This window comes from Acanthopagrus latus, chromosome 9 (assembly GCF_904848185.1).
Source record: "Acanthopagrus latus isolate v.2019 chromosome 9, fAcaLat1.1, whole genome shotgun sequence".
NCBI lineage: Eukaryota > Metazoa > Chordata > Actinopteri > Spariformes > Sparidae > Acanthopagrus > Acanthopagrus latus.
Window position 1 is genome coordinate 25,637,288 of NC_051047.1, and position 71,721 is coordinate 25,709,008.

Consider the following 71,721-nt stretch of genomic DNA (forward strand, 5'->3'; position numbering starts at 1 on the left):
CTTTACGTGGCCTACCACTTCGTGGCTGAGTTGCTGTTGTTCCCAAACGCTTCCATTTTGTTATAATAGAGCTGACAGTTGACTGTGGAATATTTAGGAGCGAGGAAATTTCACGACTGGATTTGTTGCACAAGTGGCATCCTATGACAGTTCCACGCTGGAATTCACTGAGCTCCTGAGAGCGGCCCATTCTTTCACAAATGTCTTGTTTCACAGTCTGCATGCCTGAGTGCTTGAATTTATACACCTGGGGCCAGGCCAAGTGATTAGAACACCTGATTCTGATCATTTGAATGGGTGAGCGAATACTTTTGGTAATATAGTGTATGTTTATAAGATATGTGTGAATCGTATAAATTTGAGCATATCCGTGGTTTGTTGGGATGTAAACCATGCAACATTTCTTTCTGGCAGATGGACCAGATGCACACTGTTACACTGACATTTAAAGAGTCCCTCTTCCTTCTATCCTCACATGTGTTCCCATGTTTTCAGGAATCAGTAAAGAGACACTGTGTGGCAGCTGATGAGGTTTCTGTAAATAACTATTAAATATGACATAATAAAACACAAACTCCTAATGTTTTCTTGTATTTACTGGATGATAACGATCTCTGCTGTGGGCATATACTCAACTAAAAAGTGCTAAAAAAAAAAAGTGAAGCAGAGGTTGTGACATTCAAAGTTCATATAAAACACTTTGAATGGTCGGCAGCATCGTGCAGTTTTTGTATCCTAACCAGAAGAATTAGTGTTTCTCATCTCACGTAACTGTGACCCACATTTACGAGCCATGCAAAGAATTCTGTCTCAGGGGAAACTGACCTTCGATCTGTAAATATTGCTTCCCGGCCTTTAGTTTGTTGTCTCTTTCGTGTACATAAAGCGGTCAAGGCAATCCAACACACTTGCAATGTAAAAAAATATATGGCTTACAGTCAGCTTTTTGTTTGTGTGTGTGTGTGTCGCACAATGGAGACAAAAGAGGTCAAGATGAGAGAAGAATGTGTTTTACTCCAGCGAGGTGACGCGCAGTTCTACCTGTAAATGAACCCTCCGTTGTTTCCTTCACACTCGAAGCCTCAGTCTGATGTGAAGCACACACCTGCTGGCGTCTGCGTTTAATTCCGTGGCTCCTCGAGTTAATGAGTGACTGATCGTGCTGTACATTAGCGCTTTATAGCAGTGGATGTGGGCTGGAGCTCCTCAGCCTCAGTGTTTGTGTTTCAGGGAGAGGAATGGCAAACCGAGGGCAAAGGCACTGATGAGTTTTCGTGACGTTATTGAATGTAAATGTTTGGCTGCCCTGTGTTTACAGGCTCGCGATATTGTTTGTCAGAATTAGCAGAGCCGTCCAGCTTATGGAGATTGATTAACGACAAAGCTATTTAGAGATAGTCGAAGGGTGAGGATGCTTAAAGTACGCAAGAAGAACGATGCATCCTGATGTAAACGAGTGAGACTATAGCTGTGCTGAGGTGTTGCCAACCTCCAACCCCCACAAATCACTTAAAGAGAGACAGGAAACTGTTGTGCCGTGCTGCGTTCAAGTGCCCCTCAGATGGTTCCGTTTCTCAAGTTGGGAAGTCGTTGTAGTGGCATGTCAGAATGCAGGAGCAACATGGACGCCAAAAAGAAGCTGTTTTTGCGTTTTATCACTTTGGAGCGTTTACACAAAAGGACAAAGGACAAAATTAAATGACTATAAAGTGTAAGACTTTGGTAAAAGAGTCTTTACATCAACCCGGTATTTACTTTGGTCATACAAAGTCAACTTGGCAACATTTTCTCTACTTCTCTACTATTTATTTCCCAGTCGTGAAAACATTTTCCCAATAATTCTGAGAGAACGTTAATGTTGGCAAAAATATATTTGCCTTTATTTATTAATTTAACCTGTGAAAAGCTTGCCTCCATTTTGGGTCTATCTACAAGGTCTATTTTAATAATCAAGGTGTCACAGTAAAAGGAACACTTTGAACATTCATTCAGATGTGTTAGAATATAAAGATATACCTGTAATAAGTATATATATATGCCACTGTGTCTGAGTAAATTAATTTGGCGCACACCATAAATGAAAGGTTGTATTCCCGCCTAGAAAATCTACAATTGTAGAGTGAATATCTCCAAGGAAAGATGCAGCAGCAGCTCAAAATCTGTAGCAAACCACAGCAGATTATTTGAACATTACCTCAGACAGACCAAACTATATATTTCACCTGTATGTTGCCAAGGTGGGCTCTGCTCATGATTAACAGGTTAAAACAATAACAATTGTCAGCGTATCGCTACACAATTGTCTTGAAGCTGTTTTTCTTTTTGCTCTCTTCCATGTTTTTTGTTCAGATATGTATTAATCTTGGCCTCAAATCTGTCAAATTTAAAGGAACCAAGTCAAGAGAAATATTGGCATAATCTTTTACAATTCCTGAAACAAACGTACGGAAGGACGTGACCTCTTTGTACAGAAGCTTCAGTCCTGTGAGCGAGCAGCCAGGCTTCCTCTGAGTGTGTCAGTTTAAACTCCCTTCATGTAAACTCCAGCTGAAAACAGCCATTCGAACCGAGTATCATCCAATATAATGACTTTAATGGTGACCTTTACAGCTTGACATTCTCAAGACCTCGGCTTTATTAAAACTTCTGCTTCATGAATAGTTTTGTCATTAATAAACTTCCATACAAACGTGATCGTGGGGCCTAAAACTCCATTCACATAAAGCTCTGAATCACTGTGGAGGTGTTAATCTTTCCCTAACTTATTATAAATCAGCTCTTTTAACATCTGATGTGACTTTTGACCGATAACATTCGGCCCTGTAGTCGGCGTCTGCCTTCTGAACCCAGTAAAAAAACTGTATTTGCTGTGCTGGGTGACCCGCAGCGGTTAAAAGAGTCACCAGGGTCAACATCCTCTGTTGTCTGAGAACACAAGTCTGTCGGAGTGTTCAACACGTCCACGTGCTCGTGTTATGACAAGAAGCCGGCGTGTCTGAGTATGTGCGGCCGAGACGGAGCCGGCGAGCGTATACTGTACTTAGCAAAACATCCTCCCAGTATTTACATTAAGAGGAAAAGTAGAATTGTGGGTATTATTTAAGATAATATGAAGTGCGGGTGCTGCCACTCTTCTGTCTGGGTGCTAGATGTCGAAACACGCGAGATGAAAAAAGGAAAATAGTTTTTTTGACCCTCAAAGAGTTTCTGCCATGTCAATGAGTCGAGTTCACCACAATTCGTCGCCTCGTACCACCGTGGTAGCCGTGCGGACCACCCACCCAAATCTGAGACCCGGCTCTGTTATTGTTGAACCTCTTTTTAATTCGACATCATTACGCCTGGCGATCTCGGAGGTTTCTAGCGTATGGAGCAGTGTGTCGGGTTCGACCGTTATATAGCTGTAAATCAGATACGTGTGAAACTCGATCGACTATTTTAAAGGAAGGTTGTTCACCCCGATGTTCCCTCGAGAGCCGCAGCTGGAGTGGAAAGGAGCTTTTTTTTTTGGGGACGCTTCTGGAACGCATTTCACTTTCCTTTTTAATCGCACTGCATACCAAAGGATTAGCTCCTTCGCAGGATCAGCTTCCATAACTTTTGGTCTTTGTCATCAGATTTTGTCGATCTTATGTTTTTAAGTTAAATACTAAATCCTTTTTGCAGATAGTCTCTCTGACTTAAATGGTTTTACGTCCGTGCTTTCGCTCATTTAAAGCCATGATTTCCATAAAGTATTTATCTAAGACGACTGTTAAAGCTGCATTTAGCAATTGTTTTCTAACCTCTGGGGCACAGAAAAGAAACAGGAGGCCAAGTGAAAGTTGATGCGTGAGTCGTCCGGCAGAAACAGAGCAACACATGAAGAGTCCTGTCTGTATTGTACAGTTTTTCTTTGGCAAGAGAAACCATGAACTCCTTGTTTGGACGGCTGTGCGCTCGACTCTCTTCAGCGCCGTCTTGTTTACTTCCTCTCTGTTCGACGTGGGGCGGGTAGAACTGCAGATTCTGGGTGTCGATTCACAGCGAGACTGGTGGTACTGGCGTGATGTAGACGGGCATTACATTCAAACACGTTGCTGAAATGGAGCTTTACATTGATTCGACGGTACACGGCCAGCTCCTCACGAGGTCTGTCCACCACTACTTCCTATGTTATCTGATGACAGGTGATGAAAATGCAGTATGTTACTAACAGACTGACACTTTGCTGTGTGGATAATTGTACAGCGGGTCCACCTTGCTATCGCTTGTAAAGAGGTTTTCAAACGACTGTAAAACATTATTTTTTTGTCTGAAATAAATATTTATTATGTGTTTCAAATACAAACAGAATCATTCTTTTTTTAAAAAAATACAATACAGATTCAAGGATCAACACATACGTCTGGAATGAAGCTGGACTGAAAACAGTAAATCACTGTTAAGGCTTTACTATAGGTGCCAGATGGGTGGGGTTCAACATATGACAAAATAATGAGTTCCAGAAAGTTGAGACATTCACAGCAAAAGCGTTCAGACAGTCAAGTATGAATTTCTGTCTACAGACAGTATGATATGTGTGATGCATGCTGATATATGGAACCACATTACACTGAGGGTTAGAGGACATTTTGACATTTGGGGGAGAAAAATGAATGATGATGATGAATGAATAAAAATGACGAATGATAGAATATCACCCAGTCCGGAGGTGAGACTGATATCATGTAGAAGTATGACAATTAAACGAACATATTGAACATTAGCAAGACACTTTTAAGAACATTTACAGATTGAATCAAATTTGTGCACGATTCTGGACACACACATACAAACACGGACCGACGCTGGTTGTTTGTACACGTGTGTCCAGAATCATGCCAACTCTGCAACCGCTGCCTTCGTTTTTAGAGGCTTCAGGCAGATTTTTATCAGGGTGAACATCTTGAGCTGTTTTAAAGAAGTACACATTTCGTATTGGTGAGTGTGAAGTTAGTACGACCCACTGTCAGAACCACCAGTCTCCAGTCGGCTCAGCTCATCAGAGCCCCAGACTGCCGGGCATCTCTATGTTGTAGGTGGTGAGACTGTTACACAGAAGTGGCAGGAAGAGCGTGGCCATGACGACCGGCGCTATCAGCATGATGACGGTGGTGAGCGGGGGGTCGATGACCTGTCCACAGAGTGAAAAGTACGTCTCGTGGACCTTCAAGAAGACCTCGTCAACAAGGAATCCGCGGCCGCTACACCAGGACGCTTTCGCCCAGTCGTCCACGCAGTACTTCAGTTTGTTGTAGATGCTGCAGAAGAAGAGAGCGAGGAAGCAGACAGAGTTCAGATGGCTGAAAATGGTTCCAGCAGTCCTGAAGATTTCTCTATTGTGAAAGAGTTAATATATATTTGTAGGCTGAGATTCAGAAACTCGCTAAATCATTTGACTTTAAGCTCCATTAATAGATCCTGACATCACAGCTTTGTCTTTACAGCAACAGTTAAATGAAATGAAATTAAATGATGAAGGCCCATTAGACAACGACCCACAAGTGGCCCTAATGACTCTGTAAGGACACTCCCACACAGGGTTTAAAAGCCTGCAGCTCCCCTCCAGTTAGTTGGAATTGAAGAAACTTCTCGGATGATAAATGAAACGTCTTCATGGATCCGAAACAAGTCCAGTTGGCTTCGATACAGCACTTAGATTTACTGGTAATAAAGTTTACAAAAACACGAAAACAAACGTCCACCCGGCTCAGCACTGAAAATATCACTCCACCATTACCATGACATGCCACAGTTAGCTCAAATATACATTTGAAGTTAATGTACCAAGTCTGGCTAAATCAGTTCCTGGGAAAATTGGTTTAAAAGACTGAGCTCAGCAGTTTGTTGTGTTCATGTATGGTATCGTATCAGTTTGGGAAATTTCACAAAAACATTGTTAGCTCAAGCTGTCTAGCTGACTCAGCAGGGACAAGAAATCTTCTAGGTCATGACTCAGGGTTGACCTTCTTGTACGAGTAGTAAACTAGGTTTCATTACAGAGGAGTCTAACAAACATGGCTGACTGCTTTTCTATTTATTAGCCAGACTCTGTACATTTTAGGGGAAACAGCCAGTGATGCCAGTGATCACAGTTAATATTCCTGAAGCTAAGATGGATGACACAAGGTTACACCAGGTTAGCAGATGTCACAGTAATGCAACACGTTTTTCGGCACACAAGTTTTCCAGGTACTCTAGGAGTCAGAAATAATGTCTGTCAGCGCAAATGATGGAAATAATTTAAAAAAAACTCAACTCAAAGGAGTTGAGCTACTTTTAAAAAGGTTTGAGAACCGCTGAGCTAAAGCCTGGTTTGGAAAATGGTCACTAATTTACCAATATGATTTAAAGTGAGCTGGTGTGGTCCCTTAAAGCTGCAATTTTCTTTTTATACTCAACATTTTTAGACGAGCTTAGCCAAAAACATCTTACCCCAAGCTTTTTATATATACATATATGGAGAAGAATCCCACACAGATGTTTAGGAGGCAGCTAACATTTCACCCTTAAGTTTAATATGTCACGTCCTCTGGTTGGAGAAGCGACCATGGCCTCGCTAAAAACGACATCAATCATGCGAATAGTTGTCACTACAACAGTCTCGTGTGGAAAACATCCACAGAGGTTGAGTCGAGCCTGACAGCTGGAAGCCTGATCAACCAGCTGGGCTCCTCGTGATGATGGACGCTCCGCCCTAACACCGTTTGAGCTCAGCCCCAAATCAAGTCAAACAGTCAAATATGGATTATTACAGTCATAATTAAAGTCTACTGTAGGTAACACGGCACGAGTAAAAGTCTCCACAAACAACCGCCGTCTGGAAATACGAAACCAGGAGCAACAGTCCAGCGCTTTTTCATCAAAAGGTGAGTAATTAGCTCGAACTTTCAACCAGAACCAAACGTAGCCAGGAAACAGTAAAGTATCTGACTTTCCCATGACTAAAGGTCATATATCTTCACTGAAAAGGCCATTAAAAAGTGTGTAATGTGCCACTTTATCCAGCCGTCCTGTGTTTTCACTCACGGGGCCGATTCAGTGTTTAACTTAAGGACGGCTTCCTGCAACATGAGCAAGCTAAGACTTAAACATCAGCACAGACTCATAGATGGTTGGTACATATGCATATCCAGACAACTTTATCATTTAAGACCCTGGTCCTGGTCTTGATTCAAGTCCTTCAATGTTAGGCATCTCAAAAACCAACATGAACCAACATTAAAAAACAGCTGTAAGCAACTAAAAAAAAACATTAATTGTTAGCCTTAACAGCATTTTCTTTTTTAGATTTTCTCAAAACATTTTCCAAAAGATGACAAAAAGACATTGTAAATAAGATTTTACCGTTTCACAGCTGGCCACGGACAGCTGTCCTGATAACCGCTTGTCTCCAAGCTCCTGTTGAAGTCTGACAGGCAGTTGTCAACATTGCTGTCAAACATGTTCCGGTCACATGTCGGAACGACAAATTTCTCAGCCACTCCTGAAGATAAAACAGACACCAAGCATGAAACGTCTCCACACAGCTCAGAGCAAACAGCAGCCCTTACTGTCCAGCCCATCCTCTCCAGAAAAATCGCTTATTGCGAACAGTCTTTTTATGTTTCTTGCTAGGCAGCGACCTCTAGTGGCTGTAGTAATTATTACGGGAGCAAAGGAGGAAATCAGGTGAGGTAGCATTAAGAGGTTGGGGATGGTGGTTGTACTAAACAAGCACTAAACAATGCCGTTCATGTTGATAAGTTATTTTAACTTAAAGCTGCAACACGTCCGTCACTTCACTGGAGTTACGTGCGTAATTGAAGTGACATAATTAATTTAGTTAACACAAACCAAAATCTTTTCCTAAACTAATCAAACTGTGAGGGTACAAAGGTCAGTTACGCCTGTTGCCATGTTGTTTTGGGATCGGTGACAATCAGTCGTTTAGGTATGAGGCTGTGTTGATGTGTCAACGTCTGATATGTTGTCAAAAACAAATTAATAATAAAAAGTGACTGAGGTTAACGTACATTAGCTTACATGCTATCAATACCATCTTTTGTGCCTGCTCATCCAATTTTGGTGCATCCATCCTTTAAACCTTCATATAATCATGTTTATTATTCCTGCTCACAGTTTGTCTCTGATAATGATTATTTAAACTTCAAACCAAAGCACCATGTAAGTACCTGGCTTTACTTTACTTAAAACCTGGCTTACCTGTCCAGATGAAGACGAGCAGCACCAAGGACACAGTCAACACCATCTATTTAAAAATATTGTTAAACTTTCACCAGAGTGTCACAGAATGGGATCTTTAACACAGCGTACTGCACAGTGAGTCATCCAACTTTTAATATGCAAACATTAGGAGGAAGATAAATAGATGACGTGAGTTTACTCCTCTTCCTCACCCACACTGGAGTGATAATGTTCCGGGCAGCTCTTTGAATTATTTAAAGCAAATCAAAAAAGGCAGTTCACAACCTCGATACTTCCTACAAAGGCAATGCATACATTTAGTTTGTAGAGCTCAATATTACTTTCCAAGCAGAACCTTTAAACATGTTCAGCTTCAGAGTCAGATTTTGAAGATGTGTTAGAAACAGAGACGTGTTGGCCATCTGCTTCCTGGACATTCCCACAAATTAATGAATTTATCTCGGGGGAGGCAGACACTGAAAACAGATGTTACTAGGGAATGCAGCAACACAAAGTTTTTTTTGTTTTTTTTTTAAATGTGCACACGTGTAATATTCATGCTTGTATGAAACACTGTCTATGCTGTGAATTCTCAAATTGGCACAAATAGTTACAGGTCCCAATGAAAAATGAAAGAAAAAGAAATACAGAGCAAATGGATTTTAATCTATTGTATGTACTTTATAAACTATAACAAAAGGTCAACTGGACCGCAGTTAGATAGAGCAGGTTTAACATGTTGAATGCCCAAACTGATAAACACAGAGAAAACACAGTGCGAGCACGTACCCCGGCCTTCTACGTCGCTGATTAAAGCAGTATTGTTTTCCCCCGTGGATCCCTGGGAAAAGCCTTGATTACAACCTGTGCTGAAGATGCTTCGAAATCGTTTACCAGCCAACTCGCAGATGCACAACTGGTCACAAAAAAGCCTCTGTGTGATCTGGTCCAGTTTCTTATCGGTGCAACTCAGAGCTAATTGGATTGTGCAACAGCAATGGACAGCCTGCTTCCTTTCCCAGACTGAGCCCGGCTGTTCCCATGCTACCCAAAGACATTTTCCACACACAGCCCCCCGGAGACACTTGAACTAAGAGGCCTCAATGTCAGCAAGCCCGGATGGTTGAATCTCACATATATGGTCAATGCCAGTGTTTATGTCTTGTGGTAATTCATACTCCTATTTAAGGTTGGAGATCAGGGGGTGGACCACGCTGCTAATCCACTGAGCAAAGGGTGGAGGAGTGCCACGGACAGCAGGCTGTTATTTGCAGGGCCGGCATGCACACAAACAGAAAGTCAAACATTCACAACCAGAGGTGATTCCCAGTTTCCAGTTCACCTGAGCCTCCTGTCTGTAGACTGAAACCTGAATGCTCCCGTCCATGCTCAGGTTCTTCACTGCTGCACAAAGTCAAATGTGAACATGTGTGTATATATAAACACATGTAAGTTTTACTTACATCTCAGGAAACTATTTGATTACATCAGTGCGTAGAGGCCTGTCTTCCCCTTGCCAATCCCTAATCCTAAACCATGATTCAATTAGAAACGATTTAAAGATGCTGAAAACAACTCGAGTGAAATCAATCGTATCATAATTGCATATAGTGTTGAAATAATGCTGGTTGAAGCTGAAGTTTCATATGAAGACAGAGCTTTTTCATTGTTAAGATGACAACAGGACACTGGATCACATTCAGTGCTCACTCTTTATGTACAGCCACTGTTTGATTAAAAAAAAAAGCTGGACAGAGTTCTTGCTTCAGGGTGTTCTCCAGAGTAAATTACATGATCATCTGTTTTCCACAGATCTGCTTCTGAACCTGCTCCCGCCCCCCCAGGACCCACCAGGCAGAGCAGACACTTCCATTTATTAAAATAAACTGTGTGGTATCAAATCTATTAGAAAGAAACGTTCCCTTGTGTGGACAATATTAACCAACACTGCTTTTGTGAAGAGAAGTTAAGTCATGTCTCCTGAAAACAATTTGCCCTCAAATTAGAATCAAATTAGACATAATCCTTAATATAATAATAAAATAAAGGCAACATTTTATTAAAAAAATCATTCCAACTTAATCCTACAACCTCGTCAGTCTCTTGTTTAGTGCTGGATATCAGAATCCTCCCAAATATAGGCCTCCCCCCTCCACTCCTCTCCTCTGAATTACTCCCATGACTGAGGAAAATGACTGACTGTGGAAAATGTGATCACCTTTCTGTGGCATTCCATTTGTCTCGACTAAACGACTCTCTGAAAGACGGATCTTTCAGGAGCCTGGTTAAAATATCTCTCAGCGCCGCACTATCAGGTCGTTCTGCTTAAGTGTAAAATTAAACGTTCCAACATTGTTCGGCTCTTGCCCATTCATTTGCCGTCGCTAGGCAACAGGTACACATAATACAATCCTAATGCACTTATGCGAAGCGGAGAAATGCTGAGGAGCGGTCATAAGAAAACATTTCCATTTCTCTAAATTGAAGGCATAATGGTGTCGGAGACAGAGCAAACAGAGAGAGACCCGGCAGATAGACTCGGCCCTGTGGACACACGTGCTGTTTGGACAGCGGCTCTCGTGTAAAGTCACGGAAAATAGTTTCTCAGGTGAAGAACAAAGGCCGTGAAGTGCGAACGTGATATTTGGAAACGCGTCCTCATACCAAAGTGACAGAAGTGTTATATGCCATCGACTCCCAAAACAACATATGTGACTGTTCTGAGTGCTGTATCGTAGGCAACTGGACTTGTTTCCCTTGTGGAGGGGGTGGTGCCCCCTTCAGAGTACAGATCATTCAGTCTGTTATACAAACACAGACACAAAATGCAACCTGGGCTTTTTTCTGTGAGTGTACAAAAAATGGCGGCTAGCGGAACAAGCTACTGCTAACGTGAGTTGTTCAAAAACCTTCTTTTAAGTAAACTCTGTGTACAAACAATGTTCTCAATGCCCGTATTCATGTGTAGAGACCCTGGTGATACTACGAGCAAAGTTTCATGTTGTGTCGAGTATTCTTAGCGTTTTAAAGATAGCGATTTTGATGCTAGCGTAAAAGTGCCCATAGCACTCCCTCTGCAAATGAATTTGAGAAACGAAAATACAGTAAATCTTAAAAGTGCCTCTTTTGTTGTAATTATGCTTTTACGCAAAAGTTTGAGTCATATACATTCACAAAAAAAGCCTAGGTTGCATTTTGGCGAGAGTTTTACTTTAATGGTGTACCCACTCTCTTTGATAACTTTTGGGTAACGTTGTCGAACTGTTGCAGTTTGGCTTGGTTTAGGAACAGCTACAACTTGGTTGATTGAGTGAAAGATCACGGCTTCGGTTAAAATAAGTAAGTCTGTTAAAGTTGAGTTACGTAACTATGGTACATTAGCTAACTTAAGTACCATAGTTGAAATAAATCAGTGTTGTTTTGTGGTTTGTCTCCATGGTGAAAGAGTTTGAACCAACCATCAACCCCGAGTGACAATTTGACATTGTGACCTATTTGTGTAATAAACACATGATTCATTTGGTAGAGCAGGATATGGGAGGCTGTTATCTTAGCTTAGCATAAAAAAAACAGGTGGTTACCAAGTAGCCTGGCTCTGTCCAATGTGTCTGGATGATGCACTGTAGCTATAAAGCCATCTGAGGTCAGATATTAGGGTGGATTAGAAATCATTATCACGAAAAGTGTCCACAGTCCAGTCAAGTGCGAAGCAGAGAGAGGCACTTACGACGCCCGATGCAATCTCTGCTGTCTGCAAACCAGATGGATGTGCGACAATACCGACCGGTCTTAGTCACCCTTCTCACCCCTGTCAGTACAAAGCGAGACGGCTAATTTCAACAGACGGTTATCCAATGAGTGCATCTAATGAGCACAATGCTTTACCAGCCTCTCGGGGCTGCAGACTGAAGCGTCTTGTGATATGCCAGCTGTTGAGTGGAACAAGTGTCTCCCATCATCGTGCAGCTGCATACGGAACGTGGGTGGGAAGGAAACTGTTAGTGCCTTAAAATGTCAGTGGGTTGGAATTTTTGTTGAAAATTGGACTTTGGGCCAGAAAGATGGAAATTTCAACACCCATTGTAATGCATCAGCGTCCGCCACATTCTTTCATACGTCTACCACTGGTAGACTATATTACTTATAATATTCTTTATTTTACTGATGCAGAAGTGTTTTTCAACTAAAACATACTTCTAATTTAGTTTTGTTTGTAGGTTATTTACTCCAAAATACAACTAAACGTATGATTTGGTGCTCTTTTTCCGCCTTTAGGCCTGGAGCAAACCTTTTTTTTTTTTTTTTTCCAAGTCCAGAAACATTATACAACTGTCAAACTCAGGCAAAGTGAGGTTGGAAGGACCTGACAGACGTTACTTCATACCCCAGACCGGCTACGCTGAAGCGTGTTATACACAGTGAGCAGCGCTGCGGGGCTGGAAAACCCTACCGCGCATCCTGGGGTCAGTCAGAGACGAGGAAATATCTTCCTCGTGTAATGGGTGAGAAGCTTCCTGTTAGCGCGGCGTCTCCCAAGAGGTGCAGCACGCGCTTCATCATATGACTTGAGTGTAAGTCCGTCATTACATCATCTGTCACTACGTAACCATCATTCATGCTCTTGTGCTCCCTCATTAGTCCCGACAGTCAAATCCCATAATCCTAACTGTTTCAATTCATGGAGCAAAGTAAGACGTTATATATTAATATCACTTGTAATTATGCTATACGTCCTCGCAAACGAACCGAGACACTCCGTATGTAAGAACATACAGTCTGTTGGGGTGGTTGGATTTTTGTCTAAGTGGCGAGTTACATACTAGTCTCAAATCTTAAACGAAGCGCCTAGAATGAAATCACTGATTTAGTTATGTAACGGGAATCAATAAAATTATATTCATTATAAAAAAAATGGTGCGCCAGTTAGTGATTTGTCTTCCAGCAGAATCCATTTGCACACACACCCACAAACAATGTCATAATCGCCATTATAGTTCAGGAACTCCAGGCGCAGTCCAAGAACACTGCGCTCTTTCTCCCACTTATTTACGGGGCAAACAGAAAATGTATTTTTCCATCGCTTCAGCCTCATTTCCACTTCCAAAATGGCCATAAAGTTGAATAAGCTCTCAAAAAAAAAACATTATTTATAACCCTCTTAAAAGCAGGCTTTATTGAATTTGCTGTTGTGTTGGAATGCATCTGCTCATAAACAGGCAACCAAACATTAAACTTAGTCTGATTTTGCTGTTAATCTTTGTCGTAGCTGGTGTTTGGAAAAGACACATCAGATGCTGACAGATCCCGTCACCATGTTGGGAGTTTTAAATTGAATCGTCACTACTGCTGCCACTGTTATGCCCGCTCCAGAGACTATGGATTAAACACAGGTGTAAAAAATATTGCACAAGTTGCAGGACAACTCACTCATCAAACACGAGTATTGACATTTCTTCAGAATTCATCAGATCAGATTCATCCATCCATGCATGACATGACACTGTACATCCTCTTATACTTTAGAGCGGTGCTGCCAAGCTGACTGTACATAAGTTTCGCTTTGGCCCGCCAGATGTTTCCAGTGGTTATGGTTTTTGTTTTTACATGTTGTGAGGTAAAAATGTAGAAAATGTAAATGATTTCTTAATTTGTGCCTGGCGGACACTTCAGACACAGTCGGTTAAGGTCCTCCTACCATCTTTTTGGATTCTACCAATGCAATACAGCACAACAGGTGTTTGCTTTTGGTCCATGACACATCATAATGATTCAGAGTTGGTCCTCCAAGGGGAAAGGTTTGGTGCCTCAGACCTGTAGTTCCTAAACATTGGGCTGTGAGACTAAGTTGAAATTTGATCTATCTAGGGGTTGTACTGACCTTTATGTCCATGAAATTAAATTTTTTGCTCTTATTGTGAAAGGAACGACAAAATAAAGGAACACAGAGTTAAACTGAGAGTGTAAACCGAGGCAAGAAACACCACATTGAGGTCAGCTCTGTGTCACAACTGTCACAACACCACTGGGAACAAGTCAACAGTCACTTGAGGCCGAGGCAGTAATCACTTGGCTTTTTCCAGATGCGTTCGGTAACACGGCACATCATGTTGACTGCCGTCGCTCAGCAAAATAATTGGGCTGCGTAGGAATGGGGGAGGAATTTCTGGCCCCCCTGGCCTCACCTTTAACTGAGTGCCAGGTGACGTGCAACAAATGAAGCGACCACATCACAGCCGCTCAGAACTAATATCAGGTTTTCTAAGGGGTTCGCTTCGAGCTGAGTGTGTCTTGTGTGGAGTCAGTTGGGTTTTTTTGTTGCAATGCACATTTAAAAAAACTAAAATCATATAATTACCTGCACAAATAAACCAAACCAAAATGAATCATTCCAGGATGGAGGTACTTTGATGGTTAAGTGATGGGCTCCCTTGTTTGGTCAGGAGGTAATATGAGAGCAGATAGGACCCTGTCGGCGGTATCACAGTGTTTACCCACACAGTTGCCTGTCAGGATCATTAGGTTCAAACTGTTATCGTCCAAGGGTCACTCAGACTGTCAGTAGTCACTAATAAACCTAGAAAGTGTAAGAATGCTCATATATTTTACCTACGGGCTGCTGCTGACATACGTTTCTTTACCTGGACATTCACTTGGGGATTTGGCTTTCCGATGTCCAAGTTGTACCGCAGAGCGTCTGGCTGCGTGTCCCAAAGTCACAGCGATGTGTCCTGAGATAGTGAGGGAGCTGGGCTGCGGCTGCTGTCCGGTGTGTGCCAGGCAGGTGGGGGAGCTCTGCGGGGTCTACACGCCGCGGTGCTCCAGCGGCCTGAGGTGCTACCCGAGCATGGATGCCGAGTTACCTTTGCAGCAGCTCATCCAGGGTTTAGGACGATGTGGACAAAAAGTGGACGTGGATGTCACGACAGGTCTGGACCACCAGGCTACAAATGGTAAGTCAGTCCTGCAATCATTTTGTTAAGCAGTGGATCAAATGACTGCATGTAATGTATTAAATGCTGCCTTGTAATGGAAATTTTCAGGTCAACTGAGGTTTTAGCCTTTTTCAGCTCATTGTTTTGGTTTCAAAGCTGGCAAGTTCACAGTTTGGCTCAGCTTCACTGCTCTTATCAACACTGTTGTCAGAAGCAAGGCAGCTGTTTTTGGCAAAAAGGCTCAGACGTCCCAACAATATGCCAACGTCCTAGAACCTGAAGTTAGCACCTAGCTATAGCATATTGATAAGTAGCAGATAACGAGCCAGGTATTGTGCAGTTTTAGAATAGAAAGACGAAGAGATTAAACCAGCTAAAGCCCTGCAAAAGACAAAATGCATATCGGCTGCTAGCTTGTTTACGATTGCATCATTATCTAACTGGTCAGAGTGAGGTTGTCATTTCTAGTTCAGAGGTTATTCCCAAACACGCAGATAGACAAGAAGAGAAAGGGGAGGAAATAGGTGCTTATAGGTAATTGCTAGCTAACAACAACAGTCTACATCCAGTGAGTTGGATGAGATACCAACATGTAAATGTGAAAGGATACATTTGCTGGATCAGAAAAATGAAAAAGAGCGGTTGAACTGTGGATTTAAAGGTCTTTGACTCACTCTCAAGCTTCACTGAACTCTTACTGTTAGTGTTTTAACATAATTATAAATGACTGGTTGCAATAATTTAACTGTTGCTATCCTTATTTCCAGTTTCATTTTAACAGTAATGGCTGCAATCACTTAGTGTATCCCCCACATAGATAACTATTCTAAGAGTCTACGGTCCCACGAACAAAACTCTGTAAGGGTCAAAACGCAAACAGCCTGCATCATTGCGGTTCTCCAAGGGATCTTTTGTATGATGGGAAAATACATACGGACAGTTAACATTTACGATGTAGCACAGAACTAGACTCAGTGATGCAGAAGCAGAAATCACTTGCAGGTTCTGTGAGACAAATAAAAACTTTATGACTGTATATCATCTGTAACTTTAAAGATTTGATTTTTTTAAATTGATAATGGACATATCTGAACATAGCTTACAAACTGCCCCTTTAAGAGGACTACTGCATATAAGTAGGTATAAACATTTATATATGTATATATATAGGCACAATACTGGTCCTCTGCCAAGTACTCACATACTGTTACCAAATTCAAACCCGTCCAGCAGCCATCAGGGAGTGTCGTATATTAATAAATATTCTGTTAGCGTGCCAGCATCACTCAGCCAGCCAGCTTTGACCCGCCATCGTACCTGAGGGCACGACATCAAAACAACCGGCTCAAAGTGAGGAAGTTTTAATGGTGAAGCAGAAACAATATTCTCTCTGCAGGACTCGTTTTATATCAGAAAAACCACATCAACATCAAACGTATTCGGTCACAATAAACATGACCCAAGATAAATAACCCAGAATTCCTGCAGAGACAAAGAAATGTCAAGCCTGTTCTCCTCCACGTTACAGTCGCAGGGGACAAAGGGGTCACTGTTGATTCCTGCAAATGAATTTTGACATAAGCAGTGTGTTTGGCAAGCAGTGGCAGGCCAACATCTGTGAGTGCAAACAAGCTCTATCCCTCGGGTGAACCCTTCACATGTCTGTAACCCACATATCCGCACAGCTCTCGTATTGGGAGTCTTATTTTGATGTACGCTGTTGTTTACGGGGCTTGAGGAAAAGTGATTAAATGCACATTTAAAGTTAAAAAACATATGAAGCAATTCTGGACATGTGGAAGACGCACCCACGACAAGCTCTTCAGAGCGACGCTGGGAAATCAGTTTCTCAATCAAGCTCTTCTTTTGTACGCTCATGTATCGCTGGTGAACTCTCCGAGGAATGCATCTGATGATTTCTTGGACTGAAACGTTCTCAGACAATAAAAGACTCAACGGAGGTGATTTCTTCAGGACTCTTGGAGGTTTTGTTGGGAGAGGGTAGTAAAAACAAACCCCATTCCAGAGCCTGTAACTTTAGCTAGGCGTGATGGACTTTGTCTGCGCTCTCTGCTGTGATTTACCGTCTTTGGTGCTCAAACCATTTAAAACACATAAAGGAGAAGCTGAAAATGAGCATCAGATCAGACTGCGGTTTGCCCTTGGTTCACTCTGTTATGGTTGGCTTTCCAAGCATGAGCGACTGCGGACTATCAGATGTCAACATCTGTCTCCTTTGTACCCATTAAAATGCACATTTCGGGGTCGTTTCATATAGTCGGTTGAGATTGCGTTCTCACTTCTTAACACCCACATCACTGCTCACTTCAAAGAGTCAGAGATTTACATTTTGTTATGGTAACACGGTGTGATCCTGAGTTGAAATGGCATTATTCTCACCTGAGTTCAAATAAACCACTCCTGCTTTGTCTGATGTTCAACTTTGACATGAAGTTGCCCTTTCAAACTGCTGATGTCATTAATGTGGCGTTCCCCTGCTCCTCCTGCGCCTCCACACTCGCAGCAACAGGAACTTCTTGCACAGAAAACAGCAACGCTGATGCGTTTAATCCATGATTTGAATTCTTCCAATCCGACGGTGTGTAATATTGGAAGTGGCACATCATCTTCACTGTTTCCACTTTAAGTATTTTTGCAATGGGAGTCGACTTGGAAATGTTCTCTCGGTCGTAGTCTACAAAGGCTTCAGTCAGTCTCCATGTGAATCAGTTTCTCTGCGTTTGAATCCAGGACAAAGAACATGACTTCACTGTCTCTGTGCAGGTGTGGAGCATCTGTCACTGACTGTCAGTGGACGCATCATTACGCAACAATATTTGTGTTAACCATCAGTATTTCAGCATTCATACAGGGAAGGTCTGTTGAGCAATGCGTGCTCTTTGTTCAGCACAGCTCTGTACCTGAAAAGCTGGTATCAACTACTTATTCCTCAATATTCCAGCAACAGTTTGCGTATTTAATTACTCCAGTATATGTGTGTCAGGATGAGAGTTGCTCCAGAGGCCTTAATAACCACAGGGATTAAATACAACCGCTGGAAGAGTGCTGTGAACTCCAGCATGGTTTGTTTCCTGTAGAAACAAGTGTTTACAGTCGCCACGAGCACTGAGCGTTACCAAGAGCCCCCCCTCCCCCCCACACACACACACAACCACCACCACTCACCATTAGTGCTAGCGGCCTGCTAACTTTGCTTGCTTGGGCTTGCAGCTCCCAGTGAGCACTGGGTATTTAACAATACAGCCTCCTAGAAGACGGAGTACCGAGGTGTTTTTTTTTTTTATTTTTCCTTGGCAGATTTAGCTTCCGGCACCCCGGGGCTGAGTCTGAGAATAGAACCACTGACTTAGCTGCAGGGCTGACTGAGCGTACCACGTAACGCTCAGTTTGTGAAGATTATTATCTACCAAGCAACCTGTATCTCTGTCAGAGCTCTGCATAACTCGCCATGCTACTGACCTCCATTGTTCTGGCAAGCTACTCACGGCCCCAGTCTGGACGCGTCCATTGGGAGGCTGCTGGTTAGCCGTTACGCTAGCAGCAAGAAAAGCTAACTGTCTAGATTAACGGCTGAGCAGACGTAACACATACATTTTCTCCACAGCATATGATCCAGTTTCACGCAAATCAGTGGAAAAAGTTATAAAGTCCCCAGAAACACATGAACAAAACAAAACAATATACTCTGGAGCAGGATGAGTCAACGTTTGTCTGGAAACTCACCCACTATTTTGCCAGCATATTGGTGAGATATGGAGCAAGGCAATAAAAACACTTTATTAGGCAGAATCAAATACAGCCACCACTTGAAACAAGCAAAACAGTGACCATGATGTCCTAGATGCATTTTAAATAAATGACCAAATTTATAATTTCCTTTTTACACATCGGGGCAGGTCCCCTGTTTGTAAGGGAGGGAAACTGTAAGTGTACTTGCAGCCGTCTGAATGATGGCCTGTCACTCTCAGGAGCTGCAGACAGAATCTCCCCAAAATAGAAATGCAGATTTCCCAGCATAGATATCCTGTCAACTTCCTGTCTGTTTGTTTTTTAATATTCTATCAAGAACAAGATCAGTAATAAGTCTTTTTTCACAGCAGCATTCTGACTCGTCACAGTTGGAAAAGCACATTAGTAACATGAATGATTGCTTCGTTGTCGTGGAGTTGCCCCAGTAAGTCGAGGCAGTGAGCCAGTATGAGCGATGCCAGGGCCGTGAAAGAGAAGCAGCTAAATAAAAAATAAAAAAAATCATCCATTAACTGTATTATTTACCTGTGACTTTTCCTACTGTGCCATGTCAGAATGTCTGCAGTGAAAAAAAGGGCCTCCTGCTGCTGTAAAAGTGTAAAAGCAACAAGGGAAGTATGAAAAATCAGGAGCCAGAATTACGTTGAAAATACCTCTGTAACAAGCTCAGTGAGTCTGGCCTTATTGGAATTATGTTTTATTATGTTGATCATGTGCTGTTGCCATGGAATCAAGGAATGGGAGCCACGTTAAAGCAACTTCATGAAGTTCAAATGTGCAACGTGCACAGCCCGAAGCCTCCGAGCCACTTCACCTAAACACGTCTCTCTCTGCACGTAGCTTATTTACACTACAGCTCAGTTATATCTAGGAAGTTCAAACACATCGGACTGATCAGAACGTCACGATTTAAAGTCCAACTCGCCACCGTGATAATGAAAGGGCATGTGTGTGTTCTGTGCCAAATATGCAGACCACCAGTCCTCAGCTGACAAACCCCCTCCTCCAGCCAATAGGAAGCCACTGTCCTATATTCTTTTCTTTTTTTATATTTTTGGCACTTTCCTTGTTTCTCCCTCCTTTCGTTTCTTGTGTTGTCGGTGGTCCATGACTGCCCTCCTCGCCCCCGCAGGTGATCCTCTGCTGAGACATGCTCCCTCTCTCAGGTCTTTAATTACTCTATGTAGATGTGTGTGTGTGTGTGTGTGTGTGTGTGTGTGTGTGTGTGTGTGTGGGGCACACATCCACAGGAAAAGGTGAAGCCAGAAGAGATCACTCTGGGTGGGAGCAGCATGTCGGTGCCTGCAGTTCTGAGAAAACTCCCCCTGAGGTGTAAATAGGAATCCCTCCCTCCTTTGTGCTAATCCTAAATAAGTTCATGCTGAAAAGTTACATCACAAACAGATAAGAGCTTTTACTAAGTGCAGTTTCAATTCACTTGTACTTTAATAAACATTTAAACTACTATTTTTACACTACATTAGACACACTACTTCATTTTCAGGAAGAACTTTCAACTTTTCAGCTCTACTTCTTTTATTTCACAGTGATTATTTGTTACTTTCTATCACGATTTACAAAAAAAAAAAAAACATTGTTTACTCACATTTTTTATCAATCATACTGCACTGTTATAGACTAAACTTTCCAATATAATTAAAATTGCTGAAGGTAAAGAAATCTATTGCTTCATAAAAGTATAAAACACTACTTTGCTACAGCATTATTTTAATTTTGTGGTCACCAGTGGGCGTCACAACACTGACATACTGTGACGTTAGAAAGTTGATATGCTAAATGTGCTGGCAGATACTTTCTAGCAGACATGCAGAGCAATGATATTTTTGTTAGTTACCATTTAGAATCCACTCTCCATTTAGCTCTGTTTTGGTCTCCACCATCTCCCCCATCAGTCTCTATATCCTCTAAATGCTCCGTTATGTTCACAAGCTAGTTGCTAAAATTGTATGGTAGTGTAATCTGGGTTTATCCGCGTTTTATCTGAAATAGCTGCCTGGAAACAGTGTTGATGGGAGTGGTGACAATCAACCAGAGCAATAAAGTTGCAGGCCGTAAAACCAAAACAATGAGCTGAGAGATGCTAAAACGTTTCTCAGCGGGTTTGTCTCTACGGAGCGACTCGCTTTACATTATATGTAAGATGTGGCCAGATTCAACAGTGTTGATGTTTTGTCAAAGACGTCTTTGTGCTCAAGATTTAACTTTGTGTGTGATTTTAAAGACAATGGCCTTCTATAGGACAGGAATTATGTCTGTTGGTTGCAAGTTACCAATAGTGAGACTCCGAAATGAAAGAAATCCTTGAGAACACATGCGGCGACGTACAAAGAACAGAAATACATTGTGGCAATTTGGAATTTAGTGTCTCCACTGTGAGAACCTGATGGAGGAAAGCATATGTTTTTTTTAAAGTTTTTAAGAGAAAATGACCTTGACCTTAGACTGCACTTATTGTCTTTTAAGTCTGACAAAGCCTGTAGGAGCGCCAATTGGCCACAGCTTTCCCTTTAAACTACAAAGGCGACTTCATTTGGTTAGGATGACACACATGGCCACATGGAAGCATAGCACAGCGTCGAGAGTTGAAAGCACTAGCTAACCGTAAAAGGTTTGAAGGGGGGACCTCTGGCGAAGCAAAGCCTTCTTCATTATTCAATTTCTCTCTGTCCGTTTTCCAGCTGGAAGGCGTTTGAAGTGGCCGAGCCTCGAGAGGAACCAATTTACACTGACAATGGTTTGAAGTACTGTAAGGCCACTTTCTTGGCGGCGGAGGCCACAGTGAAGTTTCCTGAGACACAGCTCCACTGTATACGATAACACGGCTAATACAGTAATGCTAAGCAACTCTGGAAAGACATTACTCATTCTGTGCTATGAGAGAATTGTGAAAGCATTGCTCAAAGGCAATACCTAAAGCCAACACTCCGAACAGCTCGAGACAGGTAGTTTCTATGGCACTGAACGCAGAATCAACAACACAGTATTTAGATGACAGCTGTTGGCCAAAGACGTGTTGTTTTCTTTTTCTCCCTGGAACATGCTGTCATGGGTTCCTATACAGTAAGTGTCTATAGAAAATAAGCTCTTAAACGCTACTTCAGAAATAAGATGGAATTTTTACACCTTTTGCTGCCTGTAGCTGCACTTCAGGTTGCTTTTTAACATCCCTGAATGTCAACTTTTGAGACATAAATGTCGATGCCGTGTTAAAGCAACTACCAGGGGAAGCAAAACTATACTAGAACCTTGTTCTTATTGTTTTAGAGCAAAGGCTTCCAAAGATGTTAAATACAACCACTTTGGTCCAACTCAAAGAATCAGTATTTCACTCAGTAATCAACTATCTTTCTCTGGAATTGTCGAATTCAGGTTAACATAATTTGGACCAACACTTTAAGCTTGTGTTCTCTGTTAGAGGTAGAAGTGTTTGTTTTTATCACTCACTGTCGTGAATATGATTTTGATTCTTGATGATAAGGTTTTGTTTGTGACTGGTGAGTCTTTAAGTATTTGACTATGTGGAGTGTTGCAAAGTCTGTACCCTAACGGATCTGTGGATCGTGGACAGTGTTCGAGAGTGATGGTTAGCCTTACCTCGGTGCAAAAAAGCATACTCATGTATGAAGGTGTGGAACCAGCAAGAGGCAACAATGTTGAGAAGAGAGGACAAACGTAGTAGAAAGTACTGTAGTCCAGAACGGTGTGAGACGGTCGTGGTCCGACAGTATAAACCCCACTGGCTTTGCCGATACCTCAACTTCTCCTCTAACACCACCAGGATGTTAAAGTTTGTTGTTTTTTTTTTAAAATGTCCTGACAGCTTGAATCATCATACAGATAATGAAGTGCCCAAGAGGATGAATCCTAAACCCTGTCTTTACAAATCGTGTCACCAGCACGTAAAACGTTTTGCTTTATTCAGTTGAAATAACTCCAAATCAGTCAAATTAATAAATATATTAACTAACTGGTAGGAGAGTGAACTCAGTCTTGTCAGCAGTGTGAGTAAAATGTGGTGTGATGGGTGGTGACTGGTGCAGCAAACCAAACAAAGGTGAAAAAGGGCTGTGGTGGAGGCAGAAGGCCCACCTGAGAGGGAGCGAAAATCCCAGAAAGGTAGTCCTTTATCCCTTCTTTCTGGAGGCCCGGCCCACATGAGCAGGTATGAGCAGGCGACCGTCCCAGCTCCACCTGGCAGCAAAACCCAGTATCTGCAAAACAGCCAATCACACTGGGAACCCCAAAAGTCAACGTAACCTTAAATACTACGACCTCTATAACCCCCAACAATATCCACAACCTGCAGGCAGCGTCTCATCCTGATCTCCGAGGCCACAACCTTGTGAACCCTGGCAACTAGGAAGCATTTTAAGAAAGAAGAAACAGAGGTTGCACTTCATTTGACACGTGAACTCTAACGTATGTGCACAGACTCACGTGAACACGCACAGAAACATTTCAGACAGTGTGTCAGGAGCTCCTGAGGATTCAACAGGGGGGCCTTCCCCCTTCTCAGGCATGATTTACAACTTCAGCACTCTGCTCCTGTTTTTACAGCGCTAATTACAGACGCACACACACACACATACACACACACACACACACACACCAACACACACACAGCCTCTGGCAGGTAGGTTAGGTGCCCAAAAAAAAAAAAAATCCTTACTCAGCATGAAAAGCCTTCATCAGCGTTGCCTCCTCACGAGTCTGGACTCACCACCAGTGACTCGAAGTCGGGCTCAGCTCTTTAATTCAGTCGCCACTTTCGTCTGAGTATTTCCTGTTGAAATGTGTCAGACGATGTTGGATCATTATGTCTGTGATGACTGCGGCTATGTTGATAAATGTCTAAATCGTTAACCCCACCATGTTTTCGTGTTCTGCAACCGCAGGTACCAGCAGCACAGACAGATTTCATTTTGCAGGACGTGCTGTTCTGTATTCATTTGCCGCGTGTCTGTTCTGAATTAACTTGTTAGCTTGTCATTTGTGTTTTGTCTTGACTGTCTCCAACAAATTATGAACATGCTCTGGTATAAAAAGCAGCAGGAAACACACTCCGAGTGACCCGAGAGAGCTCAGAAAAGACCTGCTCAAACTGCGTCATGACCCTCACAAAGCCTCGGAGCGCTGGATGTTGCACTTTCTGCTGTTTCACAGAAAAAGATCTTGGCGAGTCTGTTCGCACTGTCGCCGCAGTAATTACAGCCATTGCGACGCCTGACTGTCCAGCATAGAATTAGTAACATGAGGTATGAGGGACACAGGATGCCTCGAGGACACAGAATGACTTTGTCTTCTAATTCCAGGATTAAGATGACTTGTAAAAGGGCCTGTCATTAGGAGAAACGCTGGCTTTTAATAGCAGCGTGTGATTAAAGAAAAGATAAATGTAGATGAATGTGTGTTTGTTGGAAAGCAGCGGAGATGGTGAGGTGGCTTTGAGTGTGTGTGTGTGTGTGTGTGTGTGTGTGTGTGTGTGTGTGTTTAACATCTGTCCATTAAGTGCATACCGAACAGACAGGACACAGATGAGAGATGAAGCATTTCTGAGAAGTGACACTGGGATCAAAACCAGGAAGTACACACAAAAAAAGGGCTGAATTAGCTTTGAGGAATCGTAGCACTCAGACTGTTTACAATTTACTGGAACATGTGACTTGTTTATTGATGTTTTATGTCACTTGTGCCCAAAAACTATTTTAACTGTCCTGAAGTGATAAACTGTCCCATCCAGTCGAACATCTTACAAGTATTAGCGTTCAAAGTACTTTTATCTCCTCACTCTACTCAGCCGTCAGTCCTTTAGTGCATTTATCAACATTCAGATATCAATTATCAACTAATGTGCGCAGCTGTTAAATCTATCAGTGTTAGCTCCATTAGCTGTAAGCTATAAACTCTGTGGCTGTTAGTTCCGTTTGCAGCACCCCGAGGAAGCTGCTTCCCCTCCAGTCGCTAACAGCTAACAAGCTAACAAGCTCCCTTTTTGGCTGATTTCAACACAGATTTGGTGGTCACAACTAAGAGATTTGAAAAGTCTCCCATCAATAGAGAGTGTACTGCATCCTTTTCATAAGTCTCGTGCTGAGTAACCAGCAGTGACAGTAACCAAACTCCGAAAACTTTTTGTGCACACATCCCTGATACTGACTCTGAAGGAGGCCTGGACCGATTGAATGTACAGATGCTGCAGATCAACTTGATTGGTTTATGTGTTCGCTTGGTTCTAGAGGTGCACGGGACTGAAAATCCACCCACCAGAAGACCTCTCATCAACACTTGGTTCTGGCAGGAGACCGCCATCAACAATCACGCGAAAGACCGCCTCGGAAGGATGAAGTCAACTAACAATCAACTAGAGGACAGTCGGACCCAGAAGGGGACTCAGGTCAGAACTAGACATATTCTTGTTTCTGTCTGCGCTCATGTGTTGAGACAATGTAATCCACGTTTCCAACGTTTTCCTCCACAGTATACGGCCCAAGAAAACACGCCTCAAGGGGGGACCCAGCAACAGGTAATAAAATTAAAACCTGATCCTCTACATCAAACGAGTGAGAACGGGCCTTTTGATCGTACCAGACCTTCATTCTGGTCTGAGTCCTCTTCAGGTTCTTGCCGGCAACTTCACAGGCTCGTCGCAGCCTGTAGTGAAATGCAGTCGCATGCTCTGGCAGATTTATTTGAGACTCGTCTTAAATAAATATATACGTTAGTCAACCCGGAAGTGTTTTGCTCAGACGTGAAGTAGATCACATGGTACAGCATCAAGCTCACCCTGCATTGTGGTTCCAAAAGAAAGTACCACAAGTCCGCGGTTCTGTTTGGACTTTTGCAGGCTCAACAGTTCAACAAAACCAGATTCTTACCCACTGCCGAGGGTGGATGACTGTGTGGACTGTGGATTTCTGTTTGGGTGAAAATCTGAGTCGAGTGTGTTTGAGATTTATTCCTTTTGACCAGTTTGAACACATTTTGTTTCCCCACTGACCCCCAGTTTACCTTTGGATGGTGTGTCCAATGTGTTTTTGTTCGTCTATCATTTGGCAGTGGGTGTGGGTTTTATTCTCACCGCCACCGTTTAGACACCAAGGAACCAGTTGGCTTCCAGTTGGAACAATTCAACCCGGACACTGATTTTATTTTGGGTTTCTCTCCCCCTCTCCAGAATACCCGGTCTGCTGTGATTGGTCAACTCACACATGCCTGACCACCAACCACTAACAACAACAGAACAGCTGTGCTAAATCCATCTAATGTACCAAACTAGCCAACGGGTATAAAAATATGCAAATGTGTGACATGCTGACGCAGTGTGATGTCACAAAAACACAGAATTAAAAGGCGGGGCTACAGGCGAGGTGTTTCAGGAGCAGTGTTTTCTGTGGGAGATTGGAGCTTCTGTTGGTGTGGAAAAATGGAAAAAATCTAACAGGTGTCCTCTAAAAATATATACATATTTTTTTTCTATAAAGTGAAATGTTTTGTGGCACCTCATGAAAAGAGATCCAACCAAGTGATTTTTAATTTTGAAAACTGCAGTTTCTCATGCATACTGATCGAATGAAGCACAGGTAGTTTGCGCTTGTTTCCAACAAAACAAATTGTTAGTGTAGTGCAGTTTCTTGCATGAATGTATGGCCTCACAGAAGTGCAGTAACCTGTCTGCCTATCAGAAGTGAGCAGTGACAAAAAGGTGGTGTGGTACAGTAGTGCCCTCCTCTGGGTGCCTCATCACCTGAAACACGCACATGCACACACACACACACACACACACACACACACACACACACACTGACATCACATGGGCTGACATTCGCTCGCTCAGCCACCACACAGCTTAATCCCAACCTCAACAGAAACCAAGTTTAAACCAGAAACTGTGAGGATTTATCTGGTGTGGACGAGATTTTTCCCCCACAACGTGACTGTGTTAGCAGCTGTATATCCCTACAACACGATTAATACAAACACACATTTATGTGCTTTCACAGAGCTGTTGTGTGAAAATATATTTGTTGATACTCTCCAAGAATGTGAGAATATTTCCAACAGCATGCAACAGCAAATGTCAAATGTGGTTTTATATTCAGAGATGCTATTCAGGAAATTTTGTAGCCGTTAGCTTGCAAATATCTTTGCTGGCCTCATTTTGAAACTCTTAATTTCAGACTGACATGTTGATGCATTTTCCAGTTTAAGAGTATTTCTAAGAAATACTTCAATGGATTCATCGATGCATTCCCATTTATGAACGCGACGCACCATGAGCTTCATTTAGCTTCAATAATGAGCGTCATCATGATGAAAAGTGATATTGTTTTTCTCTCCACGCTGGAATGTGTGTTGGCAGTTTAGTGCGTTCTATAGATTTCACCCTTCCACTACACAATTCTTCACCACTCACTCAACTCCCCTCTGGAAAAAAACCCCAAAAACATAAAAACAGTTCCTAGAAAACCCTTAATGGGGCGCCGTATAAACATGTGTATTCTTTATGTTTCATGCAAATGAGCTTGGGCCCTGGGGGGGATTAAGCATGTGGAGGCCCGTATATGTCACAAACCGGCAAACAATTATGCGCATTTGCTCATTTTCTCCCTCACTTAACTCGCTCGCTCGCAGCAAAACAAAACAAAATAAAACAAAAAATTCATAAGTGGGGAGGGTACCAAACAATTGTGGAGATCATTAGAAGGAACAAAAGAGAATGCAGGAAAAAAGGAGTCGTGCAGCTGGTCAGGGGGAGGAACTTCAGACAGCTGGTGTCAAGCATGGATGCACTTCGTCATGGGTGGTCATACGAGCTGAAGTACTGTACTCAAGATGCCGTCAGAGCCCGGGGTCGTGCCAGACTTCTTACCCTCATAACGCAAATATATAAACAATCAGTTTGCGCCACAGTGATATTAACATATTTACACTCACATCCTGTCATTCCTTTACTTTCGTCAGTGAGTAATGTGTAATATGCATGGCAACAGTGGCGTACCCAAGATCTCTGAGGGGCAGGGGTGAAAAATAAAAAGGGCACCAGTGTAGAAAGTCATGAGATGATTTTACCCCAAAGGACACTTCAGCAAGTTTAGTCTGCTAAAAGATCACCCTGCAGGGCTCTTCATCATGTTTTATCTATCCAAGAGGGCATTTTCATGGTGTTTTTTACTATCTTGGGTGCAATTTTTGTTGAAACAGAAAACCTCAACGGGAAGCTTAAGTTTTAGTTTGAGTTTAAAGCCTTTTGTGGCACCAATGGGAAACATCTGACGAACCGCCTCGCTTGAGTCAGCATTGATTGGTGCTGCAGAAGTTTGAAAGAAAGAAATTATCTTAGTTGCCCCTTGGCCTCCTACAGCAAGTACCGTCTATCCTTGTTTATGCATTTTAAAATAAAACAATATAATGTGCATATGAGCACCAGAGAATAATGTGGGAATGTGATGACTCTGATGAGCTCAAGGTTATTGATACTGGTAAATCTCAGTGCTGTGATGAGTTTTGCAGAATGCTAGTGTTAGCAAGCCGCGCTAGCTCTTGCAGTTTATGCTCATAACCCACCTTGTGCTAATCCTTGTTCTGACCCAGCAAAAATCTGGTCTGACCTGTACTAGACCTAATTGCGACAGACAAGTGTAGCTGCACGTTGCTGAAAATGTAGGCGTTTTGGAAATAAACTGTGGAGAGTGAACAAGATTAGCGGGCCAACGACAGCAGCCTGTCGCTGTCCTTGCACTTCATCCGGCCCAGCGGCATCCCTGCAGCTCTGCTTCTTCAATTATTTCACCTCGAATTTTATAAAACAAGAATATGAGCAAACAATATTCCCTGAACCAGACATAACAAAAGAAGAGGAGGAGAAGTTTGCTCTGACTTTTTGGAAATTTCGTATGAAGCCACGGATCTCATCTACCTGAAGCAGAAAGTGTTTCCAAACTTTAGATTGGTGCCGTACACGCCGTACAGAAACACTGTGTGGATCAAAAGATTCCCACTTGATTTTGCTAACAGCTAACAGCTGACGCCTCATATCAGCTTCAGCTCCACTTTTACTGTTTGGGAGCGACGCCTGTGGATTCTGCTCCCATTATCGCACAGTGTATTCGGACAATGAAAGGAATATGGGCCAAAAGGGTTAATTACAGCAACCGATAATACACAATAACATCTGTATTGTATGGTGTAAAATGGCACAAACATATTGGTACGTAAGAGCAGAGAGGCAGCAGTAAAACTGAGGTGTCGGTTTATACGTCTTCATTATGAAAGAGGGATAGAGAGAGAGAGGAGTTAAAGGCTGTGAGAGCGAGTGTGAAAGAGAGAGCGAGCCAGAGGGAAAGAAAGAAAGAGTACTTTTCATCCATATGTTCAGATGTGTGATAAGGTTTGTGGCAGACCCCGCCTCCTCCTGCCCTCCTCTCTCATCCTCGGCCAACTAATCATAAGACCTGGACCCTTTGATCCCACTGCAGCCTCATACACTCACCGTGAATACATGGTAGATGTGTGTGTGTGTGTGTGCACAACCATGCAACGGGAGGAAAAGTGTGCACAGCAGTTCTGTAGGTGTGTGTGTGTTTGTGTGTGTGTGTGGTCACGGCCCACCTGCCGAGTAAAGCCGCCTCGACACTCATGTTCCACTCCGCCAGGCTCACATCAATAATATTGGCTGAACCCTCCGCTTGCCTAACTGCACCTCGTAAAAGAGTTCGCTGTAAATGTGCGTATTTGTGACATTTTTACAAGACACACAGAGGGATTTTATTTCGCCATTCTTTTTCTTGGACAGAGAGCATTTCTCTGCCTCACACTCAAGTCAAACCTGTCCTCTATGAATGACTCTTTCTTTTTTTTTTTTGTGAATGTATCTGTAAGTCTGCTCCTGTAAGTGCTAAATAGTTATTGCTTAAAATGAGTTTTTTTTTATGAATAATGTTCTCCGTGCTCGTACTTTCAGAGCGCCTGTGAGCAGGAGCTGGACAAGGTCTTGGAGGAGATTTCCAGAATGACCTCTGAGGATAACAGGGGCCCGCTGGAGAACCTTTACGAGCTCAAATTCCCAAACTGTGACAAACACGGACTGTACAACCTCAAACAGGTGAGCCGCAGACAGAGCGCCGGTCTCACGTCACTGCTACTTATCTGAACACACACACTGTTAATTAAGTAAGAAACACTGTAGCTGGTTGAGGTCATAGAGTTCAATTAATCTCCATATTTGAACAAATTTTGTCAGACTAAACATGGCAAAAACATGGTAAACAGGGAACTCAATCACCATAATAAATGTCGGCAGTGTACGTTTCTGTAAACCAAGGGAACCATGTCGACATTGGTTAGGTTTGGCTGGTTAGGTTTATGCCCAAAAAACTGTTTCACAAAGTTCATGTTTTGGACATTTTTATGTTGCCACAAACACGGCTGGAAATTCTTCAGAAGTCTCGTTTAAAAGCCTGATCTTATCACCACAACACAGCTAGATCAGATCAGATCACATCAGAAATATCTGTTTTGTTCCCCTTTAAACACAGCATGAGATGTCCTGAAGTCTCGTTAACAGCACCCAGTTTTATCGCCACAAACAAGGCTGGAAATTGTCCTGCGGTCTCATTGAGAACACCCTGACTTCCCATCAAAAATGTTGCTTTTAGCAACCCCATGGCCAAAAACATCCACAGCGACCACCATCGTCTCCACCTCCAGGTCCATGTAATTCCCCATGTAATGTGAAGGTGATATCACACAATCTGTCAATATGGTACGTAACCTATGACACGTACACATGTGACTGTATCAGTGGTTTGCAGAAACATTACCTGCCAACATTTTATAATCGTGATCAGGCTGAAACATGACTAAAGGCGATGTGTATACAGGGACACAAACGTAATGAGATCCTGGCAACATCACGGCCAAAGATATTGAGCAACAGGCTTTTAATTGCAGATTGTTATAGATGTCATGTTGTAAGTACAGGAGGCTGTAAAGGAAACCAATAGACCACACTGACTGATCAGCGGGATCATAAAGGGACGAACGTTCGCCTCAAAATGGATGAAATGTAACCGGAGGAGCCAGACGAGGACTGGGAAACATTTCAGCAAATAAAGAACCATCCAAGATATAGTAAAAAAGCTTTTAATACTTGTAAGGAAATGACTTATAAGAGGAGAGGTTTACAAGAATGGCTTGATATCAGAACCTATGTTAAGAATTTGGGGAGAACATTGCACTCTTGAGGACATAAATCCAAACAGTTTCTCGTTGAGGAGGCCAGTTTACACCCTCCTCACATCATTTAACCCCGTTACCTTCTCAGCACCAGTGTGATCTCAGCACACGTAGCCAAGCGTTTTAACAATGAGCAGCTGTAGGATTATGTCATCAATTTTTTGCCGATACATGTCTTGACTTTTAGTCCTTCGTCTGATAAAATCTTGCGTGCATAGCGACCGGTTTCCCCCGCGGCGTCAGAGCGCTCCACACTGAGACGGACCTGAGTGTCGTGCTTTTATTGCCACATCTCGAGGCCCCCTCGACCTAAAGAGGGTGATTTAATCCAGTTTTAAAAGGGGGGAACAGGGGCCATCTTCTGCCCCCGGGGCCTTCTAGTTGGTTAATCGGCCATGCCCATTTGGGTCAAAATGTTGCCTGTTCGTTTATCTAATACAGTTCAAGAGTGTGCAGATCAAAACATGAACTGTATATTAGGTTAATTCTCAGGTCAGTGCCCTCGACCGAGGCACTGGCTTAGATCTGGAGCTGTTTCTTGGGGACCGTACGTTGGCTTCCTGCTGCTGCTCCAGGAAGTGCTGACTGAGATAATAGAGATTCTTCTTCTTCTTCTTCTTCTTCTTCTTCTTCTTCTTCTTCTTCTTCTTCTCTCTGTTTCCTTAAGTTCTGCTCTCTAACATCCAAAAAATAAAGGCACAAATCCATTTTTTTATTGGGGAAAAAGTGTACAATATGGACTGTCCTCTCTATTTTCCAATTACTTAAGATGTTATAACTTATTAAGGGTCATGTTTTAGGGGATTCAAACATAGTTGTATTGATTGTTAAAAAAAATATTAAAGCTGGAAATACCTGAACTTCACCAGAAATGTTTCCAATTACCCAAAGTTTTACGTGAACTTGTCCTTTCGACCTGGTATCTTTGGAAACTCTTTGCAGATTTGACATTATATGTGGGTTTTAATGCATTTGTAGTCAAGTCAGACTGTCAGGCAGACTTTTAGGAAAATGTCTATACAATAAAAAAAAAAGACAGTTTGGCTGAATTTTCCTCCTGATACTGTATTTTTTTCTCTGCTTAAACCTCATTCAAATCCCATTACTCATCTCAGATCACTGGTTATTTCCATATCAACAATTCACACTGAGATGCACAACAGAAAAAACTCTGTGGGTGGAATCTTTCGCAACACTGGCCACACCCCAAACCAGTGATGTCACAGCAGGTGTTTTCCACTCCCTGTCAAAGGCGAGACGCCTGCTGTGACATCACTGGTCGAGGCTGGTCGGGGTTGTGACATGTTTCAGATTCAGAGTGAGAGGTTTAATGTTGATGTAGCACAAAGGACTCAGACATAGTTTAGTTTATTAAACCCTCCTGATTTTAGAGAATGATAATAAATCTACCTTTTTTTTTTCCAAATTGTGCTGGAGTATCATTACCACTGGCCTTGATGATGGAAAACAGTCAGCAGGATTAAATGTTGGCACTTAAAAGGACAAAACAAGTCATATCATGTTCACATCACATTTATGACCTGACTTTCATATCGGGAGGTGGAGGGGACAAGGCTGGCAAGCTAGTGACCGAAGCTGAAGGGACTGTGGCAGCTTGAAGAGCAAGAAGAGCCCCAAAAAGTGATATTTTTCAGAGGAAGTCTCAACATCCCTCAGCTGTGTTTGTGGGGATAAAACCGGGTGTTTTTAATGAGACTTCGGGACAATTTCCAGCCACGTTTATGGCAACAAAAAGTGGATACTTATGACGGGAAGTCGGGACATCCCCGGCTTTATTTGTGGGAACCAAAACAGCTATCATAAGACGAAACTTGATCTTTTCTGAAGCAGTTCAAGACTGTGTTTCGGAATTTGTAAGCCTCACACCAAGGGAACACGATTTTAACATTTGTAGGGTGACACAAATGATATTTTTGGCAATTTGGGTTGATAAAAGTTAATGTCGTGATCAGCATCAATGACTACATTGCGGGTCATGTTAACAGCACATTCTGTTTGGGATCCAAATGGGGCCTCATTCCAAATGAATGAATTTTCTGAATAATATGTGCAACATGTGGATATTCAAGACTTAGAGCATTACCACCACATTACACAAACCGACCAGCCAACAGCCACAAAGCTGACCTTATCATGAAGGTGAGCTGAGCGTATGAATATTCGTTTTCATCTTCTTTGGGATAAAAGTGAAAAAACAGAATATTCCGTGCCTTGTAAACGTCAGTGGACATTATTGTGCCTGGATGTGTGATGTGCCTTCATTTGATCCAACCTGATGACAACTTTTCCATCCTTCTCCGTCTGTTCCTCTTGAAAATCACTCTGCATCCCTGACACACACTCATGCACACTGTATCACTGTGTTCACTGCTCCCTTGAATTTCCTCTCTTCCAACAAACACACACACTCATGTAGACACACACACGCCCTCATCTTCCCTCACACGCACACGCTCACACATGCGCGTGGAGATGTTGTCATCATGAATGAGGCAACAGCTTCTGAGCTCAAGGTTACAAGGCAATAAAAACTGCTTGGCGTACTTCATGGGAAGACTTTTGTTAAGCCGAGGAACGAACTGTGCTTCCGACCGGGGGCTTGAATTTGAATTCTGCTCATCCATAGAAATCAGACAGAGGAGGACAAACAAGGTCACATATCCAGTGTTTTCTTACGAGGATAGTAGAGCAGAAAAGAAGATTTGAATAGGCGCCACAGTTTCCTAAAGCAGGGCTCTCAACCACTCAGCCAATTTTCATCACTGGTCACAAACAACAGCATTGTTTCGGACTGGAGTCCTTGGTTCCCAGGGAGGAACACTGTACCTCCTCAACACTCGGCTTCCTTTTGGAGTTGTCCCTCCTTGTCGCGGGGTAATTACTGTAACTGTCACTTTTTTTGTTCTTTCTCATCCAAGGAAGAAAATGGAAAGTCTTTTCTTTCCCCCCAGCTCTTCATTCTTTTTTGCCGTCCCCTCCGCGGCCGCCCCGCGTGCGCGGCGTAAACTGTGTCCACTTCAATTACGACCTCATTTCTGAGTAGAGGGGGGCTCTGCAGGGGAGGGGGGGGGGGTCTACTGGCATGCCTGTGTGTGTGTGTGTGTGTGTGTGTGTGTGTGTGTGTGTGTGTGTGTGTGTGTGATGGCATGTGTGGCTGAGGATGGGTTGTGGGGTTGTGAGTAGGGGGCATGACCTGAGGATGGATTGTTATTGGGCGAGTGTTGTCCCACCCAAAACCATGGCCCTCACTCTCATCCAATGGCCCCCCGCCACCAGGAGATCCACCAACACACACACACACACACACACACACACACACATCTCAAGCCACCGTACGCCATGCCTCATTAACCCACCCCCTACTTCCCACTGTGCATCTTCACCCCTCCCTCTTTTTTCCAGTGTTTTCCAACTTGTCTAGTTTGTGTTTTTCTTCTCTCTCTCCAGTGCAACATGTCCACCCACGGCCAGCGGGGCGAGTGCTGGTGTGTTAACCCCTTAACCGGGGTCCAGATTCCAGCTTCGCCCAAAGTCAGAGGGGACCCCAACTGTAACCAGTTCCAGGAGGAGCTCAGAGCGATGCCCACGGCAGTATCCCACTAACACTGTGCAGCACTTTGTATGACATCTTGGGGTTTTCTTCACATTTAACAACAAGGGAGGATTTTTCCATTATAATGTTTTTTTTTTGATTTGCATGTAGTGTGTACCTACTGTAATCTGTGTCTTCAAGTCCAATTAAAAACATGTATAATATTGGCAGCCTTATCCTTTAAAGCTGCATCAGTGATTTGTTTTGCCACTTGGGGGCAGCAGAACAAGCTGTAAACATTATGGTGAATCTGTCAGCAAACAACCGCCCGTCCCATCGGCCATGGAACAAAATGAGCATTTACTGGGATTCCAAAACAGCCGTATAGCTACATCATGAACATATTTACACTTATTGTTGGATGGTGACCTCTAGTGGCCTTTGTGATTAAGATGGGTGCAAAGGAGGAAGTCAGGTGAAGAAGTATAAAGAGCAACATGAAGCCATTCATCCTGAAGACCACTGTTCATGTCCCATGTGAACTCAAAAGATGTTTGGCTTGTACATTCCTGGTTACCCTCTTTAGATATAGGTGCAATTTAAAGGTAACTAAAACACACTGATTCTTAGTTTCGGAGGATTATACACAAATGAAAATATAATCCAAGAGCCCTAAATTTGAAATGTTGTGGAACTTGCCCCCTCTCCCACAGTTTCTGAGTGCAACACCACGTAATGTAGTGCAAACAAAACTCATTACATCACAGCAAGTTGTGTGTTAAAAATGTGTATATTGAAGTAAGCATGTACGTTACACTGAGGCTACACTGAAATTACATAGTAAAAATAAAAATATCTGTTTCTTCTAGTTGCTAAAAGCTCCACGACGTTCATCAGCAAGACTCTCTGCAGATAGTGTACAGTACAAACAAAGCGAGGCTAATGGGAGTACAGTTGTTGGCTGCCACTGTTACATCAACATACTTTATATATTATATTCACACATGAATGAGTCCACATCAGTTTCGGACATGATTTGATAGAGTGATGAACTGCGTCCGTAACTTGATCCCCATCGAACTCCTTCACAAAGTCGAGCCTCAAGTTTTCTGGGGTTGAGATGAAAGAACTGCAGGTGCTTCTTCCTACATATACATATCAAAGATGTGTTTGCACAATCTGTATCCCGTTATAATGCCGACACGTTGTATTAACCTTTTCACCAGGACAATACTTTGAAAGCAGTTAATTAAAAAGTTTGACTTTGACTGATTCTATCTGCTGTTGCTCCGACTTTTTGCTTCCTGCACTGTTAGCTGTAGATTAATTAAATTCTTTTTGTCACTGTGACATTTCACCGAGAAAAAAAAACCCTGTCTGAAGTTGTTTGTTCCCTTTTATTGCCATTTTTATGACATTCCACAGAAAAAGCAAACGTCACGCCAGTTTAACTTTCAAGAGTGAAATCTGTCAGCGTCCAAAGTGTTTTCTATGAATCCACACCCATCCAGAGCTGTTGTTGTTTGCTTTCTCAGCAGTTTCTCTATTAACACTCTGCAACTCCAAATAAGTGTCACCAAAAGAAAAATTGCCCTAACGGTAATGAAGCTGGAAAAAAAAAACAAAAAAACTGCTGTGTGGCATCACTGCTGTGCATGCATGAGTGTGCACGCGCGTGTGCGTGTGTGTGTGTGTGTGTGTGTGTGTTGCTGTGGTTACTAATGAAGTGTTGACATGAGGAGGGATTAGGATGGAGGGCTGACATTGACAAATGGGATACTAAGTGGGTAAAGGTGTCTATGAATAAACCGACCCGAGCATGCAAACTCACGCAGGGACGCTCACACACGCGCATTTGTGCTGCATGCCACGATTCCAAAGGGAGGCAACCAACATGGAGTCTCGACGGAGGGATGGATGGGCACTATTAATGTCAGCGAATGTATGGGGACACATCATGTCTCACTTTCTCAGGCTGCGCTGGAACAATCCTGCAAGTGATCTGCTGTTATCGCCCCCGAGACAGCCGAGCACATCGCCAACATGACTGATGGATGATATGGAATGTTTTCATCTGTAATCCATTGCAGCCTATGTAAGAAAAACACACAGTAAGTTGATTATCGAGCAGATGCAGCATCTTCGCAGAGTCGCGTGTTATATATTTCGATCCCTGACGCAATTACCGGAGCATTTGGAAACGCTCACACGTGACTGAGAACATCAGTTTCATAACCTGCTGGCAGGTCAACAGGTCCTCGCTCAGTTAAAGTGATGGTGACATTCTCATAAATCCCGCTGAGATTTTTAGAGTTGTGAATTAAAATGATTAACGAAACCTGCAGAGGGATTTTAACATGTGAATCGCTTCAAATGTGAGTTTGCTTGGATATTATTTTACAATGTATTTGTTCACCGTGCGTGTAAATCTCTAATAATATCCTAAACAGGCTCGAGCAGTGTACCAGGAGCAACACATGGAACAAACCTGCACATGGTCAAACTCTCAGACCAAACTCCAAGTACATCAGTCACATTTAATGCCATACGTAAAAACAGTTCTCCCTCCTCACTATACTGAAGGGAACCTCCTAGCAGGACTACACTGGTTGGTTTCTAGTGAAAAGTTACCAAAATCACGTGGACATTTTCCAGATTTAATGTCTTCATTGTGCCAGACTCTCTCCATGTTTCCACAGTTCGTATCCTCCTCGCTGTGCTGTGGCAGAGAAACACATCTGAGAGATCTTGCGTGGGTTCATAGAAAAGAGACAACACCAGCAATAAACCTGACAGACACACTGGCAGAGCAACCAACTCGATTTGGAGACCAAAATGTAGCTTAAAGTAGCTTCAGCTGAGATTCTTTTTTTTTTTTTTAAATGTCTGCACAGAACATGAGCTGTGGAGTGTGTCCAGCTTTGACAGCATCAGCTGGTGATGCTTTCATATTGGGAGTCTGTGTATTGTGGGTGTCATTATGACAGGTGTTTTATATACTTTTGGCAGTGTCTCACAACCATGTGAGAGGCAGTCACAGAACTTTCTAGATGTGTAGTACAGATCACAGTGGAGTAAGTTTGAAGATGGGTGACGGCTGAGCAAGGGTACCAGAGCTAGGGAGGCAGGAAGGAGGAAATGGGCCATTTTAGAGCTTCACTTTAACCTAGTTCTGATCATTTCTGTCCAATCTAATGCAGCTGGTACTATTTTCACCTCATCTGTCTGTATGTCTGTCTAACTGTGGAAAGACAACTGTGCAGGATAGAGCCATGAATCATTACAGGTGTGTAGTTAAGATCAGAATGAAAGCTCTGCTCGAAGATTTTGTCTTTGAGACACCGATTGTTGCAGGAACTTCCACAGAATCAGTTGAGTCTTTACGATTGAGATACAAATGAAGGCTGAGTAACATGGGTGTGTTCTCGTGTAATAATGCAGTAATGACTATTTAGTCGTCACGGGTCAGACGTGGTCACATTAAAGGTGGTGATGCAACAGGTGTGATCCCAACGCAACATGGTGTGTAGTTTATGGTATAGCTGCATTAGGACGAGATGACGCATGTAGAGGGGGAATGATTTCAACCCATACTCTTTAATTTAACACATGACATGTGAGTATTACAGTAAAAGAGACTGTTGCACATACTGACTGAGATATATCTGATTATAAAGGCAACAGTTTGAACATACGTTAAGTTTTACACCCAAGTTCAAATCATCTCTGGCTGATTTTTGCAAAAAAGGTTCCCAAACAAAAGTGGCCATTGATCCTCCATCAGAATGATTCAGGACCAGGGTGTAAAGAAAGACCTCTTTGAAGTTCTGGCCAAAAGTGTATCATATGAGAGCACTCCTGACCGGGTCTGGCCTTGTAACCTTATACATGTGCCAGTGTGCCAGTTAGCCGAGCACCAGGCCCAGAACCGCTCTTTCAGCTGCAGCTTTACAGCTTTGTTCAGTTTGTGTGACACGCTGTCCTCTTTTTTTTTTTTTTTTTCCCCCCTCTCTTCTAATTTCTTTTTATTTTGTCTTATTAATGCTGGGTTTTTTGGCAGGGAGCGCGCTGTTAAAAATTTGACAGCTTGGCTTGGTGTCACACATGGATTTCGGGGCGTCCTCGGGTCGTTCAGCACATTTAATGGTAGTTTGAAGCTGGCCTTTTCTGAAAACAAATCAAAACAAGTGTCTTTTGTTTTGCGTTTGATACATCGGGGCACAATAGGCCGAGGAGGGTAGTTTAGCAGTGGGAATAAGAGTGGGGGGGGTGTATGTGTGTGCTAGCGTGATTGTCTGCTGTGTGTGTGAGTGTGTGTATGTGCAAAAGCACATGTGCGTGTATTGGCCTAGAGAGGCGAAGATCTGCCCTACTTTCAGCCGACTATTTCTTTTGTTAGCATTCAACAACTTCCCTTGATATGTTGATGGTGGGTCTGTGTCTAAGACTCACGGAAGCTGTACTTGTTGAATGTTAACAAAATAATTGTTGTTTTATCTTCGTTAAAATGACAAGGTGCTCCAATGTAAGCAGGAAGTACAACAGTGGAGACATTTATCTTTGAACATGGACAAAGGAGACAAGTGTTATGCTTCAGGGAAAAAAAAGCCTTTTACAGAAATACAGAACATTGTGTAACTTACCCAAAGGAAGATTTCACTTCTCTATAATCAGAGCGAAACATTGCTGGGAATCTGCACAGATGTGGTTATGCACGTTCGTATTTGCACCGTGGCGAAAAGTGGGTGAGAACAAAAGAATATATTGAATGTGTTAATGTCTTAAAGCTGATAGGCGTTTCAAAGCCAGAACAAAATGTTGGCATTTTTACATTTCTGCAAACAACGGATACCTTCAAACTGTGTGATCCATGCATGTTATATTAATATTCACTCATGTCGTGTCACATTCAGATTGCATGTACGTGAGCTGGCGACATGGCTGCCAAGCTGACATGATGGTGTTTCAACATTTGTGAGCGTGAACCAACGGATGATTTTGATAGGACAACATTTTGTGATGAGGTTCTGGTGAAGGGAACCAGGTAAGAAACGGAAACTTGATTAGAAAATTAGAAAGTTGTGTCATGTCCATGTTTTGTCCATTGGAAGGACACTGATATTTTCTCCACCATAAGAGCATCCCAGGAGGTCACCAGTCCCAGTAAACCAGCACATGCTGACCTGAACGGAGTGTTTTTTGTGCCTGAACCCAACCAGACCATGAGCACAGTGTTGTCACAACACAACATGGAAAGAACAGAAATAAATGTAAAGTTCCAACATATTTGTGGTTTGTGGAAATGTACAACACCATGATTTGTTCTGGTGATTCTGTTGGTGTTTGTCTAGCCTACATCCACGGCACATAAAAAAAACCCTCAACTTCAAAGACAAACTTCTGTTTCAGGGCCTCAACTGCTAAAAATAATAACAAAGATCGCTCTATCCCTGGTGACCCTGATACCAGGGGAAACATCAGGAATGACTCTGATAAAGAAACCCTCTTCATCAAGTGAAGGTTGCTGCCTAAATCCTGGTGCTCCAGTAAACTTGCAACTATATTCTTTGCCTTTCTCTGAGAGCGCCAGACAACGACCCGTCTGACCTTCAGTGTTTCTACCTCAGTCAGACCCATTATAGTTATTAAGTTATTTTTTCTACCAGACCGTGGTGAAGTACAGGACTCCACGCTGCGTCCCTGCCTGAGAGACTGCAGCGTATCCCAGCCAGAACAGGAGCTTTATAACTGCCTTTTATGGTTTGTAGGATGTCAAATCTTAATCTCAAAGTTGGTTTACTTAACATGCAGTTGTGGTTCTCACAGTCACATCCGATCCTTGCATGAGGAACCCTCCATTTGGGATTCCGGGTCTAAGTCCATCTTTGATGAAAGGGCTTGGATGAGAACTAGCAGACACTTGTCTGCCGTCGTCTACCACCAGCATTGGAGGATTCCACCGCTAAGTCATGTGATTTACTCCCAACCGCTGTACATTCTTCCAAATCTCCTTTCATCTCCGTCCCGGTGATGAAAAGAACCACCATTACCTCTTTAAGAGATAGCATTAAAACAAGAGCACAAGCGGTGATTTTGCAAAGATCCCAATTATGCAGTGTAAACATCTGCATGCCATTTGTACGTTTATGTCTTTAAATGCCCCCATCATCGTTTTTCTAAAAGTCACATTTAATGATATGAGCCACGGGCAAATCGATGCACGGGGCAAGTGAAAGCGCCTCCAAAGCTATTATATGCGATTTCACAGCGCAGATCATTTGTGCAATGACATAAACGCTCGTGCAGGGGAGGAGGAGTGTGCAACCTTTGTGCAGAGCGTTGACGTCTGAGCGGCGCAGGAGTGTTGCCATGGCGGTCCGACTGGGGTTTGGGATGGAGCGAGGTGCGTGAGTTGATGTTAGACGCAGCCATCCGACGTTGTTGGCCTAATTATGTAATAAAAGGGGCATAAATGCTTTGAAGTCCTAAGTGCAGTTGTCAGTTTCTTTGAAGGCAAATAGTAATTGTCATGTTCACTGCCTCACAAATCAAATCTTCTACACATGTTTCCTCCTCCCCGAAGTCAAAGTCTATGCCCTCCCTGCTGCACACACACACACACACACACACACACACACACACACACACACACACACACACACGCCACAACAACCTTTACGGCTGCCTTGATCTACTCGCAATACAGGAACTGCTGGGCCCTCCACCCTTTCATGCCCCGCTTCAGTCACCCACATCTGGAGCTGGTCAAAGTCTTAAGGTCCCCAGGGAGAGATTTTTGGTGGCCCCCCAAAAAAAGAAACGTCCCAGTCTGTCACTTCCTGGAGTCCAGGAGGGGATCAAAAATGACCGCCTCCCCCTGCCGTGAGGAGATGCAAAGATCCTTAGATCTCTTCCTTATTGTCTCCTCGCGAGTGTCCATCACATTCATAGTACATATTTATTACTTGACTAAGTATTAAAGATGCAAAATGTGGGAATATTGGTTATAAAAATGGAAAAAAAAATGGCATCATCATATCGATGACATTAGGTATCATGTTGCAGAGATACCTACCAAAGTTAGCACGCTAACCAGCTAGCCCCTGCTTTGTAATATCAGCTCCTAGTCTGGGCTGTTAGCTGCATGGCTAACTGTGCTAACTGAGTTAACTAGCTAACGGCAGCTATAGTTTACAGCAGTTAGCGGTTGTTCTAGTGATATGATGCCCTCTCTTTGTATGTACCTTTGACAATCGTTACTTTTGTGTTGCAACCGCATCATTTCAACATTTGTAAGCGTGACACCATCTGATATTCTTAAAAGGAGACCTCGGGAAGATTTAAAGTTGCGTTTGTGGTGTCAAAAACTTCTATTTTTGACAGGAAGTCGGGACATCTACAACCATTTTTGTGGCATCAATAGACCCCAGGTCATCTCCAGCTGTGTTTGCTGTGACGGAAACAGCTAATTTAAGAACAAACAGAGTATAAGCACAGTGTTGTGATGTGAGAAAATTAAAAATGAACATTAAAAAACATTGCAATATAAAGAAATGTAATGTTTTAGCTTATGTGGGTTTGCAGAAACTTAGGAACACAAATATTTATTCCGATGCTAATTGAGAGCTAATGTCACTGTGACACATTTGACATGCGTATTAAATATTTATTCAACCAGGGTATCCCATAATACTGGTTAAACAAACATCATAAAAAATATAAAGATAACTTTCTGTATCTGTCTCTCACATTGAGTCCAAACCTTGTGTATCAATATTCAGATTTTAGCTGTGTGTGTGAGTCTTTGTGAATGGGTGAGTCTCAGGGGAGTCCGCTCAGCCTTCAAGTCCTAATAAAGAGGTTTTCCATAACATGATGAAGCCTGCTCCAGGCTACAAATCCCTTTTTCTTCCCAGTCATTTGAATAGTGAGCTGGTCCCACTAGATGTTATCCCCCCCCCCACCCCCCACCCGGCCTTGAAGTTCAAACTCACGTTAAATAACTTCCTTGTTCCTGTGCAATCTTTTTCGACTACGGTGTTGAAAACCAGGTGACTTACCCTCGGGCACGGCTTTATAAAGTCACATCCTGCTACATGCTGCATGAGATCCTTGTGGGCTCGCCTGGGTGTCTCAGACTTATGTCTAAGAGGTTTATCAGCTCGTGCCTCAGAGATTAGTCAGCGCTTACTATCAGGATGATTGCACTTCTAACTCTACTTATCAAGCCAATTCGGTGGCTGTACTTACTCCTCTGTAACGGCGCAACGCTAGAAATGAAATCCTCACCAGAGAGTGCTTAAATGAATACATAACTTTATTTAAATAAATGCTTTGTCATAACAAAAAAAAGACAAAGGTTAAAAGAGTACATAAATTACAAGTTGAATAAATATTACACAGTGATATTCACTTTAATAATTTGAGATTTTTTGTCTTTTTCTTTTCTTATTTGTCTTATGTAGATCCAAATACTGACCTTTTTTTTTTGTTTGTTTGTTTGTTTTATTTCCCACTTATCCTCCTGCCACCGATGGGTCTAATTCACAAGCCAGTGAACACCAAATTATGTAAAAAAAAAAACAAAAAAAAAAACAAAAACCAATTGTGTTGTCTCATTACATCCAGAAAGTGTTATGTACTCGGAAAAAAAAAGCTGAACTGTCGTTACTGTACTACTGAAGTATGAAATGTGAAGATGATTTTAAAAACCAAGTAGGAGATGTGAAACCTGAGGAAGCAGGAAGTCACTGATTAACACTGAATCTCGCACATGATTTGATCCCAGCTTTCAGATAATTCACTGTTTGTTTTAAATCTTCCTGGTTCAAGTGTTGCATTCCCCAGATCTCCATGACTCCTGGTAACTGTCCTGCTAACTGTAACTAATGTCATGCAATTGGTGACCCCGTATCGGGGAAGTGGCTAGGCCCTGATTATGACCAGCGCCCATGGCGTTCGCTCTTCCTCTTTATTCCTTCCTCTCTCTCTCTCTCTCTCTTTTTTTTTTTTTTTTAACCTCCCTCCCTCTATCTCATCTCTCTGTGCAATTGGCCATGAGAACATCTCTAGCTCTGTGTTACTTTTTGATCTATTTTTAAATTTTTTTTTTTGTTTTCCCTAAAAGATGTTGCTGTATTGGAGGTCCCAGGCGTGGGCTGCACAGCCCCTGTCGACATATATTACCTCAAAGCATCACCTTTAAAACAAAAGGTAAGCACAAGATAACACAACATTTAGCTTTTTGTGGCTGCTTTTTTTTTTTTTTTTTTTTTTTTGAATTTCTTCTTTTTTTTTTTTAAGTTCCACTAACTTCATGATACCACATCTTAGGACGTCGTTGTGTGTCAATATCAAATAGTGAGTAACTGAAATAAGTGCAAGCTGCTTTTTATTTATTTATTCATTTTTTTTTCGAAAGTGGTGGTGGGGATTTGGTGTCGGAAGTGAAAAAGGAGGGGCGAGGAGCCTTGATAATATATATTCACAACTGGAAGCCATTTTTCAAAAAGGATGCACATGTTGATTTTAACCTCCAAGCATCCTTCTTTTTTTTTTCTTTCTTTCTTTTGTTTGTTTTGGGCTTCCCCTCTCTGGCAATCATATACATTGGCATTCACATGAAAAAAAGAAAAAAAAAAAAAAAAGCATGAATCTTAGCTTATTGGTTGTCAAAGAAAAGAGAAGAGGGAGGCGTAGCAGGCTGCACTTTCTGCACAGCCAGCAGCCGGTCCTCACACGTCAGTCTCATCCAGAATCGCCCCGAGGTTCAGATTACAAACGGACCTTTTCTGACACCGTTCACAGGAGTTACCATTCACCTTGTCTTCTCTTGATAAGAACTAAACCTCTTGATGTTTTTTTTTTTTTTTTTTTTAATCAAGTATTGGCTCCAGCTTTGCGGGGGCCACCTGACGAAAAAAAAAAAAAAAAAAAAAAAGAAAAGAAAAGAAAAAGGAAACCGGCCCCTGTGTGATATCCATGTCACTTTCACGTCACTATTTTAAATGTATCTGCATGTAGGAAGGCACTGTGACTTGCACACCGAGAGAGAGAAAAAAAATGACCCTGTTATAACCTGTAACCTCTTTTTTAGTGTGTTTTTGTTTTGATCATGCTCCTCTTAAAAATGTAGGTGTTGAACCTATGTCTCGAAGGCATGTGAGCAGAAGGGCTCCAGAGGGTTAGCTTCTTTGACTGCCCTGTCGTCATCGTGACTCTGGGTCATCTTATGTTTTTCTTTTTTTTGTTTGTTTTTCCTGACAGGCTAACAAGGACCTATTCAAATTCTTTTACAGGCTAGAAATCTTTTTTTTTTTTCTTTTCTTTTCTTTTTTTTTCCCAAAAGCACAATAACATTGTTGTCATACTAATGTTTCTACAGGAAAAAAAAAAAAAAAACAACATTCAATAACTATATTTAAAAAGTAACGTAATACACCATGGTTACACTGTAGTAGCAGTACTGAGGGGGAAAACCACTTGATAAAAAGGAACATGGCTCAAAAAAGTGGGCGGTCTTTACTTCACTGAAGGCAAAGAAAACAGCACAAACAAAACCATACAAAACTACACTTCACACAACTGAATCAGAGAAGCAACTGGCCTGACTGGCAAGTTTTTTTTTTTTGTTTTTTTTTGATTATGCACTCAGCTCCAAAAAGATCGAAGTCAAAACTCGAGTCCCATCGCTTAAGCTGGAAACACTCGTCTTTTTTATTTCGCTGGTAGAGCCAGCGCTCTCTCTTAGCTCTGTGTCGCCCTGCATGGCAGTGTCTGTTTTTTTTTTTGTTGTTTTTTTTATTAATAGGCACAGTTGGCATATCAGGCTAGCTTCATTGTCAAAGAGCCACTACACGTAGGTTCATCTGTGACGATCTGCTTACTCTTGTTTCCAAAACGCGTCCCGAGATCGGTTATATAGAGAGGAAAAAAGAAGGCCAGCCCCAAGACCACTTCAAGCGCTAGCAAATACTTTGTTGTGACAAAAAAAAAAAAAAAAAAAATCAAAAGAGAAAGAGAAAATAAAAAGGACATTCTTTTTTTTTTTTTGTAATAGGCTCACTCTGTCATATACCAACACAGGCTGACACACACCACACACTCGCACTGTACACACACACACACACACACACACACACACACATTCACGCATCATTTTGTGAAGTTACACGTATCTAAGCAGGTTCCCCTATTCATAAGTGCTCTGACAGAACCACATACCCAGATAGAGTCAACTGTTACAGCATATCCCCATCTTTTGTTTCTTTTTTTTTTTTTTTCTTTTGGAAAACAGACAAGAAAAAAACCAAATTAACTCGTCAGCCAATCGTCAGCTCACCACGGCGGCTTTGTGTTTCCACGGCCTAAAAGAACTCGTCTGTTGCGCCTGATACATTTCTTTTTTTTTTCTTCTTCTTCTTCACAATGATTTTGTGTTTTTTTTTTTTTTTTTTTTTTTTTTTTTTACATCATACATCAAGTGTTTTGTATTGAAACCCTCAGCTTCTATAAAAATATATCCATTGGGTGCATATATTTTCATGGACCTGCAGCCAGCGGACCTGCCTCGTACAGGGAGGGGGAGGTCCCCGAGAGCGACAGTCACGGGACCGATGGTGAAATCTTCTGGGACTTTTTTTTCCCCTCACGCGGAGATGAGTGCTTGGTCGACGACAGAAAAAGAAAAGAAAAAAAATAAAAAATAAAATAAAATACAATACAGGTGTCTTTTGTTCAGCCTGTTCTTTCGTTTTGGATTTTTTTTTCTTCCTCTTTTTTTTTTCGATTTGAGAAAAAAAACAAAACAAAACTTCTTGAAGTGAACGGAGGGCGGAGCATACAGGTGTGATTCAGAGAGGAGCCGCGGGCCCTGGGTCACGTGGTGGTTAGGGGCGAGGGGGGGCGGGGACGGGGCGTCGAGGGTGGTCCGCCCACTTTTTCACTCGTTGTTGTTGCTGCTCTCCAGGTCTTTACATTGAATGTCCCCTCCGCTGTAGTCTGTGCCGGGGAGCTGAACGCCGTACTTGTCCACGCACCAGCAGATGCCTCGTTTGCGTCCGCGAGATGGCTTGCACTGCGGGACGAGAAATAAGATGAGTAAAAACTGGACCACAACAGAAAGCTTTTAAAAATGTTCCTATGTTGCCATTTCCACTTCTTGAACAGGTTGTGAACTAACCAGCCAGGAACATGCTAATGCCAGTCAGTAAACTGTATGACCCCCAAAAGCTCTTCAAACTACTTCTGCCTCATGAATCTCTTCTAACTACAAGATATTGATGCAAAGTCAGAGGGCGTCTCACCTGCTTGCGCTTGAAGAACCCTTTCCTGTCACAGTTGGGAAGGTACAAAGACAGAGCCATTACACGAGAAGTGTCCTTCATTCCCTGAATGATCCCATCCAGTTTTCTCCGGCATGGACCCTGTTGGGGAACGACAGCACGGGGTTATGATGACGCCACACAGTCATTACAGCTCATTCTGCAGCTTCCATTGTTGTCTTTTAGATGCCGCCACTCGGGGTCGTCGCCGTCAGAGATGTTCAAACTTACAAATTCAGGCTCACGCTTGTCGATGGGCAGAGGGGAGTAATCCATGGAGGTGCCCATGTTGCGCTGCTTGCCGAGAATCCTCTTCTTCTCTTTGCGTACCGCGTGGACCTTTTTACTGTTCACAATGTCTTTGGGAAGCAGTGGCACTTTGGCTGGCTGCAGCTCCTCTGTAATCTCTGTGGTTATGGCGTCCTCATGAGACTCGCGATCTGCACCGGAGACAATAACACACGGTCGATTAATATCACTCTGCTTTTGAACACAACCAACAGACATTAGCCTTCATTTAAAGTCACGTTTGATATAAGTCAGTGATTCGCTCTCGTTTTTTTTTTCGCTCTGTTTTGGTCTCCACCAAGTGCTGAGGCAAATATCTGACTCTTCAGCTGCTGAACGCTCCGTTATGTTCGCCAGCTAGTTGCTAACATTGTTTGACTGCTGTTTCTTGCGGATCAAGGAAGGGTACTAAGGGTTTATCCAAGCATGTTAACCCACATGTAGAGACTGAAAACCAAAACAATGAGCTAAAAATAAGTAAAATGCTTCATAGAGTTGAGGGGAAGCGCAGGGTTGGGAAATTGTTTGACCTTTTTTTATTCACAACGTACATAAAAATACTTATTTGTGCAGCTTTAAGAAAAATATTGCGGATTGAGTTCATAAAGTATGTTGAATAAATGACAATCAGAACGGGACGAATACTGAAAAAAACTCATGTCACCAATCGTTGTTTTGTCTTTGGAACATCTGTTTATTTGATCTCCAGACTTTTGTTTTTCTTTTCACGATGAAACTGAATTCATTTTTCCATGAACCAGAATGTAAAATTCAGGAATGTTAAGTGTCTCACGTCTGAACTAATAACAGTCATCTCGGACCTGCAATCTAGTGTTACGACCTGAAAAAAGCTTTTTTTCTTTTTATCGTAACGCTGCTTGTTAATTCATTTGCTCTCTGCATAAATCATAAACGCTCTGCGGCTTGTCGGTTCTTCTCATGTGAGCACAGTACCAGGTGCTTCTCCCGGGGTTTACGCCACCAACTGCTGCTTCCCATTTGTTTGTAGAGGAGGGGAGAGGCTGGAGCTGATCGACAGCTGATGAACTCTCACAAGCCAACACACGAGTTTAAACTCAGCTTTTCTCACCCAACACCAGCCTCCAACACTCTTCTCCTCCACTCAGTTTAACAGTTAAAGGATAAATGTTGGAGCTGATAAATACTGCCGCCATAAAAGCAAAGCAAATCCTGTCTTTTAATGTCCGACCCTGGAGACACGTCGGTCTTAAAGTCAGTTGAAGTCACACATAAATACAGATACGCAGACACCAGGCAGCAACGTGTTTTGCCAGCAAGCAGACCCGTCGACACGTCGGGAGAACTGCATCACATGTTGCACGGCTGCCTGCTCTGGTGCCTGGAAAATTTGCTAACACGTTATCTGGACCGCTCGGCCTCAGCAGCGACCGAGGCCTCTGAGAGTCGTAACGTTACGGCGACGTGTCCCACATTAAAACTGATTCATATGTCAGGCTCAGGAAAATCCAGTTGCTCTGCGGACTCGTATAAATGCTTGTACATTTCTGTCACATTTTTTATGGACTTCTTTCGACTCGTTTCAGCTCCCCCAGGGGGCACTGCAGTCTCAGGCATCCGAAAGTCCTCTCCAGATAGGATGTTCACAGGTTGGAGTCCTTTATCCTTAACCTATCCTCCCTCCTCCCCACCCCCCACAACCTCCTATCTTTGGGGCTCAGCCTCTTAAGCCTGGACCCCTAGCCAGAGGTTCTTTGAGGCCACAGAGAGAAGCTCTCAGCTCCCCCCACCCTTGGCTTAGCAGTACCATAAGTACAGAGTTATTGTGGGGACTTTGCCAGGCCCCAACTGGCCGAGGCGCTGGTGCCAGTGGATGACCCTGGTTATATTTATCTGACAAGGAAACCCGCCGTGGTGCACAGGGCCAGACGCACTGAACCAGAGAGGAATGTTGGCTCACTGACGGCCGGGCCAACTGCTGCTGGAAGTCAAACCCTACTTCCATACTTGTAGAGAAATAAGTTGGGGGAAAAAAAAAAAAAAATATGATTTAGCAACGTTGCCACAACTTCGCTGAGCGGCCTGTTAGTACACGGCCACTGTAGCGAAAGGCACCGAGACGTAACAAGGACACGAGCTCCGAGAAACTGATGTTCAAAGAGCCTGACACAGCATGAGCGTCTGGAGTCTCTGGGAGGGGAGGGAGGGGGCAGGGTGATTACTAGAATTGGGTCTCTGGCTTCTGCGCTGCACTGCCGTCTCTTTGAAATTAATCTCACAACTCATGACTTGGCAGGCCTTGGTTTGTGTTTAGATATGTCCTTGTGTCTCCCCGCTCAGACTACGAGGCTATTACTCGCTATAAATAAATACGTCAAACAAGCATTCCTGTGTACACCATGCATGTGACCGCTGTGGAAAAACTCTTCGTTTCTGCCGCACAGTCCAATAATTTCTCAGGGCGTTTGATTAAAATGCCACATATTTGGCGATGGAATGAGCTGTTGAAAATACGGGCTGCTGGTTTTTTTTCTTCTTCTTCTTCTTCTTCTTCTTCTCCTCAACGTGCATTCTTGTTTCATGTGTAATCTCGTTCGAGCATATAAATGGCCAGACTGAGAGAGGTCTGAGCCATGGCACATCAATTATATTCACCTTACGAGTCAGTCGCTTTGAGAAAAATGCCCCTTTAGAGAGTGACACAGGATAGAAAGGTAAAAAAAAAAAAAAAGAAGAAGAAGAAAAGAAAAGAGTTTTCATCATGCTTTTCTGAAGACAAAAAGGTGTCTGGCTCATTTTCTCCTCCGGCTCACAAAAAAAAAAAAAAAAAATCACCAAATTCATCTTTTCTGAAGTGGGCTCTTCATCGCAGCCGCAAAACTCAGTTTTTCCATGCTCAGGGTACCCAGCTTGTAAAGGAGGCTTAGAGGGTCTGTGTTTAACTCCTGAAACTCAGCCAAGAAGCTGGACGGGCGCCAAGTGAGCCAAGTCATGTGCAGCTCTTCCATTCAGCCGAGCCCAAAGCTGTGCTGCTATCTCTCTCTCTCTCTCTCTCTCTCTCTCTGTCTCTGTCTCTCTCTCTCTCTCTCTCTCTCTCTCTCTCTCTCTCTCTCTCTCTCTCTCTCTCTCTCTCTCTCTCTCTCTGTGCTCGAGCTAAAGATTTCATTAGGACGAGAGGCCAAAGGAGGAGCACCTGATACTTCTCTGTTTAAAAATTAACATCTGCACACAATTATGCTTCATGAATATCCCAAGTTTCTTACGGGCGACAATCCAAGCGTGAAAGGTAAGCTACCCCGTCTTTGGATTTCTCTCTCCACCGGATCTTTAAGACTATAATAATACCATTTGGATGACAAAAATAAGAGAGAGAGAGAGAGAGAGGCAGGACAATGGATTCTCTCACCTTTCATTGGATTTCCCGGCATTACACCACATTTATTATGTCCTGCCTTTGATTAAGTCAGTCTCTGCACTGCGTCTGAAATTACATCTTTACAAGATGTAAGAGAGTTGGGAATAAAAGGTGCTGTTTAATCTCAACAGGGGGTAGGACAAGATAATGTGGGGATAAATGAGCCCGAGGGCCCGTGTCATATAAAGCACCAGGCCAGTAAACCATCCTCCAGCCTCAGACCGCCTCCGCTGCTTAATATTTGAAAAGCGAGGCCACGGCCTGATAACCCTGCAGTTTTCTAGAGCAGAAAGAGAGGTGTGAACCGGCCTCTCGCTGAGGGATGACGTCAAGGAAGGAACACTGGTCACAGAGGGTTTTCAAACTTGTGTTTGTGCAGGTAGAGTTAAAAAAAGGTAAGTATTACTGGAGTAAAACATGTAAAGGATGATCCATCAAACCCAGCAAGAAAATAAAAGCCTTCACACAGGACTTGACAGCGGCACACAAAGCCCAGTTACATCAGAAGATTAAGAGATTGGTGACCGGAAAAGGTTCCATTCCAAACATGTCGGTCAGGAAAGAAAACGTGGACTTTCTCTCAGTGATTTTCTCTGTGAAGGAATCCTTTTTTTCTGACCCTTGCGTCCTGTTGCTTCCATGGAATTTTCTTTCTCGCGGCCTCACATCAGCTTTCTGAAAGATGCAGGAAATAACTCTTCCCCGTGGTATTGTGCGCGCAGAATATGTTCATTGCAATCAAAAAGTTTCCTGCTTTTCTGAATGCACGGTATAAATAGCAACACGAACAATTCAAGGATTGCAAAAATCGCATAACAGGACTTACGAGAGGATGCACAAACCTTCCAAGAGGGAAACACTGCTGACGGTAAGCAAACTCTCCGGCCTGTTTACAGCTTCCGCAGTGCAAATAAAACGCTCAAGCCCCTTTTTGCAACCAGCTCCCCTTTGAAAAGTGCATTATCAGAGCGAGGCACATGGCTCCTCTACTGTACATTCCTAATTTTGGTCTGAGGTCTCATCCTACATCTGGGTTTGGGTTTGCTACAAGCCGCACGGACGGACGCAACCTCTTTTTGGGTCACCATCACCACAGCACAATTGCTGGGTGTGACGATGTTCTAACTCCCCAGAGGCAGAAGCAGCTATTTTGGCGAGCGCTCCGTGGATGTTACTGTACAATGCTGATCCCCGAGCAGCACAAAAAGAAACATCACAGTGGGCGAAAAAGAGTCAACTTCAACGTTAATTTGGGGTCGACACTTTTCTTTGCAGGGTTCGGTGTGAATCATGGCGTGACCGAGGACGAGCGACCCGTCTGGCGAACACCGTCTGAAGGCGTCGTTTTGATCTAAATCTAAGAATCAGCAGTGACACAGTTTCCATGATTATGTAACTTTTCAGTGCCAAAGATTAGCTCAACAATGAAAAGGTAGATTTCTCCTGAGCAGCTCCAGGATTTCGAAGAACTCCGCGGAGCCTCTATTGTTTTCCAGGAAAAGACCTATTTTTTTTCCCTGCTTGTGACTGTGAAGTAGGACAGAAAGCTCCTCTGTAGACACAGTGAGATGATTCTGATCCTTTTCTCACACCGTGCTACATGTAACCAGGTGTTGCAGGTGAGATGACAGTACGCAGGTCGGGTGTAAACACATGTGACATCATTTGAAAGCCCAGCATGCGTCCATCACTGCCTTTTTCTGAATCACGTGCTGCTGGTGCAGACGGCGAGCGCTGATTTGTTTCACAGCTGTTGCCACCAGCAGGCTAGGTGTCAGTGACCAATAAGCTGTACAAATACCACTGTAAAGTTTTATAGGGAGAAATCAGGCAAGCATGCCAATGAGGTTATGTGCTTGCCAGCGACAGCTCCACTGCTGCAGACTGATCACACTGTACCTCAAAAATCTCTGAGCGCAGACAAACGCGGCTCCACATCAGCGGTGTCGATGTCACATCTGAGACGGCGTCAACGTTTTCTATGAATTGCACGCTTTTTCTTCAAGTCCTCATGTGATATCTTGACAAAATGACCTTTGGAATAATTCGCCCGAGCACCTGCAACAGATCAGTTGCAGCATGCTAAGCTTTCACTGCACTGTCTCAGATGTTCAAGGTGAGACGGATGGAAAGCCAAATACAGTCTTTCCTTTCGCATGAGCCCATCATGAAGCCGTGAGGCAGCTGGGACCACACGTGGCCCGAGCTATATCTAACGTGGCATGTCTGTACGGGGCACGCAACGTTCGAGGTACGGTGGCTGGTTGCCATTAGCCCAAGTGTACGTTTGCTTTAGTTTCTCCGCTGCGACCCGAGAACCAGCTGTGCAAAAGCAGATGGCGGCTCTTTAAGTTGTATGGCTTTTTAAAAAGTGTGCGATGACAAGCGATTTTGCACGCCGCTTAGAGAAGAGACGGCAGCAGCACTGTGACTGTACATATGCGAGGCTCTCTGGCAAGCATCAGAAGTCTGCAGCCGCTCGACTCACTCATGACTGTAAATACCAATGACAAGGACATGTGACAAGGGAAAAACCACTAACTATTCAAACTGTCTCTGTGGCTGAAATAAATCTACATCTACACACATGCAAAGTGCCAAGACAAATGTAAAGTATTAAAGTTGTCAGTAAAGGCACCAGGTTTCCTGTTGCTATGCTAATAAGGGGCGTAGTATTTCTGTCCGTGTGTGTGTGTGTGTGTGCGTGTGTGTGTGTGTGTGTCTGGAGTATTCTGGATTTGGAACCACTCCCTAATCATCTTTTGTTTCTTGGCAAAGAGCAATCTGTTAAAACATAAGGCCCTTTCAGAAGCCTGAAGGACGAGGGGCCTGCTGCTATGAAGTCATATCTGTTGGCAAGCGTTCCGGGCTCTGATTCACTCGTAGGGGGGCTAACAAAGTCTGAGTGCCCCCCAAAGCACATGCCACCTCCTGCGCCTTACAATCCAAACAACTCCTGGGATCGCAGCGCAGGAGCAAAATGTGAATTAATGCACCGCTGGGACGTAAACCCAGACGAGGAGTGATGGCCAGGATTCTTTTTCCTACATGAGCAGCAGAGGGAGGGGGCAGTGTCGAGATTCCTCCTCCTCCTCCTCCTCCTCCACCCCCTCCACCCCCCCCATTGTTTGGCCGCCCCAGTCAATATTTAGTAGGCTGCGGCTCTCATGGCCTCCCGAGTGTCGCGGACACTTGAGCTCCTCCTCCCTGTGTTTGCCTTGCTCAGCTGGTGCAGGCAGCACACAAGACAGCTGCAACCCCACACCGCAGGAAACCAGAAGCTCACCTCACCAGCGCCCATCAAGAGCAGCGGAGCCGTTTGACAGAAGGCCCTTCAGAGGAAAGAGGGAGCCAGAGGCATTCTGCTGAATCACTGCCTTGTGACTGAGCGCTCATGCAATGAATGCACCGCCAGAGGCAGGAAAAGATGCTCTGATTACCTCTGTGGGCCAACAAAGAAGTCAGGTTCTATGTGTGTGTGTGTGTGTGTGTGTGTGTGTGTGTGTGTGTGTGTGTTCACAGCCAGAGTGAGACAAAAACTGCCTGAGGTGCCATCACTCACAACAATCACACACAATGCACACCCAGACACCCACACAGCCCCGCCCAAGTGTACATGTGAGCAAACGCGCTCACACAGTTGAAACACACACACACACACACACACACACACTTCCTTTCCTTAACTTTCTGTCTGTGTCAACACTTTTTGGACCCTGTGGACGAACCGCACCGCGCTGTAATGTCATGAGGAGCAGAGGTGAGGGTGCAAACAGCTCCGGGACTCTGTCAGAGCCCGAACGAGCCCAGTGGTGGAGCCCATTTTATAGAATGAGGCGTGCGGCCAAAACCTTTGTGGTTCCCACCTACTTATCTAGTTGTTGACAAGCTGCTAAAGCTCCTGAGTGACAGCCGAACCTCTCTGCTACACCTCGAAATGTCTTAAATCATTCAGGGCTGAGGACTCTGCCTCTCTCTCTGTCTCTCTCTCACGCACACTGCAGCTTTTAGAGGTAATCCGACTCCTGAGGGGCAGCCTGGAGACCTCCATCCATCTGAAATCTGCGCTTTAAGAGGACCAGAAGTTTGTGGAGTGGCACCTCGCTCCTCTTCCATATAAGATGATATATAAGCTGTGTGTTCCCCCCTCCCTCATGCCTAGATTTCACCTCTCTAACAGTTCTGATATTGGAAAGGCGTGTGAAAAAAAGGATGGAAACACAGGCATCTGACAGACACTTGTTACAGCAGGAGGATATTAAAGGCGGCAATCTGCAGAATAAGCTCCACTTAGAGGGTTCCCACATTTCCCTTCTCAGTATCCCTGACCGTGGAGCGCACAGAGCGCTTTTCAGGAAGTTTGACACCGTGAAATATCTGAAAACAAGTGCGTTTTATAGCCAGCACCGCTTAGTAAAAGGGGAAATGTGTTAGATTAAGAGTTGTCTGGATGCTTGTCAGCGTCTCTGCGAGTCGCGTTGGAGCCGCAGTTTGACAGCCCCGCTGTCCCGCACCGGAGGAGATCAGCCGGGACGCAGCATGTGCGTAACGGAGCGTCGAGCAACAGATGAGCCAGACACCCGGCAAACACACAACCACAATGTAACGATGTAAAAAAACAACAACAACAACAACAACAACAACAACAACAACACCACAACGAACTGCACCATCAGCGTCAGCAGATACAAACCCGGAGGCGCATTTCTCGCACACAGACCCGAGAGAGCGAAGCGGAGGAATAAGCTCCTGCAGCCAGTTTAATCAAGGCGGGTGGATAGAAGTTAATCAGATGGCTCCTCAAACCATCTGTCAAACACACGGCCTGTCAGAGAGCACCGGGGCTCTGCAGGAGCGCGTCTACAGCCCAGGTGAGGAGGGAACCACCCGGGGTCCCTGCAGGAGGAGGCGCGCTGATCACAGGACTGATTCTGTCTGCAGAACATGATCGTGAAGGACCCAGTGGATCCCCACACGGGACAAGAACCTCACGAAGAGAGGAGACCCTGCTGTCATTTTTATTTCCTGCATGAAACCCTGCAGCCACATTATGAAGTTTGCTCCATGAAGCATGCATTCAGCCGGCCGGTGCGCGTCTTACCTATGGGCGGGTGAGCAGGTTTGTATCCTTTCTCGTTGGTGCACACTCCCCTGCCGTGCAGAAGGGCGTGCAGGGGTTTCTCCTCCCCGCTCCTCGGCAGGCAGCGGAGGCCCTGGGTGCACGTCCCGGTGTAAACGCCGCACGCCTGCCCCTCGGACAGGGCGCATGTGAGGCAGCAGCCGCAGCCCGGCTCCTTGACCAGCTGGCAGCCGACCGGGATCGGAGGGCACATGGACAGCGCCTTCTGGTCACAAGGCTCGCACGGCACGTAAGAGCCCAAGCACCCGGACAGCCCCAAGATAAATGTCACCAAGAGGCAAAAACTCAGAAACATCGTTGGTGCTCTCTTCAGTTACAGCATTAAAAAAAAAAAAAAAAAAAAAAAAATGCAAAGAGGAGGGGAAACAAGGAGCCTGGTCTAATGAGCACAATGCCTCAGTCAGATAATCCGATTTTTTTTTTTTTTTTTTTTTTTTAAGCTAAAGCCAAGAGTCTTTATCCAGGAGTGGTGCTATCTATTTTTAAAAAAAAAGAAAAGAAAAGAAAAGAAAAACACGCGCGCACACACTCACACATTCATCACACCGCGCAAAAATACCAACAAAATATATAATTAGTTAAAAAAAAAAAAACAGTTTCAAATGGAAACAGATATTTGTTTCTGTGATTCTCTCCCGAGATATTATTGTCCTCCTTCTTCTCCCGCTGCAGTTTCTTCTTCCTGCTGCTGCTGCTGCTGCTGCTGCTGCTGCACACAATCTCCAAACTTCTCTTCTCCTCCTGCAGTTTTGGACTCCCGGTACTTTCTCCGCCACAAAGTTTTCAGAGCAGACTGATCAACTTGAGAGCTGCCTTGCCTTTTTAAAAACAGCCGAGCCCAAACCCCTAACTATGAATACGCTAAACAGCAGGGAAGGGAGGCGCACTTGTTCCACGGCTTGGCAGGCGGCCAAACATTTTTTTTTTCCTCCTCCTCCTCCTCCTCCTCCTCTCCAGCAGCAGGAGGATCGCTCTTTCACCCTGAAGGCTGAACTGATGCCGAGGTGCAAGAGGCAAAGAGAGACACACACACACACACACACACACACACACACACACACACAGAGAGAGAGAGAGAGAGAGAGAGAGAGAGAGAGAGAGAGAGAGAGAGAGAGAGAGAGAGAGAACCGTCATCCAGACATTTCCAGGCTCTCGCTGCCTATAGAGAAAACCTCCTCACAGAGATGTTGGAGCAGCAACAAATGTTACTCCTGCAAGAGTCAACACTGAAACCTTTGCTTCCAGTGGCTGAGGTGCGAAACTGTCCCCACAGTGAAACCGTGAGCATCTCTCTGCCTCTCTGACTCCACCTGAAGTTTCAGAATTTGTGGATTTTTTTGAAAGCTTGAAACATTTTGTGACATCACAGTTTGTTCTCCTGACCACAGAGGATAAATCACCAGCAGCCCCCCCAGGCAGGAGTCAAAAGTGCCACATCCTTAGTAAGGAGAACTGTGTGGGAGCTTTGGCTGCTTTGCATTTGTGGTTGGAACAGGAAGAAAAAAGGGGATTCTATCGCTTTACATATCAACCCAGCGTGCACTCAATCGCTCAGCTAAAAGGAAAAAGTGGATCTGTAACTCTTGTGTTTTTCCCACCGAGCTGATTGTGCTGTGTGTTTGTTTGCAGAGGGATACCTGCTCCTCCTGCACCTGTTGCTTCCATTGGACACCATTTGTGTTACAAATGGAGCCAAAGGGGGAAATCCACCAACACGCCCTCCCCCTCCACCCCTCCTCTCCCTCGTCCCTGCTTCCTCTTCCTCTTCTCAGAGCAGAGCAACAGAGAGGATGTCACGAACTCTGAGGGTTTGAAGCCTGACAACTTAAGTGCAACCGTGCTCTATTATTTTATAGCCCGTATGCAGAATAACCTGATGGCTTCAGCGTGTGTTGCGCTCTGCCTCGCACCACATATGCGCTCTAAATCAGCTCCCCCCCTCCTCACCCTCCTCCTCCGGCTGTTATTTCCATCTCTGCAGCTTTCAGGGCAGATTTTTCTTCTTTAGCAATAGCGTGGTGTCAGGAAGCTATATCGCTTGTCCTTCCCGGATCCACTCACCGCTTGATAAACGGCCACAGCCATTTCCTAAACGTGGCTATCGTTTTACCTAAGCCTGCATGTTGCAGGGCTGAAGATCCATAGAGGAGTGATTTACTCGCGTCAGTCGACCACTAGAAGGCACTGTTAGCAATGATAAGCCCCGGTGGAGGAGCTCGCTCACATGTCCTCTGCAGAGGAATCAGAGAGATGACCACATCAAGCCATAGATTAATGTCATCAGAGCTTTAGACGCACGGCGCAGCGCCGGAGCTCCGTGTTCTCCGCCGCGTCCGCGCACACGAAGCTAAAAATACACATTCTCCATGGAATTAGTGAGTGGATAATTACATAATCTCACTTGTATGAAATTGAATTCACATGGGTATTTTCTTTGGCACGAGCCTCATAAATGTGATTTGTTTTCACCACAACATTAGCGTGGCACATGTTTAGTGTTTCCTTCACTTCAGCTCAGCCGTGATTCTATAAAACTCTCTTTACGGAGGACGTCGAAGGGTTCCACAACCACCACTGTTTACATATCTGGACTGTTTCTCTTCTCTCTCTTTTCCACGGCTTCTCCTCTCCTTTGCATGCCCCCATCCCTGCTGTCACCCCATCTTTTCTTTTTTTTTTCACACATTCAGCAGTAAACATCTGAAGTTTTTTTTTTTTTTTCCCCCATTAGTTGGACACACAATGGGGGGACGAGGTGGTCGCGAGTGAAATGAGCAGCGGCGAGAGAAGAAGCAGCGATGGAGAAACTTCTCACCAGCCGGCTCCCGAAGCAAAGCGCTGCGGTGAGTCAGTGTTCCCTCCAAAACCAACAGGAGCGGCAGAAAACCCAGCGAGAGCAAACTAAGACATAAATCTGAGCTCCTGTGGCCAAAAAACCCCGAGCAGCGATAATGAACGGGATTAGGACAGTAAAGCAGCGTGGATTAATGATGCATCCGCCAAATCTCAGCTGGGCACGGGGTGATGGATGAAGAGAGAGCATGACAAATTACGAGGAAAATGTGCTCCCAGTACGAGGATGTACGCCACGATCCACGTTATCATCACCGAAGGCACAAAATGTTCTCGTTCCCCTTTTTCCCTCCCATCCTTCACTCAATGCAAATCTCAATTCCCCAAAGATCAGTTCATGCATCAATCTGTCCGCTCCTCCCTCCGTCTATCTGAAGCAAAAACTAAGTTTGTTTAAATGATGCTTTTGGGTGGTGGTAAGAAAAACACAGATAAACCACATCTAAAATGCCACAAGACTCCCAGACCGCTTCTCTCCCTCAAATACTGGCATTTTCAACACTCGCACAGCGGCCAGCATCACAACACATCCCAGCAACCGATGGCTTAGAGCTCTGCTTTCACGTCGAAAACAGGACAGAGCCCAGCAGCACTGGTTACGTAATTCTGTTGGTAGACTTTCTGTTGGATGTCTGCTGTGATGGGGGAGTAAGAGTCACCCCAGAGTCAACGTCCATCACTGCTGATGCAGTTACACCTTGATTCCACCGGTTATCTCCATCACCTGTGTCTGACTTCCTGCCTGGCTCGAGCTGCTTTGCTCTGCGCAGCTTGACGTGGCTTCTGTCCGCTTCCATCAAAAATAAAGTCGGCATGTATTCTCCAAGAAGCGGATCATAGATGGCCTCCAGGAACCATGAGTACTGTCCAGAACGGTGCTGATAAGCCCAGTGGCATCAACAGCAAAGTGACACTGGTCGATTTTTTATGATGATTAAAAACCACCCTATGTTCATGTTGATGTGTTAATTACATTGAGAGCAAAGGAGGAAGTCAGGTGACCAAGTTTAAAGTCTTAGTACACAGAGAGGAGACTGGGGTGGATGAATGGGTGGAACACAGTAGACAGCTGTTTGTGTCCCAGTGGAAAACCTTAAAGTCAGTGTTGGTTTTTACTTACGAAACGTATCGTACAACATCTTCAGTATGTAACGATACGTCATATATCTAACATATCTATGTATCTTGTGTCATGAATGGACCATGAGCTTTTAGCCTCAACCTGCGCAAACATATATACCATCATGTACGTAACGCACACAAGTCACTCACATGTCATCGGAAGGGTTTAATGAGATTATGTTGATTCGGGAGTCAACGTTGAGTGAGCTGTTCTGTCATTTAGGAGTGAGGTTTTGTTGAGGCCAATCCTGCGATTGTACCAGACCACAAATCTTGATCAATGCCACAATGAGACATTATTGATGAGCACCATCTCAAGTGCAGCCATCTTGAATGTATCTCAGGAAACAGGTGGTTTCACTACTGCTCTGCACAGCCGACTGAGGAAGACAGTTTTAGCAAAGAAGGGTTGGACCTGTCGATGCCAGACTTCTGACTGGAAGAAATTGAATTTGCAGAAAAAAAAACACTGGAGTGACTATTATCTAAAATGAGTAGTACAGGGTTAAGTACAGCAGCCTCAGAGTGGCGTGTTTCGATCCACTCGCAGAGGCGCGGCTGGAGACTCCACGTTAGTTATCTCATCATTTCATTCTTGCAGCTCTGAAACTTTTAGTCCCTTGCTTGAAACTACTCCTCTGGCACGAATGTTGCTGAATGGAAAGCTATCCACACATGCAAAGACTGACGTGCGAGTGGATCTCTGTGCAGTTCAGCCACAACGGCCGCGTCAGGTGGCTTCTGTGTTCACTCAGAGACAAGCATTTGGTATTATACATGTAAAGAGTTATTTGTAAAACTGGCCTGATATGTTGAGTCCTCACGTCTCAGTATCTCAACAATGGAGCCACAATAGTCACTTTTATGGAAAAAAAAGGTCAGTGTGTGTGTGTGTGCAGGTGTATTTGTGTTTAACGTTCCTGCGCTCCCCATACATGGAAAATAACCAACACCAGAGAACGCAGCTTGCAGTCATTTTTCTTCTTGTTCCACTCTGTCAGGTCGTCCCTGTACATATACACAAGAGGAGTGCGTGATACACAAACACTCTCGGGCACACAAACAGTCCCATTTCCAAGGACATACAGAAAGGTGTTGTTGTGTATATATCTGTTGGGACCAGACAGTGTGGCTCCAGGAGTGAACCAGTTAGCCGTCTGCAATCTGTCCTTTAAACTGTGGAATGAAACTGACTGCTGTGAAGTCAATAACGTGCACGACAGTGCGAGAAAGACGCAAGGACGTGAGCAGGAGAGAGAGAAAGAAAGGAAGGAAGAGATTTGGCGAATGCAGGGAGCTTAAATTTAGAGGAAATAAAGCGTAAGTTTGGTTTCCATCTCACAGTTTCAGCTGCAGGGAGCCACCAACCCTAAAATGATTTAATTTGTCTGGTTTCAGTGGAGCTTTAATATCTTATTATGGTTGAAATGCTGTTTCACAGTCCTTTATTTGCTGTCAAGAATAAAAAAAATATTATCTTTTTGGGAAAATGACTATGGTCAAATTTTAATGAACCGATTGAATATCAGCGTAAAATATGAGCTATCAACAGCTCTGATATAATAACACTGATATCAGTGTCAGCCTTGAAGCACTGAAAATCCACATTCCCGGATAAAAACTCGAATGGGAAGAAAAGTCGGTGGTTTCGGCTGTATATGTGCGTTGGCTCGATGGACGCAAAAATCTCACAAATGCGGTTTGTTTTCCTAAAACAGCAGATCTCTCCTGGTCATTTGGAAGTGTGCACAAAGCTTTTAATTCACCAAATAGTGAGAAATTTTCGACTTGCTCCCGCTTGGATCGCACCTTGCTACAGTTGACAGTGTTGCTATAGAGGCATTGTCAACAGCACGGTGAACTTTGCGGTGCTGAGCGCACTGCGGGTTTCCATTAACATTGATTCGCCGCGATGTGACCATGAGAAGACCTGCATGATCTGGTAACATGAGACGGTGCGAAGGCTTATCTGAGCGCTGTGATGGAAACTCTGCAGGTCGAGATAAGCTGGCTGTTAAGTGTAAAACCTTACACGAGTGGGAGTCTTTTTATAGTATATAAATGTATGGTTGGCCTAAAGCATTTCCAAAACAAAGCCCATTCAAACATGTGCACGAGGCCGCAGGAGTGTGTGAGCACCACAGGATGGTTCTGCTTTGCGGCCTGGTCCCCGGCCAAGTCTTTAGCTCGTGATGGCTAACGCTGAGTTTTGTTAAAAGGTGATGTATTTGTGGTTTCACCTCCCTGCTGCTTCACTCCTTCAACCCCCAAAAGATGATTTACTCAGCGCCACATTTCTCTTTGCCTCCTGCATATTTCCTTATCGCTTGTAACTGACAGGCCACTTTACGCATTCAACCCAACAAAAGACGTTCCTTTTAGCTAATGTGTGTATACGCACAGTGTGAATGTGTGTGTGTGTGTGTGTGTGTGTGTGTGTCTGGAGGCGGCAGACCGGGTCAAAAGTGACTAATCATACTTACAAATATTTGAATTTTTACATCAAGTACTCCTCAAGGATTCTTTAAACACTTCCAAACAATGTCTTCAATTTGTCAGTTTAGGTATTTAGCTAATGCTCTTATCCATAATGTCTTACACTAAGATCAACATTAAAATTCCTCTGCTATAAATTAAACTGAATTCCTCCGCTGGCAGCATTTCAAGACTGCACGCCACATACACAGATTCAGCGAAGCACTTCTCACATACTGATGACTGATGAAGACCTTTTGTCTCACTAAGAGCCAAACAAAAAAAAAAATAATATCAAAAGTGACCGGACATGACTTGGAGTTCATCCTAGGCTACTCTTTAACAGAGCGGTTTTATTAGGAGAGCTAACAGCAAAAAGGTCAGGGCGGACATTCAGAACAGGCACTCAAATGCATTTATGCTCTCATATAAAAATGAACCGTCTGGGGAGAAAGAAAACATTCCCAGGCAAACTAGGTTCCTGTCATGCCTTTTTTGGGGCCAGCTACTTTTGTCCGGGCAGTGCCAACAGTGCCAGCTGCCGCCTGGTACGGTAACAGCTCGGGGCTAAAGACTTTGATAGTGGGCAGCTCAGGTATGTGCCAACCTCTGGGTATGAATGGCGTTTTGGACAGTATTAGACAAGCTGGCCAAAAGTCAGTACCAGGACTCTGCTGGAGAGCAGATCAAACACATTAACATACTAGCATGATCTGCCAGGCCATGAGTGTGTGTGTGTGTGTGTGTGTGTGTGTGTGTGTGTGTGTGTGTGTGTGTGTGTGTGTGTGTGAAGGTGAGTTATAGCCAGGCACAGAAAGACAGTGCGACAGATGGACGGTGAATGATAATATCGTTATGGAATATCACTTCAGACGAAACTCTATAATCACTATAAATATATCTGCATGTGAAAGTAGAATCAGGAGACATGGGATGAGATTTCAGTCGATCTGCAGTCCAAGTAGTATCGACCAATCACGTTGTAGTGGACCTCAGTGGTGAACAGTCGGAATGGATAGCAAAAACTGGCGAAGGACATCCACCTGAATACGATCTCAAAACTATCGACTATCATCTGACAAGAGTCTCATTACCAACTCATCAAGTACAGATGATTTCGGATGGCGCCTAACCCCACCGACAATCCCTAAGCCACACATTCCACTGGGACCAACATGGCCGTGTTACAGCGGCCATACGACCACCATCTAAACAATGCTCCTGTTTCCACCGGCTGTGCTATGACATGTCAGAATCGGCTCTCCGCTGTCCTCCACGGAGAACATGCACAAGGTCTATTTCTGAAGTAAGACAGGCCAGGTAACAAAGATGTGCCCAACTGAATCAAGGAGTAAGTTCCAAAGTGTCAGTAATGTGCTTAATATCTCACCTGCATTCACAAGCAGGTAACAATTTAAGGAGATAATCTTTTCTCTACTCCAACTCCATTCGCGAGTCTGCAAACGGTAACTGGTTCATGGTAGAGTCAGTCTTGGCTCAGATAGCCATTAGCTGGATATCGCACTGCTGCAAACATTTCTCCATATCCCTGTTCAATCTGTTTTACCAAGGATCATTAGTTTTTTTTTCTTTATTTGAAGGCCTGGGTGTTATTCTTGTAGATTCTGACATCATTCATAGTCATTACCTCAACATCTTACCCGCCAGTTTAAATATTGAGATATGAGTGTACAATGACATCACTTGAGAGTTAATGGGACAATCACATGACCAGTCACACAGGTTTTGACCTCTTAAAATCCTGTTTAAGTTCCAAGTTTTTCTCAGTCATCTATTCTGGATCAGCTCGTTCCATTTCTTAATTGAACCTATATTGAAGCTATGTTATACTTGAACTGACGACTGAATGTTTATATATTCTGTTCAGCAGCTTGTTCATACAGTCAACAGATACATTTTGCATGTTGTGTCTTCGAAAACTCCTCTCCCAGAGCTTCAGATCAAGTTCTACGGGTTCGAACAAAGTTTGGCTGCACAGCATGAGCTTGTAATGATTGACCCACCAGCTGGTAGATGGCTTTAGATGTAACTGCCGAGTTGTATCTAAACCATCTATCTGCAGACCAAAATTGAGGTGAATGTATAACTGTACTGCTGTAATGTCCTGTAGCCCTTGTAACTGTGTGTGCTCACAAACCATGCCAAGTGTTATAGGTCAAAGTGGAATCAGTGAACAGCTGTGCAAAATTCAACAGTTTGGTTAATGATTTTAACATCACCTATGCCTGACTTGTAGGAGGAGGGGGTAGACTTGAGAGCTGCAACTCCACTGAAGCAGCACACAAAAGAAGCAGTAGCTCAGTGCTTTGCTTAGCAGAGAAGGAGGAAGGGGGTCAGGAGGTTAATTACTGCTAAATGGTAAACGTGTTGTGTGTCTGACCCATAAGAAACAAAACAGTAGGACTGTTCATTCATATACAGTTGCAAAATCTTGTCATTGTGTAATTCATATTATAATCTTTCCCCGTAATTGTTAGAAATAACTGATTGATTACACATATTGCAGTATACGGGGGATAAAAAGGTGTGTTGAGGATGAGTTCAGGAGTTTGAAAGCCTGGGGAGTGAAGCTGCTGTGTACTCTGGTGGTATGGCAGCAGATACTTCTATATCTTTTGCCAGATGGCAGTGGGGTGAACAGACTGTGGCTGTGGTGGGTGTTGTCTTTTGCAGAAACCTCACCTCACTGAAGTCACTGATGGTCTGTCGATGGGTACAAGTGATGTTGAGGTTTTAACCACCCGCCGTGGAGCCTTTCCCGTCCTGGGCTGTGCATGTGATGTTTCCAGTCATTGCTTTGTTGTAAATCTGGAATTTAACCTTCTTAGGTTTTTCTCAAGAAGTAGAATATAACCTTAAGTTTTGCAAAAATGCAACCCGAGGTACTTTCCTCTGTATTTTTTTTTTTTTTCCTCTTCTTGAAACGCTCCTCTACAGATTTAAAGAGGATTACAAGTTGGTTTTAGTTGTAGGACACCACAGACATGCTAAGAGATTAGCAATCAGAATCAGAAATACTTTATTGATCCCTGGGGGGAAGATGATAAGACTAGGTTGAGTGAAAGAAGCACTTTCATGGATAAATAACAGAACAGAACCATCTCTACTAGCATGTTTTGATAGAGCGTAGTATGGTAAAAGAAGAAAGCTAAAAAGTTTGATCGAAAAATTGATTTGATTGAAAGGCTATGGACACAAGTCCTGAAAGAACTGTTTCAAAATCAATCACTGAATTGTGTCGAATATGAAACAAGTGCCCTTGATCCTAGAAATTTGCCCAACATTAGGCCTTTCTTACTATAATCACTTGATCACATACGCCCACCCCATCAACACAAGCACTGGCGTTTGCAATGGATAACTTGGTCAGTTCACACGTTTACACAGTTGCCACAAATCAACTACAGATTCAGTTTTCAAATGGTGAGTGACTGAGTTAGTGGAGCTCACATCATCTAACAGCCTGTTGGACTTTAACGCTGGTGGTTGGGCTGCTGTTTTTTTTCTTTTAATCAACAGCAGTAACTCGGCTGTGTTTGTGATTTTAACTGCATGTGAATCAGTAACGTTATGATTCAAACAAGCTGCGTTTTAATCACAGATCCCTAACTTTGGCGTTCGCTCACCACATTCTCATCCCCTGACAAACTTAAGCCTCTGCCGTAATTGCAAAAAAAAAAAAAGTCTTTGCTGTCCCCTGACCAGTAATCCTTAGTTTCGGTAGTCCTCAGTCTCAACAATCATAATGACAATGAGCACGTTGTTGAGAGCAGCTTTAAATTAGCGGGTGCTTCCCGCCGGCCGCAGTGATAACTTTGCTGCAGCGTATTGTCATTTTTCTCAGCAGACCTCTGCCAACTGAAATGACGGGACATGTTCGGCAAAAGCACTTTGCAGACTGCAGCGTCTCAGTCGAGTGCTGTTGTGCAGTTGCTCGAATAATAATAATAAAAAAAAGGTTGGCGAAGCTGCAAATCAGAAATTACACCCCAATTGTTGGTGTAAGGGTATTTAGCAAACTGCAGACATAAAACTTTGCCTCTGGATGTGAGTTTTCCAGTTTTTTGATTAGAGAGTGGGTTTGAGTTTTGATTTGGTCAAGGCTCTGGTTGTGACTGCAATGCTACAGAGAATCCCAAATGGGCCCGAGTGGACACAGAGGCTTTTGCAGAGTATGTAATTACATAGTAAATTATTCAGTGGGTCCAAACCAAAACATAAAGGCATTCATTTTCAAAACCAGCTTACAAGGAAGCCTCTGGCAGCGCAGCTCCACACTGTTTAGAAAAAATAAAAAAGAGGAGACCTTCGACATATGCTGGAACCATGTACCTGGAAGTGGTTTATTGTCTTGGATGAAGTTCTGCATTTCTTGTTTTTTTTTTTTTTTTCTTCTTCACGTGGCCTCAGTGAAAAATTGTCGATAAATATGAAGTAAACATGTTACATCTGCAGGACGGAACAGTGGGCCTTCTCTTGGCTTCGAGCGTGTAAAATAGCAAGACGCACGCCATAAAAGTGACAGCAGAGAGTCATGATGACAGAAAGCGAAGGAGAGGAAGAGGGAGATATATTATGTGAGACTGATGGAGTTGGCAACGACTCTGATTCTTTGCAAGCACATCCAACCGCTGTGTTTGTGCAGGCAGGAAGTATCCACTGGATCCTGTGTCTTAAAGACTTAATTCGAAGCACAATTGGCTTCTGGAGTGAGTTCAGCATTCCTCCTCATGTGGAACATCCTCATCCTCCTCGCACAATAATTAAGGCATGATGAATTTGCTGCAGAAATACGACACGTTTTTAGAATTTCGTTCAAAGCCAGCAAAATAAACTTCAATCACATCACATTAGAGACTCCGGGGTCTGTGGTTGTACTTCTAATTACTGACCATCGAGATGACCTCTGCTGCTCTGTTCTGTTGGCCTTCCTGTCCAATATTGCTTTCGTTTTGTTGACCAAACATTTGACAAAATAAAGCACTAATGGTTTCAGATGAAGAGATTGCTGTTCCCCTCAATTCTGATCGAATATGTGGATATTTTGACTGACAATACATAGATGCTGTCGTAGATAGCTCTTCAGATTAATTTACCATCATTTTCTTTGGCTTTTTCTTGCTAGTTATGGATGGTGGACAGTCAGAGCAAGTGGAAAGATAATAGTTCAGGTTAACCAAAGAATGGAAGTGCATTATGTCTTCGGTTTGGGCTCAGGGATGGAAAGGTCATCAGGAAGTTGGAGCAGTACTGTCCCACTGGGACTTCTCTCAATCTCTGACCTAAACAAGCACACAGCTAAACTCTTTAAAGCTCTGTTTCTACCAAACACATTCAACAGAGTATCCTCAAAACCTGGACCCAGATATACAGAACCCAAACCCAGATCTGGTTTGTGTTTCCCCGCAGACAGAACTCTTCAATGTAGGCAGGGTTGTTACCAGGACTAAACCTCTTGACCTTCCTTTCCGAGCCTTAAACTCAAATTATGATGCTCTGCTTGACATCTAGTGTCAGTTTTGCACTTGAAAGGCCTTGTGGTCAAGTTAGAAACGTAATACCTAATGTGCAACGTCTGGGTAAACCTTTTAAATAAACCTTGCTGACTGTTTAGAAATTAGGACAATGACTTTTTGACTGTTAATAGCATTGTGAAACAGTTTGAAACTTCAAGCACAAAAACTACTTGGTTAGGTTAGTTCAGTCTTGTTACATCACTATGGCTTACTGGCATAAATGACTTAAAAACAATCGCTCTTGATTCTTGGTTACAGATGCGACACAAACCCCGGACTCCAGAGGGAAAGTCCAGTGTATGACTCATCTAACCACCCCGACTCTGACTTTTTATTGCACTTAAGGGGAGCTTCAAGAAGTAACGCTAGAGTGGTGAGCTGCAGCGTCAAACTCTGAGGCATTTTTGCTGAATTTGAGTGAAAACAGGCTGCTTAAGAAGCTGCAGCATTCATCACTGACACTGTTACCTCTACTTTACCTGTACTACCAGATTGACTGTATGGAATAGAACCGGTTCAACTGGTACCATCCCCAGCTTTGGTTGACAAACTAACAAAGCCTTAATGTTCTCATCTAAGATGACAGTAGGGGAGTAAAGAGTGGCCCTTTCCCAACACTTAGCCTACAGTTCCACCTTGACCTGAAGGGGTCCTGACCAAGTTCAGGAATATTCCACACACCCATTACATTTCATTTCTTTGGGGATAAGTTGTTTTCCCTGTTGTGCTGTGGTGACAAATGTACAGAGCGAAAGACTGACACCAGAGAGCAGGACTCAGAGCCAGCCTCCTCTCTGTGGTCACATTTAGGCAACACAAGTACTTTGGTTAAGGTTTAGAAAATAATGTGGTTTCAGTTAAAAGTTCACATGTCGTCTCTCGGGTTTCTGTGGACTTTTTCTGTATCAAACCAAGACCATGATCTCTCCCTAACCTTGGTTCTTGCCACACGTACATACATAATCCGACTGTCCTGATTGTGTCAGATTTCCAAAACACACTTATTTCATTTCATTAGCTGCCCGTTCAGCCATTGCACTGTATCCGATGACAGCAGCTTTACAGGCTACCTTAAAAAGTCAGCACGAGCGCTAAAATTGTGGAGATGCTGTGACCGTGATTACTGTATTAATTCATGGTTTCTGTCTGTCATGATTGTCTTCAGGCTACAGACAGAGTGACTTCAGAGTCTCATTACAAGCTCAGATATTTATTTTGGAAACTTTTTTTTTTGTTTATTTTCAGCTGTAAACTGGATATGTTTTTGTTGGTCTGGAGTGGCATCACATTCAGGGGCTTTGCTGTTTGTGGTTTCAGCGAAGCGGCCCAATTTTTTTTTTTCCCCCCAAGTTTCCACTGATTAAAAAACATACAGTTTTTAGGATAATGATAAAAAAAAATCAAAATAAACAGAATTCTTTGTGCAAGGGCTCTGGTAGCAGTCATCTTCCTGCTTATAAGACAGGTTGTCCCAGCCAATAGCAACCCTCTCCTGACCATCCGACATCGATGTGCCACGCTGCATTTCCTTCACGAGTCCCACTCTGCCTTTTAGTGAGGCATGATTTCACACTCTCACTGTCTTTACGACTGACTTGAGTATTTTTACAATCTTTATCTGGGTCAGCTCGAACTGAACCAATAGAAAATCGTGACAAATTGCCTCTCAGATCTGTCAAAATGTGTGAGAACTGCACACCTGGGTGGTTTTCTCTGCCTGTAATTGTCCAGCTTCAGTCTCACGGCCCTCACTTTCTGTAGCTTCAATGCTTAAATCGACTGTTTCCATGGAGACTTGTTTTTTATGCTTATGCTTATGTACCATTTTACTGTATGTTTGTAGTATATTTTCATGTTTAGGATGCCAGGAAGACCAGCATGTGGTTCTAATGAGGTTCCATAAATAAACATAAACCTGCTTCAGGTGGAAGAAACACGTGAACGTTTTCTTAAACTGGCAGAAGACACTAAATGTTTATTGCACAATGTGATGGCTACAGAATGATGACGCAGTTGGTGTTTAGACCGAATCCCTATGAACTTCACATTCAATATGCAAATATCTCCATCACGACATTTCCAGGGAGAAGTCACTGACTGTCCAGGCTGGCAGCCTGGCACCATTTCAATAGACACAATGGAATTAAACTCAATCTTTGTCCTGTTTTATTGGCGGTTGCCACTCTGGAAACCACTGGACTGACGACAGGATTGCTTTCCATTTTCCTCAATCTAGGCGCTAGACCTTTGAAAGGGTCACCAGATAAATTCGAGGGGTCGTGCGATGATTAATGGGAAGAGGGGAAACAGGAAATGTTCTTTGTGAAACTGCAGGTCTGAAATGTGTTGTTGTGAGGGGGGTTTGTATTCTGCTTCATAAGCTGATATGTTTTTAAATGTGCACTCTTACAGTGAAGTCACTAGTAAATACAGTTGTTCTAAAGAGTCTGATGAAATGCACTTTAGATGTGGTTTGGATATACACCCGCCTCAACATTTTCTTTCAGATCAGTGCAGAACTTGACTTAATGTATTTAGTGATTTTCCACGACTGGTTTGACAACAAAAAAAAAAAAGGTGAAATGGTGACAGTGAAATATATTGTACAATTTGCATTCTCAGTGAAGCAGGTCAGTCCCTCCCTGATACTTCTTTGAGTCATTCCTTCACATGTTTCCACTCAGAGAAAGACAGAGGGAGTGAAGTGGCCTCATTTGTAAAAAAAAAATATATGCTGTGCTCTCTGATGTTGTTATCATGCATTGACGTGCTTTGTTACACAGACCCGGGGTTGCCACGGCTTTAAAAGCACTTCATAAATTACAGCATCGACCGGACCAGACATCTCTCCCCTACTCCGCCATGCGAGTGGCTGGAGATAAACTTGAGTGGTTGCAATCAGTCCAACAAATAAAGTGGCTCCATCTGGTTTTGTGAGGGCTCTGGTGTTGACATTATTAAGTCAGAAAAGCCTCCAGTGTGGTGGGGCTATTTTGGACTCTCCGCGGTACATCTGCTCTTCTTCAGCTCTAAACCGACGCAATAGGTTTGTCACAAGACACCAAACATTTATCGTACGTCATCCCGGAGTCCCCAATTAGTGGTGAATATCATTCCACTTTAATGAATGCATGTGAGAGTAGAAGTCTTATGCTCTCAACCAAACAACCATGGGAATTGCGATTGGCCAATACAGAAATTCATAATTCATACTGTAATTCCCTCAATACAGCCAAATAAATGTCTGCAAAGAAAAATTATTAGGTATGGTCAGAAACCAGACCAGGTCCACATGTTTCTTTGTTTGTTAAACAGCAGTTGCAGGGCTCAAATGCTCCATGCACTCATTGGTTGTCAAATCACAGCAATGAAAAGAGATATGGATTTGGTGTTCGGCACTGAGAAAGTATTTATCCTCCATCATTAACTTAAAAGTAAAACTAAAGCTTGTCTATTTCCATTGTAAATCACAATCAAGGACGGACTAGAAGAAAACTAGTCTCCTCAAAGTCCTCTTTTCAGGTCAGGCCCTGAGTGTGCCCAATTGGGTCCCCTAATTACCCAGAAGCCTCAGGGGGTTGTTATCCCAGCAGAGTCTCAGTCGCCACACGTCGTGGCCGGGGCTGCGTCGGGGCGGAGGGGGTCAGAGGGTCTCTGTCAACATGTGGGCCTGCTTTCAGCATGTGACTGCTGACCCATGCATTGTATCACATTGCACTCATTTAAAGAGGTCAAGACTTGTGGTAGCTGGTGCCTTTTGCCTAACCCGACCCTCGACCTGGCGTGGACACTTGCTCCATTTTTTAATCCCCAACAATAGGTCCCATTCAGAGCCAGGCAACCTGTAGAACATCTGTTTCTGTGGTCGGG

At 43.5% G+C, this 71,721-nt stretch overlaps 3 protein-coding genes across 3 annotated transcripts; 1 reads left to right on the plus strand and 2 right to left on the minus strand.

Moving 5' to 3' along the window:
• Positions 1–208: 208 nt before the first annotated feature.
• LOC119025564 (receptor activity-modifying protein 2-like) lies at positions 209–9,244 on the minus strand. The gene is made up of 4 exons (XM_037109228.1): positions 8,998–9,244; positions 8,227–8,272; positions 7,369–7,507; positions 209–5,282 (listed from the first exon to the last, which is right to left on the minus strand). Exons 2-4 carry the CDS (start codon positions 8,270–8,272, stop codon positions 5,024–5,026), a joined length of 444 nt encoding a protein of 147 aa, XP_036965123.1. The 5' UTR covers positions 8,998–9,244; the 3' UTR covers positions 209–5,023.
• A 5,374-nt stretch (positions 9,245–14,618) lies between these two features.
• Positions 14,619–34,943, plus strand: igfbp2b (insulin-like growth factor binding protein 2b). Its single transcript, XM_037110968.1, has 5 exons — positions 14,619–15,158; positions 25,169–25,326; positions 25,411–25,455; positions 29,893–30,033; positions 34,635–34,943. The coding sequence occupies exons 1-5, from the start codon at positions 14,798–14,800 to the stop codon at positions 34,788–34,790; spliced, it is 861 nt and encodes a 286-aa protein (XP_036966863.1). The 5' UTR covers positions 14,619–14,797; the 3' UTR covers positions 34,791–34,943.
• Positions 34,944–43,773: 8,830 nt separating this feature from the next.
• igfbp5b (insulin-like growth factor binding protein 5b) lies at positions 43,774–56,159 on the minus strand. The gene is made up of 4 exons (XM_037110587.1): positions 55,826–56,159; positions 47,274–47,482; positions 47,025–47,144; positions 43,774–46,795 (listed from the first exon to the last, which is right to left on the minus strand). Exons 1-4 carry the CDS (start codon positions 56,157–56,159, stop codon positions 46,661–46,663), a joined length of 798 nt encoding a protein of 265 aa, XP_036966482.1. The 3' UTR covers positions 43,774–46,660.
• Between the last annotated feature and the right edge of the window lie 15,562 nt (positions 56,160–71,721).

Excerpts from the sequence above, each read along its gene's own strand:
- LOC119025564 (XM_037109228.1), bottom strand. The coding sequence starts at position 8,272 with ATGGTGTTGACTGTGTCCTTGGTGCTGCTCGTCTTCATCTGGACAG. Across the intron at positions 7,508-8,226 it reads GCTCGTCTTCATCTGGACAG|GAGTGGCTGAGAAATTTGTC; the intron begins GTAAGCCAGGTT and ends TTTTATCTTCAG. Across the intron at positions 5,283-7,368 it reads CCGTGGCCAGCTGTGAAACG|CATCTACAACAAACTGAAGT; the intron begins GTAAAATCTTAT and ends CTTCTTCTGCAG.
- igfbp2b (XM_037110968.1), top strand. The coding sequence starts at position 14,798 with ATGCTCATATATTTTACCTACGGGCTGCTGCTGACATACGTTTCTTTA. Across the intron at positions 25,456-29,892 it reads AAGGGGGGACCCAGCAACAG|AGCGCCTGTGAGCAGGAGCT; the intron begins GTAATAAAATTA and ends TCGTACTTTCAG. Across the intron at positions 30,034-34,634 it reads GACTGTACAACCTCAAACAG|TGCAACATGTCCACCCACGG; the intron begins GTGAGCCGCAGA and ends CTCTCTCTCCAG.
- igfbp5b (XM_037110587.1), bottom strand. The coding sequence starts at position 56,159 with ATGTTTCTGAGTTTTTGCCTCTTGGTGACATTTATCTTGGGGCTGTCC. Across the intron at positions 47,483-55,825 it reads ACCTGCTCACCCGCCCATAG|ATCGCGAGTCTCATGAGGAC; the intron begins GTAAGACGCGCA and ends TCTCCGGTGCAG. Across the intron at positions 47,145-47,273 it reads ACAAGCGTGAGCCTGAATTT|GGTCCATGCCGGAGAAAACT; the intron begins GTAAGTTTGAAC and ends GTTCCCCAACAG.